The sequence below is a fragment of the Balaenoptera physalus genome (genome assembly GCF_965194825.1).
Source record: "Balaenoptera physalus genome assembly, chromosome: 6".
NCBI classification, from domain to species: domain Eukaryota; kingdom Metazoa; phylum Chordata; class Mammalia; order Artiodactyla; family Balaenopteridae; genus Balaenoptera; species Balaenoptera physalus.
Genome location: NC_138885.1, coordinates 50645789 through 50717877, shown reverse-complemented (window position 1 = coordinate 50717877; position 72089 = coordinate 50645789). Strand labels below are relative to the sequence as shown.

At 35.4% G+C, this 72089-nt stretch overlaps 1 long non-coding RNA gene across 1 annotated transcript; it reads left to right on the top strand.

Moving 5' to 3' along the window:
• The first annotated feature begins 12917 nt into the window (after positions 1-12917).
• Positions 12918-30751, top strand: LOC309662472. Its single transcript, XR_014264717.1, has 2 exons — positions 12918-14829; positions 15936-30751. It is a non-coding gene; the product is annotated as an uncharacterized lncRNA (long non-coding RNA).
• Positions 30752-72089: the final 41338 nt, after the last annotated feature.

Below are 72089 nucleotides of genomic sequence, written 5' to 3'. Positions count from 1 at the left end.
TGAAACTATTAGAAAATCTAAACCTTGACTAATTTTTGATGTTTTAAAATTTAATATTTTAAATTCTGAATCTGCTTTGAAAGATCAAATAGATTTTCCATATTTCAAAATTGATTTTATAGTCATATATGTTCAGAGAATATATTGTATTTATAATCACGATATCTATTTTTAATTTAGACTGATCGCCAGTTGGTTTCTATCACTTTCACTCTATTTTGCTTCTTTGCTTTTCCTCCTTAAGCCACTTAAAGAGTTAACAACTTATACCAACATATTGTTAACCAATACCAATTATATTGGACAATGGAAATAACCAGTCCTGGGGCTTGTGAAGTGTCTTCAGTCAGGAGTCGGAAGACTTGGGTTCTATTCCCGTCTTGTCCAATGGTTTGCAATGTGCCTTTAGTCTAATCACTTACATCTCTGAGTCTTAGTCTAGTCTTTTATTAAAAGAAGGTGTTAGATCAGATGATCAACAAGTCCCTTTGATCGACATAAAGGTCTATGGTTTATAATGTATCTCTCCTGTATATTGGCTTTATTAAATTAAGATTTTATGTTACTGTATTTCTTAAAGCAGATACATATGTAAAAAATCCAAATATGAAAGCAGACCAATTCAACAATTATTATACATATATACCTTCATGAACATACCATCACAATTTCTCAGGCTTCATTAACATACCATCAAAGTAACTACGTCTTTCAGAGAAAAACAGTGAAAACAATTTACAAATCTTTAAGATGAACTTGGGCTTAATGTAATTACTCAGTGGTAAATGTACTTAGGTAAGCATGTTAGTTCAAATGGTTCCCTGATTTGGTTGAGGTATAGACATTGAAACTAAGAGATTATAAGATAAAACCTTGAGGCCATAATCTAAATTTCATTCTTCAGAATATGTGGACTCATTTTGGTTAGTTACATTTTTTAACATAGTAGTATGTTTAATAATACCAAGATTCATCAGCAACTTCACATATATATATATATATATATATATGTGTGTGTGTGTGTGTGTATGTGTGTGTATATATATATATATATATACACACACATACATATATATGTATGTATGTATATACTCTTATGTACATATGTAATACTATGAACCCCTAGAAAATAATTAAACTCCTCCTAAATGTTTTTAAGATCATATGTAACATACAATTTAATATGATTTGAAATGTGTTACAGGTTTTAATTTTTAAGGTCAGTGTGGGTAGCACACTCGGACATCAATAATTGGGAATAATTTCTGATATTTGTCTTTGCTGGAATGTTTAAAAATCTCTAGCATAGGGTTAACATGAAGATATATTTAGTTTGTCATAAATATATCTAGAGTAGAATGGCTAATAGGTCCAGATCAGAATATTCAAAATGTCAATGGCATTTTATGTGTACGTACATTCCCAGAATCTGTTGGCATTGCTGAGAGCATGGCAGGAGTTGAGGCAGGCAGCACTACCCAGGTAACATTGTATTGTCTTCTGCTTCAGAGGAAGACTCTGGCCAGTAGGTGTTGATAAAACCACATTTCCACTGTTGTTTAATATGCTGAAAATCCATTGAATTCGTTTCCTGTGGATGCTGGAACAAATGACTAACAAATTTGGTGTCTAAAAACAACAGCAATTTGTTCTCTCTCAGTTCTGGAGGCCAGAAGTCTGAAATCACTTTCACTTGGTCAAAAGCCAGGTGCTGGCAGGGCCACAAGCCCCCTGCAGGCTCTAGGGGAGATTTTGCTCCTTGACTCCCAATTTTTTGTGGCTGCTGGCATTTCTTGACTTGCGGCCACATCACTCCAATCTCTGCCACCATGGTCACATGGTCTCCTCCTCTTCTGCACCTTATGTGCTTCTGAATCTCTCTTGTAAGGGCATTTGTGATGGCATTTAGGACCCAGCCGGATAATCCAGGACAGTCTTTTTATTTCAAGATCTTTAATTTAATCTCATCTGCCAAAACTTTACCATATAAGGCAATAGTCATAGGTACCAGGGATTAGGACAGGGATTTATCTTTGGAGCCGTTCTCAGCTTCCTGCATCCATCCTCTCATCATTCAACAATGTGTAGTTAGTGTGCAATGAATGCTTCAACTGTGCAGCACATAAAATGACTTCTAATGGCTTAAGAGTTTGTAATCCAGGTATAGAAAATTCACACATTAGTGCAACATTTTAAGAATAGTGGAAAGAAGATGAAAAACAAGAGATAAAACCCAGCTACTATTTAAGACCAAGGAAATGTTTTAAACTAATTAAAAGGTAGTATTTAATATTTAAATTTAATGTAAATATAATGTGACAATTAGACTAGATCAAGTCTTTTTCAAACCCAAATTTTAAACAAAGTCCTTTTCTATTGCTCTGGCTGTGACTGTTGCATGCTTTTGCACCTGCTGCCTCCTATGCTTGGAAATGCCTTTCTTTTCACTTATCTTTTCTTTTCTTCTTGCCTTTTCTGTCTCAACTCAAATATTAAAGCAGCAAATAGGAGGCTGTATCACATAATCTTGATAAATTTTAGATAGCTCTAATCATTAAGAGGGATTTTAATTATTTGTTGCTTATTTTATTATCTGTCTCACCAATCTCCCCATGGAACATTAGCTTTATAAATAAAATTGAGATCTTTTCTATCAAATCCCAGCCCCTAGAATTGCACCTGGCATAACAGGTTTCAATGAGTATTGCTCAGTAAATTAGAGATTCTTAAAGATTTGTTCAAATGTCAGGCTCTCCAGGAAGCCTTCCTTGAACCAACTGCCTGGGAGAAGTTTTCCCTCCTTTATGCACCAATATTACATGGCTTGTGCATAAAACTAACATTTGTCAAGTTGCATTATATTAATTTATTCATATAGCTATCTTTTAAGAAAATTGTAAGTTCCTTGAAGGCCAGGATTTTATCTTAACCTTCTTCATATCTGTAAAGTTGTATCCATACTAGTTCCTGGCACATAAAAGTCCCTCAATGAATATTTTTTCAATGAATTACTCTTTGAAAACCCATGAACTGTCATAAAAGCAGTTTGTTAAATCCATCTATAATAGTTTTATGTGTAAAGCTGACTAAGCTATAACGCCCAATTATTTAATCAAACAGTAATCTCAGTGTAGCTGCGAAGCTATTTGGTAGATGTGGTTAATATCTATAATCAGTTGACTTTAAGTAAAGGAGATTGCTCTCTATAATGTGGGTGGTGCTCATCTTACCAGCTAGAAAACCTTGAAAGGAAAACTGAGATTTCTCAGAGAAGAAATTCTGCCCCAAGTTCGCAGCATTAACCCTTGCCTGAGTTTCCAACCTGCAGGCTGCACCATGCAAATCCCCCCCAAACCCCGACTCCCCCTCTTCCCCTTCCCTCCCAGAGAGCTCTAATTATACTATGCCTCTTCCCCTTACCTCCCAGAGAGCTCTAATTGATATACCATCCATCTTTCCATTTAAATCCAATTTAGGGCAGTGGTGAGAGTTTAACCATATCTTACCAGATTAGACTTGAAGCAATTTTGTAGGCTTTAGAAGTAAAGGCAGTAGAACATTAAAATTGAAATTAATATGTCCACAAAGGAAATGAAAAAAAAAAAAACCCAAAAAATTGAACAAAGAGCTAAATAACAATTCGGAACAGTAAAGGATGTTTTGAGATTATAAACTAATAATAAAAAGTTGAATTATATTCAATAACATTTACTTAAGATAGGGTAGTAGTCGATAATTTTTTTGGAAGATATTTATCTTATAGAGACTTGAAAAAAAATATCAACATGTCAATGTGTTTGTGTTATACCAGAAGAGAAGAGGGATGTCTTAATAGTCATTTGAGATACTTCACAATAGTTTGCAACTTCTCAGCAAGTGGAGTTGGAAAAGTCTTTTTATTTTTCCCTTAGACTGTCGCTTTTGCTCAGGAAACTAGGTGATATCCATTAGAAATATTTCCTTTGAGATTTTCTCTACTATTGACTGAGCAGTCAAAATGTTGATGAGGCTGCACCTCAAAATCCCAGCCGTTGGCCTCCTCCTGAAGTGGGAGTGAAGACAGGAACTGGTTACTCTCAGCTCTCACCTTCCCCAGCCTACCTGATCCTAAATGACCGCTTCCTTTTCAGGATCAGAATGCAAAATTCCATCTACACTGGATACAACTATGTAAAACATTGCTATCATAACAGAATGTGAACAAAGATACAAAGAAACACATTTCATGTGAAATGTATCATTCTATCTTTTTTATTTCTTGTGTCTTACATGTTTTGTGCAATAAAATACGACCACAATAGAAAATTATGTCTACCAGCATCTCTGATGAGATTTTGGTATACAAATAAAAAATGATTCAAGTGGGGTGGGTTTGATCAAAGTTGACTTGTTATAGGAAGACAAATTTCTCAAGAATCAGATGACGCTCTTCTGGTTTTCAGGGTGTTAAAATCACAAAAGGGCCTCTCTTTCTTGGGAAGAACTTTGAGGTGGCCTGGGAAAGACCAGGTACAGTTGATGGCAGGGAGGAAGGGTAAAGAATATAGGCTGCTGACTTAGTCTGACCTGATCATTTCAGTTTCAGTACCTCTAAAACCTGACATCTCTGTAAATTGGCCTCACTCCTGGCTTCTAATTTTTTAAGTAGCTCCACTCTTCTCCAGCTGTAGGATCTCTCCATCTTTTGCTTTATTCCTTCTCATTTGCTCCCCCTACCCCAAATCCTATCTGTTCATCATTTTTTCTAGTTGTTATTTGTAAATTTTCTGCATTGTTTTATTCTACTGCAATCACCCTAACTCATTTTCACACTATTACAATAGCCTTTTAACTAGACACCCTAACATGTAAACTCTCACTCCTTCAGCCTTTTTTACATTCACAATGACCAGATTACTCATCCTATAACACAGCTATCAGGATTCCCCTTGATTTAAAAAATTTCATGTGTCTAAGGATTACAGGCAAGATAGTCAAGATTCTTCCAACAAGAATCTTGGTCACACAGGTTCTTCCAACCAGAACTTTACCTGCCTTCTCCTTTTATCCTTCTCCTTTCCATTGTCCCAAATAAATCTCCGGTCTTCCAAACACAACCCAGTCTATGTCTCGGCTATACATTTGATTATTCACGATGTGAATTCTATCTCAATGCTTTGCCTCCTTCAAGAATAGAGCCAGAGATTTCCTTGTTCAAGAAATCGTGGGAGGGTAGGAGGGAGATGCAAGAAGGAGGGGATATGGGGAAATATGTATACATATAGCTGATTCACTTTGTTATACAGCAGAAACTAATACAACATTGTAAAGCAATTACACTCCAATAAAGATGTTAAAAATAAAAAAGAAATCATGGTCAAATTCCAACATAAAGCCATCTTTTTCACCACTTTACCTGTGGTGGGTCTTTTCTGAGATACAGCGTAATATAGTACAAAGATATACATTGACTCTCAGCTCTGCCATTACACCAGCTGTTGGAGTGTGGACAGATGACGTCACCACTTTGCCTGTGTTTTCTCATCCACAGAATGTGGATTAAAATGTTTATCTTAGTTGCAGTATTTATCTCTGTGTGTTCATTTTTATTCATTGCTCCTCTCCCTCCATTATAAGTTTAAGAAGCCAGACATGTTGTCTGTTTTGTTAGTTGCTTTTTTTACTCCTGCATCTAGACCGATGTCTGGCACAGAGTCAGAAATTCATACCATTTGTTGAAAGAATAAATGGTTAGGCACCTAGTAAGGGCTTCATGAATGGTGGCCGTCATCCTCATCATTTGTCATACAGCATCTTTTTCTGGGGGGGGGGGATTAGTACTCTTTTATTTATTTTATTTTTAAATTTTTTTTAAAATTTATTTATTGGGGGCCTCGGGAAGATGGCGGAAGAGTAAGACGCGGAGATCACCTTCCTTCCCACAGATACAGTAGAAATACATCTACACGTGGAACTGCTCCTACAGAACACCCACTGAACGCTGTCAGAAAACGTCAGACCTCCCAAAAGGCAAGAAACTCCCCCCGTACTTGGGTAGGGCAAAAGAAAAAAGAAATAACAGAGACAAAAGAATGGGGACGGCACCTGCACCAGTGGGAGGGAGCCGTGAAGGAGGAAAGATTTCCACGCACTAGGAAGCCCCTTCGCGGGCGGAGACTGCGGGTGGCAGAGGGGGGAAGCTTCGGAGCCACGGAGGAGAGCGCAGCCACAGGGGTGCGGAGGGCAAAGCGGAGAGGTTCCCGCACGGAGGCTCGGCGCCGAGCAGCACTCTCCAGCCCGAGAGGCTTGTCTGCTCACCCGCCGGGGCGGGCGGGGCTGGGAGCTGAGGCTCGGGCTTCGGTCGGATCGCAGGGAGAGGACTGGGGCTGGCGGCGTGAACACAGCCTGAAGGGGTTAGCGCACCACAGCTGGCTGGGAGGGAGACCGGGAAAAGGTCTGCAGCTGCCGAAGAGACAAGAGACTTTTTCTTGCCTCTTTGTTTCGCGGCGCGCGAGGAGAGGGGATTCAGAGCGCCGCCTAAACGAACTCCAGAGAAAGGCGCGAGCCGCGGCGATCAGCACGGACCCCAGAGACGGGCGTGAGACGCTGGGGCTGCTGCTGCCGCCTCCAAAAAGCCTGTGTGTGAGCACAGGTCACTCTCCACATCGCCCCTCCCGGGAGCCTGTGCAGCCCGCCACTGCCAGGGCCCCGTGATCCGGGGACAACTTTCCCGGGAGAACGCAGGGCACGCCTCAGGCTGGTGCAACGTCACGCCGGCCTCGGCCGCCGCAGGCTCGCCCCGCCTCCTCTGTACCCCTCCCTCCCCCCGGCCTGAGTGAGCCAGAGCCCCCAAAGCAGCTGCTCCTTTAACCCCGTCCTGTCTGCGCGGGGAATAGACGCCCTCAGGAGACCTACACGCAGAGGCGGGTCCAAATCCAAAGCTGAACCCCAGGAGCTGTGCGAACAGGGAAGATAAGGGGAAATCTCTCCCAGCAGCCTTAGAAGCAGCGGATTAAAACTCCACAAACAACTTGATGTGCCTGCATCTGGTGAATACCTGAATAGACAACGAATCATCCCAAATTCAGGAGGTGGACTTTGGGAGCAGGATATATTAATTTTTCCCCTTTTCCTTTTATTTGTGAGTGTATATGTATATGCTTCTGGGTGCGATTGTGTCTGTATAGCTTTGCTTTACAATAGCTTTATTTTACTTCACTATATTATAGCCTCTTTCTTTCTTTCTTTCTTTCTATTTTTTCTCCCTTTTACTCTGAGCCGTGTGGACGAAAGGCTCTTGGTGCTCCAGCCAGGCATCAGGGCCGTGCCTCTGAGGTGGGAGAGCCAACTTCACGACACTGGTCCACAAGAGACCTCCCAGCTCCACGTAATACCAAACGGCAAAAATCTCTCAGAGATCTCCATCTCAACATCAAGACCCAGCTTCACTCAACGACCAGCAAGCTACAGTGCTGGACACCCTATGCCAAACAACTAGCAAGACAGGAACACAGCCCCATCCATTAGCAGAGAGGCTGCCTAAAATCATAATAAGGCCACAGACACCCCAAAATACACCACCAGACGTGGACGTGCCCACCAGAAAGACAAGATCCAACCTCATCCACCAGAGCTCAGGCACTAGTTCCCTCCACCAGGAAGCCTACACAACCCACTGAACCAACCTTAGCCACTGGGGACAGATACCAAAAACAACAGGAACTACGAACCTGCAGCCTGTGAAAAGGAGACCCCAAACACAGTAAGATAAGCAAAATGAGACGACAGAAAAACACACAGCAGATGAAGGAGCAGGGTCAGAACATACCAGACTTAACAAATGAAGAGGAAATAGGTAGTCTACCTGAAAAAGAATTCAGAATAATGATAGTAAGGATGATCCAAAATCTTGGAAATAGAATAGACAAAATGCAAGAAACATTTAACAAGGACGTAGAAGAACTAAAGAGGAACCAAGCAATGATGAAAACCACAATAAATGAAATTAAAAATACTCTAAATGGGATCAATAGCAGAATAACTGAGGCAGAAGAAAGGATAAGTGACCTGGAAGATAAAATGGTGGAAATAACTACTGCAGAGCAGGATAAAGAAAAAAGAATGAAAAGAACTGAGGACAGTCTCAGAGACCTCTGGGACAACATTAAACGCACCAACATTCGAATTATAGGGGTCCCAGAAGAAGAAGAGAAAAAGAAAGAGACTGAGAAGATATTTGAAGAGATTATAGTTGAAAACTTCCCTAATATGGGAAAGGAAATAGTTAATCAAGTCCTGGAAGCACAGAGAGTCCCATACAGGATAAACCCAAGGAGAAACACACCAAGACACATATTAATCAAACTGTCAAAAATTAAATATAAGGAAAACATATTAAAGGCAGCAAGGGAAAAAAAACAAATAACACACAAGGGAATCCCCATAAGGTTAACATCTGATCTTTCAGCAGAAACTCTGCAAGCCAGAAGGGAGTGGCAGGATATACTTAAAGTGATGAAGGAGAAAAACCTACAACCAAGATTACACTACCCAGCAAGGATCTCATTCAGATTCGATGGAGAAATTAAAACCTTTACAGACAAGCAAAAGCTGAGAGAGTTCAGCACCACCAAACCAGCTTTACAACAAATGCTAAAGGAACTTCTCTAGGCAAGAAACACAAGAGAAGGAAAACACCTACAATAACAAACCCAAAACATTTAAGAAAATGGGAATAGGAACATACATATTGATAATTACCTTGAATGTAAATGGATTAAATGCTCCCACCAAAAGACACAGGCTGGCTGAATGGATACAAAAACAAGACCCATATATATGCTGTCTACAAGAGACCCACTTCAGACCTAGAGACACATATAGACTGAAAGTGAGGGGATGGAAAAAGATATTCCATGCAAATGGAAATCAAAAGAAAGCTGGAGTAGCAATTCTCATATCTGACAAAATAGACTTTAAAATAAAGACTATTACAAGAGACAAAGAAGGACACTATATAATGATCAAGGGATCGATCCAAGAGGAAGGTATAACAATTGTAAATATTTATGCACCCAACATAGGAGCACCTCAATACATAAGGCAAATACTAACAGCCATAAAAGGGGAAATCGACAGCAACACAATCATAGTAGGGGACTTTAACACCCCACTCTCACCAATGGACAGATCATCGAAAATGAAAATAAATAAGGAAACACAAGCTTTAAATGATACATTAAACAAGATGAACTTAATTGATATTTATAGGACATTCCACCCAAAAACAACAGAATACACATTTTTCTCAAGTGCTCATGGAACATTCTCCAGGATAGATCATATCTTGGGTCACAAATCAAGCCTTGGTAAATTTAAGAAAATTGAAATCGTATCAAGTATCTTTTCCGACCACAACGCTATGAGACTAGATATCAATTACAGAAAAAGATCTGTAAAAAATACAAACACATGGAGGTTACACAATACATTACTTAATAATGAAGTGATCACTGAAGAAATCAAAGGGGAAATCAAAAAATACCTAGAAACAAATGACAATGGAGATACGACGACCCAAAACCTATGGGACGCAGCAAAAGCAGTGCTAAGAGGGAAGTTTATAGCAATACAAGCCTACCTCAAGAAACAGGAAACATCTCGAATAAACAACCTAACCTTGCACCTAAAGCAATTAGAGAAAGAAGAACAAAAAAACCCCAAAGCCAGCAGAAGGAAAGAAATTATAAAGATCAGGTCAGAAATAAATGAAAAAGAAATGAAGGAAACAATAGCAAAAATCAATGAAACTAAAAGCTGGTTCTTTGAGAAGATAAACAAAATTGATAAACCATTAGCCAGACTCATCAAGAGAAAAAGGGAGAAGACTCAGATCAATAGAATTAGAAATGAAAAAGGAGAAGTAACCACTGACACTGCAGAAATACAAAAGATCATGAGAGATTACTACAAGCAACTCTATGCCAATAAAATGGACAACCTGGAAGAAATGGACAGATTCTTAGAAATGCACAAACTGCCGAGACTGAACCAGGAAGAAATAGAAAATATGAACAGACCAATCACAAGCACTGAAATTGAAACTGTGATTAAAAACCTTCCAACAAACAAAAGCCCAGGACCAGATGGCTTCACAGGTGAATTCTATCAAACATTTAGAGAAGAGCTAACACCTATCCTTCTCAAACTCTTCCAAAATATTGCAGAGGGAGGAACACTCCCAAACTCATTCTACGAGGCCACCATCACCCTGATACCAAAACTAGACAAAGATGTCACAAAGAAAGAAAACTACAGGCCAATATCACTGATGAACATAGATGCAAAAATCCTCAACAAAATACTAGCAAACAGAATCCAACAGCACATTAAAAGGATCATACACCATGATCAAGGGGGGTTTATCCCAGGAATGCAAGGATTCTTCAATATACGCAAATCAATCAATGTGATACATCATATTAACAAATTGAAGGAGAAAAACCATATGATCATCTCAATAGATGCAGAGAAAGCTTTCGACAAAATTCAACACCCATTTATGATAAAAGCCCTGCAGAAAGTAGGCATAGAGGGAACTTTCCTCAACATAATAAAGGCCATATATGACAAACCCACAGCCAACATTGTCCTCAATGGTGAAAAACTGAAACCATTTCCACTAAGATCAGGAACAAGACAAGGTTGCCCACTCTCACCACTATTATTCAACATAGTTTTGGAAGTGTTAGCCACAGCAATCAGAGAAGACAAAGAAATAAAAGGAATCCAAATCGGAAAAGAAGAAGTAAAGCTGTCACTATTTGCAGATGACATGATACTATACATAGAGAATCCTAAAGATGCTACCAGAAAACTACTAGAGCTAATCAATGAATTTGGTAAAGTAGCAGGATACAAAATTAATGCACAGAAATCTCTTGCATTTCTATACACTAATGACGAAAAATCTGAAAGTGAAATTAAGAAAACACTCCCATTTACCATTGCAACAAAAAGAATAAAATACCTAGGAATAAACCTACCTAAGGAGACAAAAGACCTGTATGCAGAAAATTATAAGACACTGATGAAAGAAATTAAAGATGATACAAATAGATGGAGAGATATACCATGTTCCTGGATTGGAAGAATCAACATTGTGAAAATGACTCTACTACCCAAAGCAATCTACAGATTCAATGCAATCCCTATCAAACTACCACTGGCATTTTTCACAGAACTAGAACAAAAAATTTCACAATTTGTATGGAAACACAAAAGACCCCGAATAGCCAAAGCAATCTTGAGAACGAAAAATGGAGCTGGGGGAATCAGGCTCCCTGACTTCAGACTATATTACAAAGCTCAGTAATCAAGACAGTTTGGTACTGGCACAAAAACAGAAATATAGATCAATGGAACAGGATAGAAAGCCCAGAGATAAACCCACACACATATGGGCACCTTATTTTTGATAAAGGAGGCAAGCATATACAGTGGAGAAAAGACAGCCTCTTCAATAAGTGGTGCTGGGAAAATTGGACAGGTACATGTAAAAGTATGAAATTAGAACACTCCCTGACACCATGCACAAAAATAAACTCAAAATGGATTAAAGACCTAAGTGTAAGGGCAGACACTATCAAACTCTTAGAGGAAAACACAGGCAGAACACTCTATGACATACATCACAGCAAGATTCTTTTTGACCCAGCTCCCAGAGAAATGGAAATAAGAACACAAATAAACAAATGGGACCTAATGAAACTTAAAAGCTTTTGCACAGCAAAGGAAACCATAAACAAGACCAAAAGACAACCATCAGAATGGGAGAAAATATTTGCAAATGAAGCAACTGACAAAGGATTAATCTCCAAGATTTACAAGCAGCTCATGCAGCTCAATAACAAAAAAACGAACAACCCAATCCAAAAATGGGCAGAAGACCTAAATAGACATTTCTCCAAAGAAGATATACAGATGGGCTACAGACACATGAAAGAATGCTCAACATCATTAATCATTAGAGAAATGCAAATCAAAACTACAATGAGATATCATCTCACACCGGTCAGAATGGCCATCATCAAAAAATCTAGAAACAATAAATGCTGGAGAGGGTGTGGAGGAAAGGGAACACTCTTGCACTGTTGGTGGGAATGTAAATTGATACAGCCACTATGGAGAACAGTATGGAGGTTCCTTAAAAAACTACAAATAGAACTACCATACGACCCAGCAATCCCACTACTGGGCATATACCCTGAGAAAACCATAGGTCAAAAAGAGTCATGTACCAAAATGTTCATTGCAGCTCTATTTACAATAGCCAGGACATGGAAGCAATCTAAATGTCCATCGACAGATGAATGGATAAAGAAGATGTGGCACATATATACAATGGAATATTACTCAGCCATAAAAAGAAATGAAATGGAGGTATTTGTAATGAGGTGGATGGAGTTAGAGTCTGTCATACAGAGTGAAGTAAGTCAGAAAGAGAAAAACAAATACAGTATGCTAACACATATATACGGAATCTAAGGGAAAAAAAAAAAAAAAGGCCATGAAGAACCTAGTGGCAAGACGGGAATAAAGACACAGACCTACTAGAGAATGGACTTGAGGATATGGGGAGGGGGTGGGGTGAGATGTGACAGGGTAAGAGAGTGTCATGGACATATATACACTACCAAATGTAAAATAGATAACTAGTGGGAAGCAGCTGCATAACACAGGGAGATCAGCTCGGTGCTTTGTGACCACCTAGAGGGATGGGATGGGGAGGGTGGGAGGGAGGGAGATGCAAGAGGGAAGAGAAATGGGAACATATTGTATATGTATAACTGATTCACTTTGTTATAAAGCAGAAGCTAACACACCATTGTAAGGCAATTGTACTTCAATAAAGATGTTAAAAAAAAAATTTATTTATTTATTCATTCATTCATTTATTCATTCATTCATTCTTGGCTGTGTTGGGTCTCCGTTTCTGTGAGGGCTTTCTCCAGTTGCGGCAAGCGGGGGCCACTCTTCATCGCAGTGCGCGGGCCTCTCACTTTCGCGGCTTCTCCTGCCGCGGAACACAGGCTCCAGACGCGCAGGCTCAGCAGGTGTGGCCCACGGGCCTAGTTGCTCCGCGGCATGTGGGATCTTCCCAGACCAGGGCTCGAACCCGTGTCCCCTGCATCGGCAGGCGGATTCTCAACCACTGCGCCACCAGGGAAGCCCCATACAGCATCTTTTTAATGTTGCTTGGCATTGCTATTTATTTTTTATGTGAAGTCAGGATTATATTATTTCTCCTTTATAGGTCCATAGTAACTAGTTGGTGCTTGGGCCTATGCAGAAATATACCATACCTAATACTATGCAGGATTACATAGATCGATTATTTGGGGACATGAGAGTTTGAGAATAGAATCAAAGCTTATTCAGTGGCATTTTTTTCCCCTAAAGACAACATATTCACATCTTATAGCAAATAATCCAAGCAGAGATTATCATCTGCCCATGGGCTCTTCATGCCACACATATTTACTTTTTTAGCAGTTATTTTTAATTGTTTTCTATTCCCCTACAAAGCCCATAAAATAATAATTTGTCACATTTTAATAACACCTCAGAGAAAATAATTTCTGACTAACAGGAGAGTTTTTTTTAAAAAGTCAAATTTACAGGCATGTATGTGAGAAGGGGTGATGCTATTGGTAGGATTCTACAGTGACATTTTAATGGTGCTCTGAGAAATCAATTCCAAACATCTAACCCCACTCCCGACCTATCCACCTGCACAGGATAATTTGTAGCCACTCAACTGATCAGTTAGTCTTACCTCATACAATATTATGTCTTTTGGAGGAGTAAGGTTTCATCTTCCTCAGTCAGTCATACCACAGCTTGAAAGAGTTCATTCTATTCAACCTTTCCTATGCAAGATTTGATAAAGAAAAATCAGGGAGAGCATGGCCAGCCCTGGCTCATGGAGTTTGATTGCTTCTGTATCAAGAAGATCTTCAATGCACCAGAAACTTACAAAACCTTTCTACACGCCTAGTTAAAACTGAGACTATTCATCAACAGTGACACAAAATTGGTGTCATTATCCCCATGTGCAGACTGAACTACTGAGGTTCAACGAGTTTAACCCACTTTTCAAAGTCCTGCTCATAATCTGAAGGCCTTTATTCAGTTATGAAAAATCAGGCACTTGAACAAGTTAGAATCAATTACTGGCTTTAAATAATTTCTTTTTGTACATTTTCTTACCGGTGCCTGTAAAATCATCTGCGTTGGTAGGAATTAAAGAGTATTCACATCCCTCTACCAGGTGTCTCTTTCTCCAAGTGCAGACATGCAGAGGGTGAAGAAAGGAAGAAAAAAAAAAAGTATTTGACAGTAATCATAGTGATACTGGCCTACCTATGTGCTTATTTGATAATTTTGACTGAATAAATTTCAAATAGTTCAGGGAGAAGAAAGTTATATTAACAGGAATTTGACATTAAATCTCTGGTAATATAGTCTTGAAAACTGAATAATATCTTTATCATTCCTTTTTTCATAAAAAAGCAAAATTCAAAGAATATTTTGTTCTTAAATCACAAAATTATGGTTCTGAAATTCAAGCATGTATAATTTTGATGTGCCCTCTCTATTATTTTTTGTAACCGTTACATAAATACGATTCAGAATATTGTGATTGAAATTCCCAGAGGGGATTTTTGTGAAACTTAACAGCAAAATGTAGTTGACACTCGTTCTGTGTTACCCTAGGGCTACAGTTTTGATCACAGTCTGCGTGGATTCATTCCTGTCGGGACAATGAATTTTATACTCATGTCATACGTAAATTTTACAATCCTTTTGCCTTTTTAAAGTACAAATGAAGGAAGAACAAATTCAGTTAAAATATTTCAATCGAAAGGTAAAGAAAATAATAGTATCAAACAGATATAACATATAGACCAAAATCAGTCCCCTTTCAATTCTGATTGCCTAATTAAATACATTGTAATGCTAATATTAATGTAAATACACGCACATTTATACAATTACAATTATTTTTAACATTAAATTTATCACTATAAATAGAAAATAGGAACAAATGAGCTAGGAATTTATCAGTTGCTCTGTAATCATAAGAAAGCAGAGGCTATTTTGCTACTAAATCATATAAACAGGACAGTCCATTATATATCATCTTTGAGTTTTAAAACATTGTTAAGTCCTGATTCCCCTTTGCACAGGTATAAGACACCAGTGACAGTTGCTTTGAATTTTTTAAAAAAGTACATTCTGATTGTAGGTTCCCAAGAAGGTTAAATATAAATTAGTCATAAAGCCAATGGAACTGACAGGAAATGATTAGGCTGTATGATTATTTCTAAATTTATAGTGTTTTAACACTACTAGTGTTTAATTAAGGAGAAAAAGGAGTCAATTTTATTTTACATGATTATATAAGACCTCAAAAATTAATGTTCTTCTTACTCTGTAATGCTGCAGTTCTAAAGCGATGTTGAAGACAACAAAGTCCTATTTGATAGTCTAGCCTTTCAGCAAAGAGCTCTTCTTCCTGTCTTTGATGTAGGAATGGTTGATTTAATCAATTATTAATCAAAGTTATGGCATTCTTCTTATATATTTAGGTAAAACTAAAAGATGACTTTCCCAAGCCTTATTGCTTAAATAAAAGTTTAAATAGGCCGTGAAAACCCTTGACTTTGACATGGCAGATATGGCAGTGATTTAAGTTTCAGAGAGCCACTGGTCTCAACTGGGTGCTTAAATAAAAAGGTGTGTGTGTGTGTGTGTGTGTGTGTGTGTGTGTGTGTTCAATGCAATTTTCTAGAAGTAGATGGTGAGGATGAGCCAGAATATCCAGAGCACTTTTGATAACCTTCCCATCACAAAAGGCAGGACAGACAATCTGATTTGTTTTCTTCGCACAGGTGTTAAAGTTGACAGGAAACAGCTGAAAGACACAGCCTTGTGGTGCAAGCCGGGCAGCTGGACACTTTGTGCATGGAGAATCTCGAGCAGTTGGTAACATTTGGCAGCTTAACATAGAAAAAAAAAAAAAAAAATCACTGCTAGCAAAATCTCAACTGCTGCTAATTAGCAGCAATGAACTGTGGGTAGGACAGTGCGTTTTAATATGAGAAGATTTTTACAGTAACCACCACACTAAGGGGAGAAAGAGAAAGAAATGCTCCTTAGCTGACCCTCATGGCAATCCAAGCTGCATATTGCAATAATCCTGTAAATTACTATGCTTTCTTATACAGTAACTTGGAGTTAATTAGTAATTTAACATTCCTCTACACTATTAAATGTCTTTCTTGCATTATATTATGTTGTTTCATGGGCTTACCTTAACACTAATGGGGTTTTGTTATATTTTCTCAAAACAGTAACAGTAAAATAAAACTGAGCTAGAAAATTAATTAGTTATCTTTTACCTTTGATTTACCTGTTATTAACAATTAAGTGGTGGTACACGTTTTTAAAGTAGTTCTGGAGGTTAGGTTGAGATGAAGATGCTTCCAGAATATATTACAGAGGAAAAGTGAATAAAAATGAGTAGTGTACAGGCTTCAAGAGACTACAGTGCAGATGCAGAATGCAATGCAAACACGTTTCATGTTTCCACTCTAATAGGGAGGGGTAACGCTGGTGGGTGGAGGAGGGCCGAGGGAGGATAGAGGCAGAGGGGGAAAGCTTATTTAGCTACGTTCACTAATTTTTAAGAGAATCTTTGCAAAGAAACATTCATATAATTCATGGGTTTATGCCATAAAATGTGAATATGCTAGAGTGAAGTAGTGGATTTTACCATACAGCCATACAGAAAAAAAAAATGCACAGTTTTGTAGCTTTGTGGTTTGTAAATGCCAAAGGATTTTGTAGGATTCTGTGACTGGGGAAAAGTGATATTCAAAAATTTAAATAATATAAATTAATGCACGCAATATTAACATTCAAGTAGAACCTGAGGTGAGAAATTGTGGTAATCAAAATTATTCTGATCACCTGAATGGAAAAAAACGTTAAAATTATTAATATGTTTTTTAAAAATTTCTTAACCAGCCACCTCTTTCTTCCCCTGCAAACTTAATTTCCCTATCGAAGGAAGCAGACAAATACAGCAGTATTACACACATGCACTTCAAAAACTGTTCTTACTTAAAATTGAAATTCTGTGTATTAAAGATAAAGGAAGTGTTTTTATCTGGCATATCAGTGATCAATGTGAACTCGAAGGTGGAACAATTTAGTAAAAGCAGGGCTTCAGAAGAAGAAAAGCTACATATGTGTACGTGGAAAGGAATGAATTCAGTACAAAACATTTCCAAAAGATTTCGTCTCTTGGGGCTCCCTCTAAAAGAGTGTCTGCTACCATTTAAAACCCTATCCTTTGCAGCTGGATTTGAACATTCCATAAAAAATTCATCTGCGCTTTAAGAGATTTCTGCTTTTCTGTCCTCTCTATTGTTAGACAAATTGAAGTGTGCACTCAGAAGGAGAGTGGCAGTGAACTGCGAATTTATTTACTCATTCGATTCTAATATTGAGAGAATCTACTCGCTCCGTTCAAAGGGTAGAGCAACAATGCAAGTGACATCAGGTCACCCAGCACTTCATAGCTACCTGTGAGATAGAATTGTTCTCCTTGCAGATAGGAAGTGACTGAAACCTCTTTTTCTCATCAATGTCTATTATGATTGATGGCTCTATGGTCACACTGAATATGCCCTTTTTAAATAATTCACAATGTCATCACCATAGTACTAGTTTATAACTAGCCTGTTATTTTTACCTTTGTTCATTCACTATCAGAAGGTTAGATAAATTAAGTACTGTGTGGATTTTGGTAGCATTATAACCAACCAAAGTACAGTGTTTATAGCCCAACAACAACAAAGCATCAGTTTTATTTTTTTACGACACTCTGAATGTCTCCCTCTCAATAAATCCTAAAAGGGAATTCTGATAAAGCAGAAGCACTTGTAGCACACTTTAACCTGAAACCACTCTTTGGTATTAAGACATCATTAAGACTTTCAGTATTAAAAGTAGTCATGCTGTAGTGAGACAGATGAAAGTTTATCTGAATTCTACACTTATTTCAAAATAAAATATTATGTTTATTTAATGCCTCCATAATAACAAAACTTACAATTCACTTCCAAATACCTAATGCACAAATTGTACAAAAAAGCAGTAAAAGCGTATATTTAAAAAATATAATGCTTAATATTGGAAGTGTACTATATGAGAAATAATATAATACTTTGATTCATTTTCCAAATTGATTCAAAATCAGTTTTGTCAGATGGACCAGCACTAAATAGTCACTAAAACAAATAATTACAAATTATTTGTAATAATACAAATTTTTAAAAATTGTGCTATACCCTAATCATTGATAGGTCCATTATACAAATTCAAAACATCAATCAAGGGACTATATACTGCCTTAAATAATCAGAGTTGCTTTAGATTTTAATTTTAATGTTGCGATCAATAGTAATTCAAAAATTTTTATTTGTGCAAGTTTTCTCACATAGTATGAAAGCTTCGAATCCCAGATTTTTTTTTTTTAATTTAGGTATCATGTATATATTCAACCTATAATAAATATATAACTTTTAGAGATGAACTCTGTGGTTTAATAGACTTGTGTCTTTATAAACATTTACCTTGGTGTTTTTCTTTTCAGTATCCTAAATTTGGATTCTTATCATTTGTTGATTTTACTGTTGAATTGTTTCTCTAAGTATTAATATCAGGGGGAATGAAAGACTATAAACTTGTCTGGACTTAAAGTATGTGGTCAAAGTCTCAGTATGCTGTCATAAGTAAAAGAAGTCAAACAGATAGCTAATAATTGCCATGTGATCAGGAATGCTATAATTAAAAGTTCGGAGCTTCTATTCATTGATTTACACAATAAATATTTATTGGCCACTAGGAAATGGAGAGACCTGGCTCTTGTTGGTATGAAGCTTGGAGTCTACCAAGGAAGACAGACAACAATTTTTTTTTTTTTTTTTTTTAATAAATAAGGCAACCACAGACAGCAATATGTGCATTGAAGAAAATAAAGTAAGGTGATGTGCTAGAGAGAGACTGGGGTAAGCAGGTCTTAAGGGCCTTATTTAGACTGAGTGGTCAAGAGAAGCCTTCCTGTGTGGGTGATACGGTGCTGAGACAAATAATGAACAGGTATGATATGAAAAGATACGGGGCTAGATTATTCTAGATCAGTTAATCCCAGTCCCTGCTATGGAAAAAACAAGCGTGATATTTCAAAATAACTAGAGTGATGAGAAGGCTGATCCAAGATGAGGTTAGGGAGACACGCAAGGGCTGGCGCAAGTGTGGCATTTAGACCATACTATGTTTGGATGATATCCAGTTGTATGCTACTTAACTTCTGGGAGCCTCAGTTGTTTTAACTTCAGTATAGGGATAGGTTCCATAAGAAAGATCAATAAGAAAGTACCTAGCACAGTGTTTGGCAACTTGTAATGGCTCAATTAATGTGACATCTCTTCTTTACCATGTCTTTTGAATGTAACGTTTCAAAATTACTAAGCACAGAACTCCACGTTATCCCTACTGATATTTATTAATTCTCGTTTTTACATTAATTAAGCATTCCCATTGGCCAAGAGTAGTGAGAGCCCCATCAGAAGAATCTTTTTTTTAAGAGGGCCGGGGGAACTGGTTATAGGGGGGATAAAATATGAAATTAGTATCACTTATTTAAAATGTTGGACAACTATTTTATGATAATGATGGCAAAAATGAAAACAAGGTATTTTGCTAATTTTCATAAAATATTCAGAATTTATAAAATTCAGAATTCAGTCAGACCATATATTTAAATTTTACCTGGTATTTTTATTTTTTTTTAATTGGAATATAGCTGATTTACAATGTTGTGTTAGTTTCAGGTGTACAGAAAGGTGAATCTTATACATGTACATATATCCACTTTTTTTTTAGATTCTTTCCCCATATAGGTCATTACAGAGTATTGAGTAGAGTTCCCTGTGCTATACAGTAGGTCCTTACTACTTATCTATTTTGTATATAGTAGGGGGTATATGTCAATCCCAATCTCCCAATTTATCCCCCTCCTGCCCCCTGGTAACCGTAGATTTGTTTTCTACATCTGTGACTCTATTTCTGTTTTGTATATAAGTTCATTTGTACCATTATTTTTAGATTCCACATATAAGCAATATCATATGATATTGTCTTTCTCTCTCTGATTTACTTCACTCAGTATGGCAACCTCTATTTACCTGGTATTTTTAAACAGGCTTTTTGTGTGTTTATTAACACGTTGTGTTAATTCTTCCTTATATAATTATCCTTTATTACATAATATAGGATTATCTGTGACTTAAAAAATTCAGGAATATTTGAGTGGGATTTTCAGAGGTGAATGTCACCGGCCTTGACACATGAAAGTGTGTCACTTCTGAGAAGATTCACAACCAATTCCAGCCAGTTATCAAATCAAGCCACAACTGGAGATTTGAACTCTAACAACAGTATCGAAGAGTCATTTGTTATATTATGATTAAGATGTTGGCATTTGATACATCCTACTATCTACAACAGCTCTACATATAACCAGGGTTCTAATTAAAAATGAAAAATAAGTTTATGGTGTGGGAACGCAATCAGACTGGGGAAAAAAAAAATCAAAATCTTGAGTAAAAGGACTCACTGCACTAAGTAAACTTTTCTAGAATGAAAGACAACAGATACTCCGTCATTTCTAACATTCTCTTCTCTTAGATATAGTATAGCGTATTGTGGTGCAGTATATTATCACATCTGGTTACTTATTATTGTGTGGATATTGGAGTTAAGAAAGATTGAAGAGATCATCTTTCCAAATCCGCACTTATCACACACTTTTCTAGGAATATAATAAACATAACAAATAAAATCCCTACCCACATGAAGCTTGTCATTTGATTTAAAAAGATAAATCCAATAAAAGTGACTTTTCTAACCCTCTCCATTTCCCTCAGCTAAAAATGGAAATTGGAACAAGAGTTCAAGTCTTCAGGCTTCTGATTTATTAATATTTCTAGTACTCCAGTTCTGGGAGTCAGAAGGATTATTCCAGTTTTCTATTCACTGACAAATACTTTAGAAATACTTTAGAAATGACCTTTGTATATGATATATTCATTAGCTTACATCTAAAAAATAATTGTTCAGACCAGTAGTGTTTATCTTCTTTTTGTCTTTTAATGGGAAAGCAGTTCTCAGATACTAACAACACCTTTTAATTTTTCATATGAAGAAGGCAAGAAACATAGACTTAAAAGAGAACTCCCATGGTCTAATGATGTCCCACAGAACAATGAAACAAAGCTGTTATTCAGGTTAAGTTATATGCAGAGTAATCGAACTAAGTTGGTCTATGACAACTTTCCAAATAAAACTTCTAATTCAAATTTTAAAAAAATGTTCTCATTACTGTAATACAAATTTCTCCAAGCTTTGAGAGCAAATGAGGTGGCATTAAAATTAGTATTCAAATTTAGTATGTTATTTCTTCCCGTTACTTGATATTGTATATTCAGCCCCCTATAAAATACTTTTGTCTACAAAATATTTCCAAATGTTGCCAGTGTTTCTCTCACAGACTCTGCTCCAATTCTGCAACCACCAACTCTTGTTTAATCTGTTGAGCAGTATCTTGTCTGAAGCTCCTCCAGTCACATCAGTTCTTGCTGTACTTGCCTCCACTGTATTGGGCGTTGCAGTTATCACCAAGTCACCACCAGCACAGCCATCTCTACAAGATCCTTGTTGTTTAATCTTCTCAACTGAGTACCACGTTCATTCCTACTGTTCCTCTAGGAATGACAGCTCACATTTGGTGGTTTTACTGTTCTCTTTCAATGCCAAAAGTGATTTGGTACCAGTGGACAAATGGTATATTCTCTTAGGTGTTAATATTCTTTTAGGGGGTGTCCTTGAGTGGTACTGATTAGACTCCAATATTATAGAGCTACAACTCTTAATTTACTTACCAACACTCTACCATGTATATGATCATGTCTTAATGAGTTAATACTTATACTACAAAATTATTACTCCTTTTTGAACATCTAGGTAAATTAGGTCAGACTTATACTTAGCTCCTTATCAATGGACTCAAACGAAACTCAAATTAAAGTTTTAAAGAATCTTAGAAATGCAATGTGAATAAAGGATAATGTTTTTAAACAGAAAATGAAAGGCTAAGCATCATTGCCAACTCATTAAGATTTCTTTCTAAATACCAAGACAAAGAGCAAAGGTCAATACTCGGGTATCCATCTTATATTTCTTTATCCTGCGTGAGTAATTCTCTAGTGACTTCTAGATGGTCTACATATTGGTGGGATATTTAGCTACTGGAGGACGTTGATTCTGCCAAAAGTTCAGGCTTTCTAATAACAAAGTTTGTGCTTACATGAATTACTTCTCTATCCCAAAATTGCAGGGAGAAGGAACACTCATTTTATCTTTCCCCTTTTTGTCTTTAATGGATAATACCTGAATTTTTGTATTCTATTGACAGTGGAAAATATTTGAAGCCAAAATGTTATCTTACTGTTACTAATATAAAGGGGGAAAAAAACAACAAAAAGTGCAAACAATCAAAAAGAAGACTAACTTTATCATTGCTGTTGGCTGATGGCCTTGTCTGATCAAAATACAGTAAGAAGCCCTGATCTAAGAACTGACTAGGATTACACAAGAGTTTTATGGATGTGACTGGAGTGTGAGAATTCCACATTGCTTGTACATGTGTTTTAAAGGATTGACCTTCTACAAAAACAAAATAGAAATAAATTATCCTTATCCATACGAAACACATTATGAGCAAGATTGGTTTCCCAAAATCCATGTTAGATGGGATTGTGGTGTCTGAATGGAAGTCTTTACTTTATGAAAATTATAATTATTTTGATTTTTGTCCACAATCAGCTTGAAATGTTGCAAAACTCTGCAGGTGCTCGCTGTTATAACAAAACCATGGGAACAGATGGTGCAAGGTACCAGGCCAGCTCAAGGGATTAAATGTGAGGCTTTTGAAATTTAAAATTGAAGCTGGGTGATCTTGGAAAAGTGTGCCTGCCAAACATGGTTGCTTAAAAAAATAAAAATAAAAAAAAATTATCCAAATTCTCTTGACAAGCTTATTTACATTCAAATGACTGGGAAATATTAAGTAGTTATAAAGTACTCCTGGCAGGGTATGGCCTAACTGACCACATTAAAATATGAAATGCTCACTTCCATTATGGTGCTAAGGCTTTGCCTGCAGTGACCCCCCTCTTAGGTTTAGTTCCTAATGGGAACCAATTTCTTTGGGCAAGGTGGTACATTTTAGGTGCTAAAATAAAGGTAACCTAAACGCTATCTCTTTTAACTAGACAGAGTGAAGTACCTTGGTTGAATCGTTGAGGATGATTTAAAGATTTACATGAATTGCTGTTGGTAGAATAAATGAGAAAAGCAAAGTTTCAAAAGTTAAAATGGTCATAGATTTACTTGTCTTAAGAACTAAACCCATGCTAAAAACATATTAATGAAACCTTTTAAAATATCAAAGTTGTTATTTTTGTGTCCGCACTCTATTTTTTATAATAAAATAATGCCTTATAATACATATTAGCACATCTGAGCAACTGCTATGTAACATGAAATGTGTGTTATATTAACTTTAATGCTCCCAAGTTTTTTTTTTTACAAGGCAGATACTATTATCTGTATTTGCAGATGTAGAAACATTCTACATTACTTGGCAATAAGTTTTGTAAAACTTGTTTATAAGACTAGGTGAGTTTGGCTTCAAACATCTTTTTTTTTCTTTTCAATTTGCCAAAAGTATTTGTATCATCTCATTTGATCCCATCAACAATACTTGAGGGACTTCCCTGGTGGCGCAGTGGTGAAGAATCCGCCTGCCAATGCAGGGGACACGGGTTCAAGCCCTGGTCCAGGAAGATCCCACATGCCGCGGAGCAGCTAAGCCCTTGCGCCACATCTGCTGAGCCCGTGCGCCTAGAACCCGTGCTCCGCAACAAGAGAAGCTACTGCAATGAGAAGCACGCACACCGCAAGAGTAGCCCCCGTTCGACGCAACTAGAGAAAGCCCATGTGCAGCAATGAAGACCCAGTGCAGCCAAAAAATAAATAAATAAAATAAATAAACTTATAAAGAAAAAAAAACAATACTTGGAAGTGAATGCATAGGTGATAATACCCATTTTATAGATCAATACAACAGAACTTTTGAGAGGGACTGAGAATTGCAGCATTTCACATGACCATGAAATGGCAGAGCCAGGCATAAAGCATGGGTTTCCTGTACCGTGTTCAGTATTATTCACATTGACTGATTGATTGGGTTTTATAACCCCGGAGTAGAATGAGACATTTGAGGATGTGGATGCATGTAGTTTAGTCTTTATTGTTTCCTCTGAAAAAAAAAACAATCCATCTAGTGGCTTAGATCATCATGTTTCTTCTTTTTTGGGTTATGGCGTTATTCATGATCATGGGTTAGAATTCTTTTTATCTTCTCTAGGGGATTTGAGGCTTATAAGAAGTTAAATGAGTCAGACCTATATGCAAGATATTGGTCTAGGCATTTGAGACATAGAGCCTGACATTAGACTAATCATAATCTAGTTAAATTGTATAATACATCAGGATTTTACATGTTCGATTTCATCTAATCGCTTTAAAAATATGTTGAGTTAGTATTGTTATTCCTATTTTAAATATGAAGAAATTGAGGCTCTGAAAGATTAGCTTATTTTCCTGAAGCCACAAAGCTGAAACATGGGAATGCTGGAATTCATGTACAGGTCCAGTTGACTAAACCCAGAAGGGGACTGAGAATGTACACAACTGAGATGAAATGTAGAAACTGGGATAAAGAGTCAGAATTGGAATGTAAATGAGGTGATATGAAAACACTCTGATTGGAGGAAGTTCTTATTATAGGCGGAAACGTTTGGGTTGAGTTCTTGAAGGGGGATTTTGCATCATAGACTAGGGAATGAATGGAGTTTAAGCAAGGGTAGTGTCAATAAAGCCATGGAGTCATGAAAGTTCATTCTACATTGAGAGAAAAGTGGAATGTGAGTTTGGAAATCCTCATAACAGAAAAAATAATCAAAATGATAAATACAGAGCACATTTGAGGAGGGAGAGGTTCAAGGTCATCTATTTATTTCGGATTTGAGAAGGCTATTATAAATGCTGAGGTAAGTGGAGCCACTGCAGAGCTGAACCATCTGTCTTTGCATACATTTCTCTCAAGTACCTAATGAAATGTTTCTAAAGCTAAGCCTTAGATTACACAGGAAGGCTTGGATATATTCAGAAAAAAACGTTTACATTGTTTATGAGAATGTGTTTTTCCTTCTTAAGGTTTACAACATTTTTCTTTTCTACTATCTTCTTGACTCATTCATTGTGAAAGCCACAGTGCTTTTTCATGAAGAACACAATCTTTATTCCAAGTTTTAAAGTCCTATACATTATACCTGTATCTTGATTGAACAGAGAATTGAATATAAATAAAATCCATTATGTTTTATAGATCTTTGATGCAGATTTATTCAGGGTAAGAGTGTGACTTGTATTCATCCACTATTAGTGGGTGAGTTTTTCTAGTGTCTGGAATATCAGTGACCATTTTGTACTGATTAATGGTGTTAAAATAGGAATACATGTAGTGGAGACTTGCTATTCTCAGTAGACCTGGAAATGGAACGCTTGCCCAGCTTTATGTCTCTCTACTTTGCCTCTGTTTGCCTACAGGAATATTTCCAATATCCCTAAAAGTTGTGGCCATATTTGCAACTGCAAAACCAAGTATAGCTTTGCTAAATTTGTGGTTATCATCTATATAAATATGAGAATAGCTATAGAAGAAGCCATTACAAACAATTTATAAAATAAGATTAATTGCTGTGCAATCTGTTACTTTTAACCACCTTCCTAAAGAAATATTTTTGCCATTGACCAGGTCACTCATAAAATTTCCTGGTTATTCATCAGCATTTTAGCAACTACAATTCCTTATAGACTTTAGAGGAAGAAAACCATCTACTTCTCCTTATTCACTGAGACACGAAAATGAGTCAGCTCACAAGCACTTAGAGAATAATAGACTCAAAGTAAAGTGAGGCAAAGACTGTGTTCAGATTGTGTTTCAAGAATTTCACTAGCATTCATTGTAACTATTATTTCATGGAAGAGCGTGGGGTGTACAGGCTTTCTGTATATTTAGAAAAAAATCAAAACTTACTACAACTTTTTTGAGAACATTTAAGCACAAGAAAGAAGGCATGTACTTTTCACTCAGACATGAACTTGATAAGCAGAGTTGTGCCAGGCTGAAGAGGCCGCAACAATACCTTCAATACCAAAGCATCTTACAAATCCAATATTACTGGCCAATCTTTGCTTACACCTTTGTTAATGTGCTAGATAACCTATTCATTATAACTTTATTACTCGTATGAAAACATATGCCTGGAAAACAATTTAATCATTTATTAAGGCACTTTATTTACTTTCATCACAGTTTTTCCCCCTAAGAGTTTATGTTCATTGACTAAATACGTTACAGTGGAAAGACTCTGGAAACCACAGTAAGTTCATTGTACAGTTAAACCTTATGACCTTGGAAAAGGAGAACCAGCAGCTGACCTGATGGTATCAGATGTTAAAGGCCTGGGAGGACCTGACAGTGGCAGAAAAAAACAGGTTGATGAGGATTTGTGCCATTGACAGCAATTTGATAATAATAATTGACCGACTCTCTTTTCTTCCTCCTTTTATATACCTGATCTAGCTTGTCTTAGTAAAAATTTTGAAGACTTTCATTAGGTATTATGGTTATAGAGATGGAATAAACAAAAGTCTGCCAGCATCAGACCAAACCTTTCTGCTTTGCACACCAGACACTTGATTAGGATGTTTTATTTGTCAGGTACAGGCTGACAGGCAGAACTGATTTAAATTAACTAGAAAAGGAAAAAAAAATGTGGCAATCTAAATTTTAAAAGGGGGAATTTATAGCAAAGACCTGTGTCTGTCTCCTTGTGCTGTGTCATTGAGCACATATGGCTCTTTTTATATTAGCCTGCCCCATGACAAAGCCAGTGTTTATTCTGGCTGGTGCTTAGAAAAAAGGTGAGCTTCAGAATAAAAGCATGAGGGACTGGGTCGAGACATTAATTATAGATGTACAGCTCTTAGAATGTTTTTCTTCAAAACTTTACTCTCTAGTAAGATTTTCCCCTTATATTAAAAAATAATATAACTTGTCATCCGAGGTCCTTTATTTTCTAAATAGAAAGACAATGGCTTCACTAAACATATGTTGAGGCCAAAATTCCATTAACACTAGAGCCAAGTAAAATATTATCCAGCTTGGGAATACTGCAGCACATCAGAATTATAGTTTCTAGCATTTTGATACATAGTAATGATTTTGGTGTGAAAGAATATATTATTCTAAGGAAGAAAAAATATATTACTTTGGTTGCATCCAAACTTTAAAGCATTTCTCATTTAAAATTATCCATCTTTTTTCAATTTAGAAAGAATTTGGTTCAGTTGAGTCCTATTTTTGCAATATCTTAGGATTTAAAATATCACCCTGTTTTGAAATGTAAATTAGCACACATTGGTAGGAGAGGAATGGATTATGAGTTATATACGGGCCAAAACTCTAATATCCAAACCATATGGTTCTAATCCAAATTGGAGTATTTCTTTTTTAGTGGAAATAATCGGATTTATTCTGAATCACTGAGACATTATCCATTTAGTTTTCAGGGAACTTTGAAAGTATCTCAATCTAGATGAAGAAATAGACAGGTAAGTCATTTCCCTCCTGTCAAACTGCTAATGAAAGGCATAGCTATAACACAGGCTATCACAAAAGAGAAAAAATAATACCCTTTTTCGTACCTCCTCCCCCACAAAGTGTATGGCATATATGCCTCAATTCCAGAGGTAATAAATAGAATTAATAGTTAAAGCAGAGTAAAAGTTGTACATCAAAGATGAGCCATTTCCATTGCAAATAAGCCCAGAACAGACAGATATTGACCATTTCTTATCATGGGGTAGAAAGAGTCTTGCAGATTCTCTATAGAACACTAACCTAACAAATAATTCAGATTACTTTTACATTATTCAACTAAATATTTGCTATGAAGTAAATTAGGGTTTAAAGGAACTAAAGGACATTTGCAAATGCCTATGTTTTAATGTGTATGATACATTACAGAATTTACAGTCTTCGCAATATGTTGTTTCAATTTCTACTGAAGTAAAGTTGTCTTAAAATGATTTAAATTATATAATAATAATGAATATCTGACAATATTTAGGGCCTAAGTATTATATTTTTCTGAAAATAAAACAAATTCCACCAGTGCATTTCAAAAGCAAATAAAGGAGACTTCCTCTTTTAAGAGAGAAGAAAAATAAAATGCCCCTCTTTTCTTAGAAGTAACATCAAAACAACAAGGAGAGCAAGAAGCAGAAACATATTCTTCCTTGACAAAACTAGGAGTCGACTATAACCTCAAACTACAGTTTGTGAAGAAGCACTGCTAAATAGAAGAAAAAGCAAACAGTTATGTGACGGTGCTGTCAGAAGAGGTCTCTGGTTGCAAATCTCAGAGTGACAGAGCAGGGTTCTCTCAAAAAAGAGAGAGGTTTACACCGAAGAGCAAATCAAACAAACTGCAGCTTGGAGTAATGGAATGATGGAATGGGTGTGTGCTGCAAGTGGTAGTCAGCACCTATGCTGGCATGAAAAGGAAGCACAGACATAAGGGATGAGTCTCACGGAGAACTGTACTTTCAAAAGCACTGTGACAGTGAAGCAGAAAAAGAGAAACGCTGCATTGGAAAGAAGGTTATAACTGTCAGTATACGTGGCTAGAAAAAAGTAAAAGTAAAAAGCTTGTGTCATAAGGAAAATCCCTGCTATTCTGGAACATGGCCCCTTCTCTACATAGACTCCCTCCAAACAGCCTCTCCAGGAACAATTCATTCAAAAATGAATATAAAAAACAAATGAGCACAGACTGTAGAGTAATAATATTTATAAAATAATATTTATAAAATATTTATATAAAGACACTGCAAAGAAAAAAACAGGAGAAAGAACAAAAGACAATGGCACATGGAAGACATATGCTGGGAAACCATTTTTATAGAGCAGACAAAAATTGCAACAAAAACATTGCTCTGAGTTACATAAATAAATGTAAACTTTTATGAAGTATTTGCCTTTATAAACTAAGAGTCCAAAATAGATGTACAAAAGCTTAGGAAAGATGTAATTTAAAATTAAAGCTAACCATGAGCTGGTAGTAATCAGGAGAGCAGAGAAAGATTGTAAAAAGTGTGATGTATAATTGAAGCCCATAGTGAAAGCAATTCAAAGGAGATTTTCATTTCTGAAAAAAAAGCCCCCCCCAAAAAAAACCCCACGATAACAGGAAAGGCATAGTAGACAGGAGTTAAAAGAGTTTTGAAATAAAATGCAAATAAACAAGGGTTTTAAAAGATTAGAAAAAATGTATATAATCATAAAAAATGGCTAACTCATATTTGATATTCATGAAGATGACAAAAACAGAAAAAAACATGCTTTAAAAAATTCCAGAAAATCTGACTCTATAAATTAAAATGGCGTATCTTATTGTAAAAAAAAAAAAAAAAGATACAAAACAATCAATACCCAGACACAGCCTAGGAAAAAATTAATTAGTGAAAACAACAACAATATCAACCCCTGGCATGCAACATAAAAATGAAAAACAATGACCATCTCTTAAATATCTCTTGGGACAATGAGAAAATCAAATCAATAACTTAAAAATATCTAGTAAATAATGACAATGTAAACTTACACATCTGAACTCTATGGTCAATTAAAGTGGTGCTCAAAAAACTGTATGCCTTAAATATTTATATTAAAATACAAGTAAGAATAAAAAGGAAAGTAAGGCTCAACTAAAGAAGTTAGAAGAATGAAACCAAAGTAAACCTTAAGAGTCATGAGGAAGGAATCAATAGAGAGCAGAGATTAACATTATAATATAGGAAAAAATTCAATAATGAATCTAATAGTTCTTTTCTTTCAAAAAGAACCAACAAAATATAAACATTTAGCCAACCTAATTAAAAATAAACTGACAAAACATAGATATACATGAAATGAGAGATGACATTCAAACAAAAGTGATAGAGAAAATTAATATAAATAAGTAATATTTAAATGTGAACTCCGAAAAAAAGTATATCTAAGTTGACAAATAACATATAAAATACAGAGATTGTGGCCAAAGAGCTATCCTCAGATGAGTACCAGGCTAAGTTAGTTTCACAGAGAAATTATACCAAACCTTAAAAAGTCAAAACTCAAATGAACCAGCTGTTCCAGGATATACAGAAAAAAAATCCATATTCTCATAAGTGACATACATCTATATAACTGACATAAATAACACACAAAAGAGTGTACAAAACAATCATATAAGATGAATATTGGTATAAAAATCCCGAATAAAGTATTAGCAAATAGAATTTAATTGTACAGTTAGATTACTACCTCAAGATGGACCACATTCTATCAAACAAACAAAAGATCTATCTATAAAAGGACTATGAGAAGATATATTAGTTTTTTTTTTTTAAAGAAATTCACGTTCTTTTATTTATTTATTTATTTATTTATTTATTTATGGCTGTGTTGGGTCTTCGTTTCTGTGTGAGGGCTTTCTCTAGTTGCGGCAAGTGGGGACCACTCTTCATCGCGGTGCGTGGGCCTCTCACCATCGCGGCCTCTCTTGTTGCGGAGCACAGGCTCCAGACGCGCAGGCTCAGTAATTGTGGCTCACGGGCCTAGTTGCTCCGCGGCATGTGGGATCTTCCCAGACCAGGGCTCGAACCCGTGTTCCCTGCATTGGCAGGCAGACTCTCAACCACTGCACCACCAGGGAAGCCCCTAGATTTTTAAAATAATCTCATAGCAGTAAAATCATTTCTATTTATGTAACAGAACTCAGAAGACAAAAATGAAAATATCGAAACTATAAATACATAAGCAATAGGAATATTCTGCATGGCAAGATTCATAATAAATAAAATCAAAGGAAAACATTGTAACTTAACACACAAAATTTTTAATTTCCATGATATGAAAATCAAGTCCAGACTATCAATAAAAAGGTCAACAACACAATAAAATATTTTGTACCTAGTTAATAAAAAAAAAAAAATTATCATGTAAAAAGTTGTTTCAAAATCACTTCCCATGAGAGAAATAAATATAAAATTGTGAGAACCATTCTTCATATACAGTTTGGCCAACCCAAAGTTCTGCTGTGAGAAGTTACAATTCTTTAAAGAGTACTGTATTTCAAATTTAAAATGGACACACCCTTTGACCAAGTAATTCTACTAGGAGGAACTTACCCTAATGTTATAGTTACACGTTTATAAAGCAATCTTCCTCCTTTGAGATTCATGCAATGTTGTTTGTAGCTGCTCAGGAAAGATCCCTTGAAAGGAACTTTTTTCTCCTCTTTTTCATATTATTCTCAAAAACTGACTAGTAATGGTGGTTTGTGAAAGGAAAGTGTCATACTGAGTATCTGTAATCGAGTTGTCCAAGAAACAGACACTGAGACAGAAAGAGCAAGAAGTGTTCTTGGGGGTGAATATCAGGAAGGGAGTAAAGAAAACAGAATCGGGCAGAGGCAGGAATTGCAGTCTAGTCACAGAAATTACAGAGGCTTTACCTAATTGTACAGGAAGCTCTGGAACTAAGATGGCTCTTCAGATTTTCTCAACTCGACGCATAGGGGCTGGGCTGGGTCTGTATAGCTCTGGCCTCAACCAGTCATAAGATGCAGTCTGCCTTTGGGAGGTGTGACTTTGAGCTGGGTGGCTCTCTTTAGCTGAGGACAAGCCCATGAGAAAAACTCAGTGGAGAGAGCTTTTAGCTGCCAACATTCCCAGAAGCTTTGAGGATGAATGTCTTAGTTCCAGCAAAGGGAAGGTGGTGGAGGGTGAGATCCAACACATCACAACAACTACTACACTGGCAGATAGTAGGGAGAGGGAGATTTTCTTTTCATTCCAAGTCCTTCTGTATCTTTTCAATTTTGTGTTGGTATCACGATATATATGTTCACATAATACTTATTCAAAAACAAACAAAAAACAATTGAAAACAGCAACCACAAAACAAATGCAATGAGTGAAAGGAATAATTGAAGCATAACTGTCAGCCAAAGAGATACAGCAAAAATCATCTGCGAAACACCATTTCCCCCAAGCTGTTCCACAATTCTCTCGTCTTTGCAAAATTATGGTGGGAAAGAATATGTGGTGTTATATTCAGTAACAAGCAGAACATCATCTGAACAAAGTCCTGTTTGAATGCTTGACAGTCTGCTTACTTCATCAAGTCTTTGACAATTGCTAGGCTTCAGCCTACATGGGGCCATAATCTCAAGGACAATAAATTCAACCATACCTCATATCCCTGTCATCTGTGGCCACTGCCCAAAACTTCTGACCCTTCTAATCAGTAATAATCTTTCCCATACTTCTCTGCATTGCTTCTTCCTTACTTCTACCCACTGTCTACATTTCTCCCTACCCTTTCAGCTGAATTCCTCTTGTCTCAGTCTATGTATATAAAAATTCCCTTTCATCCTCAATCTTTTCAAGAAGCATCCCCTCCACATCCATAAATTTAATAGGAACCCTACTCTTTTTTAAGTACTGCACTTCCTCAGCAGCCTACCTATGCAGATGCAGCTCTTCTTGCATAGGTAACACCTGGAGGGAAAGTGCAATTGTACAACCGGGTAGGCATTTGACACAAAATATCTGTTTCATCTTCCTCATTGCTCCTTTTGTGGAGGGAGACATCTAGACCATTGCTTTGTCACGTGTGTAAAGCCCACCTTCTTCTTTTGAGCTTCAAATCATCAAGCTGTACCATCTCTTTCCCCACTTGTACTCTTTCTCCCAACCTAGCTGACCTGGACTACATGTCCACTAACACAAAAACACCCATCTCCAGAAAAAGAGAGAAGGCAGCGAGAGCAATCTCCATTCCTGATTTTGTAGCTCTTGGGTTGAACTCCTTGAGAGGTCCAGTTATCTTGCCAGTGCATGGATTCCACGAGAAAATATTGTATCCCTTACCCTACAGGTAATTATTTTTAGTTCTTGTGGGAAAAGTACTTGCCATAGGGAAAAACACACTGGCTACTTGGGAGTCAAAATAACTGCTTGTCCTAATATTTGTACTTGAATCATATTATTCAAGTTTCCTTGTGTCTTTAGGTCTCAGTTTTTCATCAACAACCCCTTTAAAAACAGTGTGGTGCAGTGGATAGAACCCTGAATTAACGGCCAGTAACCAAATTCTTTTTCCTTGTTAATCTGTTTCATTTTAGGAAAGACAGTTAACCTCAGAGAGTCTTAATTTCCTCCCATTGGAGATGACCAAAGTAAGTCAAAGAAATTCAATAATAAATGAAAATAATTGATAGACAGTCAGAATTTTGGCACATGGTTGTGGAAAATCATTTACCCTCGTTTGTCTTATGCGTTGGATAATTTGTGTTCACTCTTCTTTTTTTCAGGGCAGGGAAGCCCTTTAAATGAAACCTGGCATAGGATCCCATTTCTAAAATTAATATTTATCATTATAGGATAGTGTCATAACTTATAAGTGTTATTAAATGATGCCAGAGATTATGTCAGCCTGTAGTATACATTAACAAACTGGCAATGCTACTAACTATTATTCCATAAGATGGTATAGTTTCAAATAGTACAATAATATGGTATTTACAATTCTTTGAGCAGTAAACTCCATGAAGCATAAACTGAATTCTTCTCTGTAATAAAGTTCCAATATATTAATAAATTATGGTTTAGTGAATTATGTTTCTTATGAAATGAAGTATGTTCACTCTTCTCTTAATCCACATATTCCATTCTTCTGACTCCCTTTAGAATTGTTGGGTTGAAGAAAATGTAAATACATATGTGTATATATTTTCTAATCTCTGAAATGATATTAAATATTGTACATATATACAAATTTATATGTATATATTTGTCACTGATATAAACATGAAAAAATTAGTTTCTGTCTATTTTCTGGAACCATGCATAATGTCTACCCATGTCCTTTCAAGCTTCATTCAAAAATATGTTGGTAATACAAATATGTATTTAAAAATATTAGCAACCCCTTTATGTTACTTGAATCTATTGCAATTATTAACGGATCCACCAAAGCGTCATTATTCACCAAACATAGAGTAGTTAACATCTAAGCCTTTTAACAGTGGTTTCCAAGTTGCTTGTAGATGTTTTATTCAATAATAAGGATTGTATTGTGTTTAATCCTATGAAATGATACTGTAATTAATTGGCAAATTGCTACGGCATTGGTAACTATTTTAAACCTTAATTACTTCTTCCTTTTGCATTCTGCTTCAGATCATCAGGTAGGAAAGTCTGGCACATACACTTAAAAAAAAAGTAAATGAGCATTTAGTTGAAGAACTAAAATGTTAATACTGAAGTTTCTTTATTTTACAGATATTCAAAATCTAAATTGTCTGGTTCTTTGTAAAGTTCTAAATTAACAGCTAAGACAAAAAGAGACTTAATTTGTAGGAAAGAAATCTCAGATGCAAAGAACTTATTCTTTTAAGCTCCAGAGAAATGTAGTGCATTTATCAGCTTTGAGTGGATATCATTGTGTTTATAACAGAGTGGAGGCACCATGCAATTTTGCTCTTGAAATTGGTTTATATAGATGACTGGTTGCTGTGAAGTGTGTGTCAGAGTTCCATGCAGATGTTATGAAGCAGTACAATTGTCATCGCTTCTTACATGGTTGTTGAGAAGAGCTTGAGAGCCCAGCTCAGTCAGCTGTTGAATAGATAACCCAACACAGTTAACGTGGCATACATTGTAAAGAATTACATGCCTACTACAATGAGCTTTGGGCCTTTGGTCTAGATAATAATCCTGGTGGGTGTACCACGTGTAGTGGCTGTCTGATCACTCAGATATAACTGACGAAACATAAAGAAAAATGTCAGTCGACTGAAAGAAAAATGCTGCTGCAAGTTTGTTTAAGGTTCATGTAAACGATTATGTGGATTTTTTAACCCCAAGTCGGCTAAGAGCTTGACGGCAACGTTCGACGTCTCACACTGCAATGCAAGATCTGGAGATGATGACCTATTAAGGCTGCATTTAAATATGTTGGTGTGTATGAAAGCCCTGTCTTAGCGTTTTCGGTTACAGAGATGAGCATTTCTGTTTCATGGAAAAGAAAGCCTTTTTGAAAAACAACTTACATGTACAGTGTATAAATAAAGCAATACTCGAAAAGATAATTATTGACAACTTTTGAGTAATGATGGCATTTCATTTTATTTTCCAAAAATAATCAGAATGGCAATTTAGGCATTTTGGGTGATTACTAATTATAATGAAATTAAAAAGTGGGAAGAAAACCATTATTTGCCATTTAAGCATAGACACAACAAATAGGATAATTAACGTTAAAATAATATTCATGAAGCCCAGTGGGGGTGAAAACAACTAAAGTTATAGGATTTCCAACTTAAAGCTTTTATTTAGTTTTTGTTGTTGTTCCCTAACTTGTGTTTCTGGACTTGGTTGTCACAGCCCATACGGCATGTCACAAATATGGCTTGAACTAGGAATGCTTTGATTCCCATGCTGGCTGAGAGGATTTATGGATATAACATCTTAACTTGGAGTTTTTTTTTCATATCTAGTAATTCATACCTTCAAACTCACCATTTTGTCTACTTAGCTTCTGTAAATAATAACTGGTTTATCAGCAAATGACATAAATAAAAAATAAAATAAAGTCCTGGTTTTCTTTAAGTGGCCCACATAATAGGAAACTGCGTTTTCACAACCTGAGCTAATTTCAGATTCTAAGTAACTAGATTTTACTAATATGTATTTAGAGTTTATCTTCAAAAAACACTTAAACAGGAATATTTAAATGTTAGTAATATATTTTGAAAAAGAGAAAATTCTTTTAGCCATTTCCCCAAATCTCATATTCTTAAAGTCAAATGTCTTTTAGCTCAACCTCTTACAAGAAGCATGAATCACATTTAAATTTACGACGGATTCTTTCTATAGTAATAGTGATAGGTTCAACTATCTGAGAAATATTTTAAATAATATACCATCTACCATTTAAAATATGTTTCTTTTAACTCCTACTTTTATTACTTATATTTTCTGGGGATTGTCTTCTGATAAGCATGTTCGTTAAAATCACTGTTCCTCAAAATATAGTCCAGGTACCAACTGCGTTAGTCTTCTGACACAAAGTTGCAAACATTTAAGCTTAATAAGCTACCTTGTTTATCAAGGTCCCCCTTAAACACATGAAAATCATATCCCTTATATGATATTTTAAAATATTATGAACTTGTGAAAAATATTTATAGATCCAATAAAATCGAGTTTTCTGTGACGATCATTTTTGCAAAACTATATTTTGTCATTAAGGTCACCCCCAAATGATCAACTCACACCTAATTAATCACAAGCCAATTGCTGTCCTTATGAAGTTATGACCTTATGTTTTCTAAGTAATAAACAGTTCAAATACTATCTTTGCTTATTCTAGAAGGACTGTAAAGCACAAGAGTGGCTGGACAATATGCAAATGATATATTTTCTGTCCCCATTTTTAATGGTATGAGTTTAAAATTTCCAAAATAAAAATATTTGAACATTCTGTATTAAGACAAATGGAAATGAGGAAGATTTAACATGGCCACAAATTATTTGTCATTCCTCCCTTCAGGAAATGAATTTATTTTTCAACCCCTTGAATCTAGACTGGTGGTTGAAATAGCTTTGATCGATGGTATGCGGCAGAAGTGACTTTATGTGACTTTTGAGCCCAAGCCTCAAAAAGCCTTGAATTTCCATGATTGTTCTCTTGGAACACTGTTGCCATTTTGTATGGAACCCGGGCTATCCTGCTAGAAAGGCTATATGGTGAAGATTCCAAGCATTACACCTGACTGACCAAGTTAACCACCAGACTCATGAGTGAGGCCATCTTGAAATATCCATCTCTGTTCAAATCTCCAGGTGACTGTTTCTGTATAAGTGACACCAAGCAAGGGCAGGAAAACTGCCCATCTGAGTGAGCCAGCCCAAAAGGCAGTCATGAATAAATAAATGATTATTATTTTAATCCATTAGTGTTTGGTGTGGTTTGTTACAAAATAATAGATAACTGAAACAGATGGTGCTTATTCTGATAATTTCTTTGAGAAATATTTTTGTATAAATGGCACCATAATAATAATAATAACAGCAGTTTCTATCTCAAGATATTAACTTGTATTTCAACAACTCTCATTCTGAATGCAACAACCGAAGCACAGCATATACATATTTGTGGTTGAAGACATAGATTTCCAAATATCTGCCCCTTGTTATAAAATAAGTGATCTGAATAGTGAAAATTTTATTCCATTGATTGTATTGGAAAAAAATACTTGTTTTTGTCTTGTCTAAATGAAAATAAATTTGCTTTTTTCTTATATGAATTGACTAACTTTTTAAATACTTTGACTATGTTTGGTTACTTGGAGAAAGAAAATTCATCCTTCTCTTAAAATAGGATCGTTCATTGTCTCGCCTTGATGATAGTTCCTACCGAGTCCATATTTCTTGGATATGTTAGAACTAGTCAGAACCAGCCATTAAGGAAAAGATAGCATTTTAAAAATTTACTCTTATTTAAAAACTATTTGAGTGACATGGTTTGACTGACCCTGAAGCTAGTTAATGAATTATTTGCTAGAACATGCCATTTGGTGCTAAATATATAGATTTTGACAGTGATTTTTATAGATATATTTCATCTGTTCAAGCCTGGTTGCATTTCTGAGCAGTAGGAGTAGGTTATGGTCTAAAAATATAAGACATTTCTGTCTTTCTTTTGAGACAAATATATGGGACATTTATGAGTTTGTTTCCTTCCTTCAGCCATCACTTCTTTTGAAGGCAGACAATAAATAGGGAGGTCCTCCTTTCAGAATCTAAGCTGGAGTCATTGCCAGAACTTTATTCCAGTGGGAAATGTTAGCAACATTCTGCCCAAGAGCCTTACATTCTTGTGTGAGAAGCCAAGTTCATATTTTGGAACCCATATCTTGATGGGCAATACTTGATGTAAAGCCATTTCTCACAAAATAAATAAAAAGGCAAGTTTAGAAAACAAGCAGGTAAACAATACCAAAACACAACAATAAATTATCTTGAAAACTTGTGACTATCTTCCAACTGATTTTAACAAGTAAACAAAACAGATTTCTGGAAGAGCACTAATCATAGAGAGTTAGCCATTTTTCAATAGTTATTTTCTTTTATTTGGATTTTTTAGACTCCATCTTTATTTGGATTTTTTAGAGTCCATCTTTCATTTTAAAAATATTTATCTATCATTAATGATATTTGCAACAGCCCAGATTTATCTAAAATTATAATTGCAGCATGCCTATTGTATCTGGATTTATTGATGTAATTGGAGAATTTATAAGTCATGTATCTTTAATACTTAGTAAATAGTAAATACAAAACATGCCATAGGACTTTGCATGGTTAACATACAAAATACTATATCAATTTCTGAGGGAGAAAACTAGAAGTTCTTTGCTTGCCAGTATTACACAAATGCAGAAGTCATCTATGTTTCAGAGAGTATGTGTTAAAAAATTTTAAATTAGAGTAAATCACAAGTTAGATATAGAAGATTATTACCTACCAGATCAATTTCCAAACACCTTTTAACTTCAAGGCATTTGTTCCTGTTGGTATGTGATTCTCAGCCTCCTTATGCTCAGAAGACGCTTGCTGTGTTCCCAGCAGGAAGCTCAAGTTCAGTAGTATATTTAGGATCAAGCTTTTGAGCCTAGGAGCTGCTAAGAATTGTTCAAATATGAAACACGTATTCAGAAAAGGGCTTGTAATATATTTGTATGGTGTCTGAAATTTGACCTCTCAGAGAATATTATCATATATAAACTTGAGGGCTCTTCCCACACCCAGATTTGCTGAGACCTAAGTTGCTGCTCTAGACAATGAAAGAAAATAATATGAATGACATAATTATTTTAAGACATCTAAACAATTATTTATTTTCACTAAAATTTTATCCTCCTAGTATGGATACACTGGTAGTAGATCACATGATCAAATGTGTACAGACAGAATTTTTATATTCTGGCAGTGCTCCTTTGGTAACTTTTCCTTTGGTGCATTCTCCAGTGATCCTGAGAACACCTAGACTATAGTCTTTTTAAAAATTGAGCCTAGTGGTTGAATCCTAATACATGGGAAAGAAAATCTGACATGGTATGGAAAATATATATTTTTAAAAATTGTAATGTTTTCTTAGACACTTTTTGGTATTGTGGGATAAACATACCAAACTACTAAAAAGAAACTCTGAGAGTGAATTTTGGGGCTAAGACGAAGAAGAGGTGCTTTACGTTAAGCTCTTAAGAAGAATTTATCTCCTATGGAAGGAAGTCAATACATTTGGAGCCTTGTGTTGTTTTCAGGTAACTTTATTCTACTTCACAGTTTAAAGCTCTTGTCCTAACAAGAGCTGATAGCAGTGATTGTTGAAAGAAAATATTTAAGCACTGAATATTTAAGCAGATTCCCCTGACTCTGGCCTCACCTACTTTAAATTGTATTTCATCCAATAAAAGTTTGATGTTTTTAAAAATAAAAGTCTGGCCATGTTTCTCTCATGCTTAAACTTTTTTCATTATTATCTCATGGTTGAGTAATAATCCAAAATTCTGTGATTTCTCCTTTTCTATAAAGCTAGAGCCCAGCTCCAACTAGCTCCTGCATAAAGAAACTATTTACCTGTCCATCAATAAGCCATGTGGTATTGTCATAGCTTTTTAGAGTATTTTCATATTTTATTAAAATTATTTTTTTACGTGATTCTTATTGTGTTCTTTAACATAAGGGCCATGTCTTATTCAGCTCTCTACTTTGTGACATACTTACTGATTCTTAATAGGTATTTATTGAACAATAAATCATAATTTAATGGAAATGAATATACATTAATGTATATCAAACATATGTTATATATTATAAATATATGGTTAATAAAAACATATACATATATATCTTTTTAAAATATGTGAATGTTTTTCTAATTTGTTAAAATGTAATTTTACATTTTACAAAAAATTCTTCAATATCTGAAGAGTGAAAGAAAGCATTTTTATAAAGCAATTATTAACATAAGCATTAAGTGTATTGCATCATAGCAATTAAGTAACATATGGCAAAAGTTCATACGGCCTAAGGAGATGGATATAATTTTTTGTTTGTTTTAATAGAACACTACAGTTATAAATTTGTGTTCTCTAAGGTTAATACTACTGAAAAACATAATTTGTTTACATATTTTCATTGCATTTTTATTAGTTGCAATCCTTTATTATAATTAATTAGTCTACACATGACACTGCGCTTTCAGTGATCATTAATTAGTTCATTATATGCATAAAAAGTGTAAGTCAATGTTAACATTCCCGTTTTACAGAAATAAAATTTTATTTTTGATGATCAGAGTATATAGAACATAAACTATTCTTACCATTTTGACCCTCGCGATAAAAAACCAGTAGTGGGTAGTTGTATTCTAGAACATTTTCTCAGCTTTGTTTTATACAATAAGACACTTGGATGGTATAAATAATAGATATAAATTTCAACATTTCGTTTTAATTTAAAAGTGAATTAACAGAATAAAGTAAGTCACTGTTGAAGGAATTTAAGTTAATGATGCATGTGGTTTGAGTTATTAAAAGGGCACACACTATGAAAAAATATTAGAATACCTCAACTTTTTGCCCTGATTTCTTTTTGTCTCACTAGTCACCCCATTCCAGAAGCTTCCATAGATGAGTGTTTTTGTTTTCTCTTCAGAATTCGATAAATGGAAATACTTCAGAAATCTGTTCATAATTTCAAGCAAAGTCAGGGATTGCATTGGCTATGGAATTCAATAGGATTGCCTGATATTTCTTTAGATATATTTAGATCAATATCAGTTAATAAAGTGCCTTGACCACTTGTTCAAAGCCAGCCTTTAGAAGGGTGTGCATAATTAGGAACTCTCCGTATTACTGTGGGAGTATGAATTGCTGCAAACTTTTAGAAAATTTTAGATCACATTTAGAAAATGTGACAGTATCTATCCTAGCTGCAAATGCCCATTTAAAAAAATCCCTTTATGACATCTCTCCTACAGAAAATAAAAGATTTTTTTTTTTTTTTTTTGCAGGCCTAAGCTGGAATCATCTGGAATGTTTTTCAAAAAGGAATGTATTTGAATACACTTTGTTATAGCCATACAACTTAAATAAAGCTATGTGCACTGATCTGGAGTAATGCCTATGACATATTAACTTTATACAGCAAGTTGCAGAGTAAAAATATATCAAAGTATAATTTTTGTTAAAATATTTTAAATATGTATTTTTGTTTATACAGGTTTTATAACCATAGTTCAGTGTGTGAATAGATTTCATTGATCTCTTATCATTGTATACTTCAGGGAATGGGGATCACATAGTAATATCGAGTCATGGTCATTATTATTTACTTTCCTTTCTTAAACTTCTATGCTAATTAACTTATTTCAGTGGTGTTAAATATCTTTTTACTTAAAAATAAGAATAATAAGTAATAAATTGGGGGGAAAAGGAATAAAAATTATATCTTGGAGTGTCTTTTGTTAGAAGATCTCTTATAATGATTGACTAGAGTTGAAACTATAGAAGAATTCTGACATATAATAAAATGTTACAGTATAGTTTCCGATTTATTGGACTGACTTCTTTAAAAAATGGCAACTTGTAAAGGCTTACTAGTTGATTTCCTTATCTTCCTATTTCCCTAGTTTATTGCTGTTCTTTTTGTTGTATATTATATATACTGTTAAATGGATTTTTCCAAAGTTGTTATTTGGGGTCTTGTCCTTTAAATTCAAGCACTTCTGAGAAATAAATAGATTGTATACAAAAACTTCACTAGCAAACTATTTGTTTTGAACCATTGTAATTTTTTCAAAGCTTGGATTGGATCCCAAGTTTGACTCACGTTTATCCATTTGGTTCTATTTTCATGTGATCTTGGAGATACAGAGCTGATATAGTTCCTGGGACTTGAAAATGTTTATTTCAAGCCCAGAATTTTTCTAACCTAATGTTTTTCGATTCTGAACCCATCTAGTCTCTCTGCTCTCCCTGCAGTTTTCTAAACCCTACTGTCAGTGTCTAATGGTTGAAAGAGAAACACCTTAAGGTACATATCATAAAAAGACTAACCTGAGGTTGAGGTAAGAGATGTAGCTAAGACTAAGGGAAAGATAACATATGAAAGAATTGAGACAGAATGTGGAGAGGTTGCTGAACCAGCAGGGGCAGGGCAGGGTTTTGCCATGGAATGTTTATGACTCTCATAAATTATATCAAATTAGGCCAATCAATATCACTACAAGATAAACCAATACTTTAATCCTGAAATATTTTAGAGTCCTGCCTAATTTCAAGTGGGTGTTGCTGCATGTGTATCTTCTTTTGCATATTTCAATATAATCACTGAAATCTACTTCACCTACTTGTAATAAGCGTGGAATGGAAAGACTAAAGTCAGCGTCAATAGATATTTTAGAGAGGCATCTTCTAGTTAAACTATAGTTAAATGATTTTATGACAGACAATGCTCCATTCTTTCCTTGTCTTCTAAAGTTCCAGGCAAGAACTTCCTAATCAATGGAAAGCTTTTAGCAGCATCGACGTTATTGAAATTTGCCAAACATGAAAGATAAGATATAGGACCCAGACTAATGGAGAACAGGTAAATACTTGTGTCTAATTCTGCTGAATAATAGATCATCTTTTCTGCATCTTTGTAGAGCAGGTCTGTCTTGAGAATGTCCTCCAGAGTGTGAAATTACCCCATGGTGCTGTGGAACAAGTCAAGAATATTTTATGGATATGGTCATCTATCCTGACTGTTCACTTGCTCTGATAAACTCTGCTCAGTTGAGAAAAATCATCACCATTATTTTATATGAGACTGTATTTAACCAAGTGGATTTAAAACTTACATGTCACTCTTCTTTTCATTTTAAGTAAAAATCTAAATGTGAAATTTTAAGTGGGACTGAGCACATATAAATTTAATTTTAAGAAGCAATTATGTTGCTTTTCACACAAACATTGTGCCAGAACTTTGATGTTAGGAGAAGACAAGGTACACTGCTTATATCCTTTGCATTTAAGAAACCCACAAGTCATACTTCTAAATTGTTCTTTTGTTTCAGTTTCTAAAATTCCAAACACTTGCATCATGGATTTAAGCGTCACCTGAAATGTGTAATTGCAAAAACATTCTGAAAATTAAAATGCTTATATTCTTTTACCCATCCATTACTACTGAGGTGTTAAAATAATTTATTCCATTATATTAACAATTGCTTGATGCATCAAAAGATAATTTGCCATGTAATTTTGTTAAACCTGAAACTGTAGCATATTTTCTTGATAATACCATTAATATATCAAGAGTAAATAAAATGTTTAGTGGTAGGCACATTAATTATCGCCTTCATCTATCGGTGTTTAAAACTTAGAAATAATTAAATGTGCTTTAATAAGATATGGTTTTGAGAAAGCAGGATCATTTATGAATTGCTAGAGGTGCTCGGAGCTGCGTTTCCCTTGAGAGACGGAATTTATGCCTAACACCCCGCTGATTGTTCAGGAGGTAAAGAACCAATAGCAGCATGTACAGAGGTTTAATTTAAAGTGTGTTTCTCACTAGGCTGCTCACAACACTTAATTAAACTCCGCTGTTTTGGCAATGACAAATGCTGTAGTGCAAAAGGAACCAGAGTTGCAGTGACTGAGAAGCTTTTGTAATTTCTTTCTTGTGCGCTGGCAGCCAGATCCAGGTCACAAAAGAAAGTAAGAATAAAAGGAGCCGGATTTAAAGTGTTTGGACAAAGTTGTCACTTTAAAGCATCTATTTTAGGTACCCACAAAAGTGCTGCGTTATTTAAAGGATTTAATCATGTTTGTGGAAAATATGGCATGTGACCAGAGACAACAATTTAAAGTTGTTGTGGCTTTGGGAAAAAGCTTCTTTTTCATTAGAGAGTATAAAGTCTGAAATAATAAGTGATTTGAATTTCGATAAATATGTAGTGGAAACATTTCTAGGCAATATTTTTATTGTACATTTTATATGTACTTTGCATAAAATGCGTAAGTTCATTTCTGGGTATATTTTCAAAATTAAGGAAGTCTATTATATGGAGCAAAGAAAAAAAGCCGAAATTTTTATATTTATATAAAATTAATTACAAAGTGAAGCGTAGACAACTTTTAAAAATTCTTCCTGTAGAAATACTTAGTTTGAAGAGTAGCCTAGACGTCCCTCTATACGAATCATCATCTCTTATGCCCAGTCACACTTACATAGCACAGTGTTTTTCATAGAGCCATGGCTTCATTTTTATATCATCCTTATTCCCAAATGAGATAAAAAGTAAAAAGAGTAAAAGATTGAAAAAGACACCAACAGTTAGCATTTATTGAATGCTGTTTACTATGTGTCAGAAACCATTTAAACGCTTTTACATGTGCAAACTCACTTAGTCCCTATGATAATCTATGTATTCAGTACCAGCATAATCACCACTGTACATATCAAAAGACTGAGGTGCAGAGAAATTAAGAAATTTACACAAGATTACACTTAGTAATCATTCAGAGAGAGAGAGCAAAAATTCAAACACAGGTAATCTGTTTCCATAACCCATATCATTAACGAACATACCATACTGACAAATAGAAATATTACAAATTATAAGCAGAGAAATCAAATCAAAGAGAAAGTGACATATACACCTTAATTATTTCCTTGCTTATCATTAAAAAGCTACGCTCTCTCTGAGAATCATATTGTTGGAAGAAATTCAGATATCCTCCAACTCCTGTCTAGGTACAAAAAAAGAGGCCCAGAGAAGTTAAGGAAATGCACAATATTGAAGAATTAAGCAGTGGTAGAACTAAAAATAAAACTAAACTTCCTACTGCCAGGCTTTTTGCTTTCCAGAATACCATGCTTCTTTGCTCCTGACTGCTGGCATACCTTATCTCAGAAAGAAATGCTTGTACCAGGTATTACAAATAAGTAATGATCTATTATTGTTTTCTGTATTAATTAAAATATGACTATATTATTAAAATAATTATATCAAATTTTTCACTTGATTGAATTTTGTAGATAATAACTTATACCGACATGGTACTCAAAGTGGTTCAAAAATATTTCTCTGAATGGTTCATTGTTTGTCTATTCAACTGGTATCATAATTTCAAATAGACTCATGTCATAGAACTATAGAAAGAACTACAGAGCATGGAGAATATAACTTTCATTCTCTAATAGATGAGCATTCCATCGTACCTGAAAGCATCCAGGGTATAAAGTCTCAAATTTGCACGATAAATTTTCATTTTCACAAAACTCCAATAAACAATTTTCTAACTTATTTCAGCTCTTGGAACTTGCCATATTGGTTTAGAAAGTTGCCAGAGCTCAATGTTGTGTAGTATCATGAAATCTGCTACAAATTTGAAACAACTAAAACTTGTTTGAAACCAAATAACATGAAAATATTATGGAAGGTGGGGAAAATTAGCTTAGCTCATTTCAGCTTCATATTTGGGGCAGTTTTAGAACATGCTATGTTTAAAACTATAATAGAAGTATAATTAAATCATATCAAATATTAGGTTATTCATGTACACTGTAAACATTGTTGAGGTCTAGAATAATGAACTCAATAAGAATTTCATGTCTTTGGACCTTCACGATGACGGAGGAGTAAGACGTGGAGATCACCTTCCTCCCCACAAATACATCAGAAGTGCATCTACATGTGGAACAACTCCTACAGAACACCTACTGAACGCTGGCAGAAGACCTCAGACTTCCCAAAAGGCAAGAAACTCCCCCACGTACTGGGTAGGGCAAAAGAAAAAAGAAATAACAGAGACAAAGAATAGGAACGGGACCTGGAACCAGTGGGAGGGAGCTGTGAAGGAGGAAAGGTTTCCCACACTAGGAAGCCCCTTCGCGGGCGGAGACTGCGGGTGGCAGAGGGGGGAAGCTTCGGAGCCACGGAGGAGAGCGCAGCCACAGGGGTGCGGAGGGCAAAGCGGAGAGATTCCTGAACGGAGAATCGGTGCCGAGTAGCACTCACCAGCCCGAGAGGCTTGTCTGCTCACCCGCTGGGCGGGCGGGGGCTGGGAGCTGAGGCTTAGGCTTCGGAGGTCAGATCCCAGGGAGAGGACTGGGGCTGGCGGCGTGAACACAGCCTGAAGGGGTTAGCGCACCACAGCTAGCCGGGAGGGAGTCTGGGAAAAAGTCTGGACCTGCCTAAGAGGCAAGAGACTGTTGTTTCAGGGTGCATGAGGAGAGGGGATTCAGAGCGCCGCCTAAACGAGCTCCAGAGATGGGTGCGAGCCACGGCGATCAGCGCGGACACCAGAGACCGGCATGAAATGCTAAGGCTGCGCTGCTGCAGCCACCAAGAAGCCTGTGTGCAAGCACACGTCACTATCCACACCTGCCCTCCCAGAGCCTGTGCAGCCTGCCACTGCCAGGGTCCACCTGATTAGACAATGAATCATCCAAAAACTGAGGCTGTGGACTTTGGGAGCAACTGTAGACTTGGGGTTTACTGTATGCGACTGACTAGTTTCTAATTTTTATATTTTACTTAGTATAGTTTTCATTGGTGAATTTGTTTATTGGTTTGGTTGCTTTCTTCTTTTTTTTTATTACTTTTTTATTTTAATAATATATATATATATATATTAAATTTTTATTTATTTATTTATGGCTGTGTTGGGTCTTCATTTCTGCGCTAGCACCCTCTCCAGTTGTGGCAAGCGGGGGCCACTCTTCATCGCGGTGCACGGGCCTCTCACTATTGCGGCCTCTCCTGTTGCGGAGCACAGGCTCCAGACGCGCAGGCTCAGCAATTGTGGCTCACGGGCGCAGCCGCTCCGCGGCATGTGGGATCCTCCCAGACCAGGGCTCGAACCCGTGTCCCCTGCATTGGCAGGCAGATTCTCAACCACTGCGCCACCAGGGAAGCCCTTAATAATATATTTTTATTTTTTATTATAATAACTTTATTTTATTTTTTTGTTTCTTTTATTTCCTCCCTTTTCTTCTGAGCCCTGTGGCTGACAGGGTCTTGGTGCTCCGTCCAGGTGTCAGGCCTGAGCCTCTAAGGTAGGAGACCGGAGTTCAGGACATTGGACCAGCAGAGACCTCCGGGCCCCACATAATATCAATCAATGAGAGCTCTCTCAGAGATCTCCGTCTCAATGCTAAGACCCAGCTCCACTCAATGACCAACAAGCTCCAGTGCTGGACACCCCATGCCAAACAACTAGTAAGACAGGACCGTAAACCCACCCATTAGCAAAGAGGCTGCCTAAAGTCATAGTAACCCTCACAGAAACCCTCAAAACACACCACTGGATGTGGTCCTGCCCACCAGAAAGACAAGATCCAGCCTCATCCACCAGAACACAGGCACCAGTCCCCTCTACCAGGAAGCCTACACAACCCACTGAACCAACCTTACCCACTTGGGGCGGACATCAAAAACAACAGGAACTACAAATCTGCAGCCTGCAAAAAGGAGACCCCAAACACAGTAAGTTAAGCAAAATGAGAAGACAGAGAAACACACAGCAGATGAAGGAGTAAGACAAAAACCCACCAGACAAAACAAATGAAGAGGAAATAGGCAGTCTACCTGAATAAAGAGTTAGAATGATGATAGTAAAGATGATCCAAAATCTTGCAAATAGAATGGAGAAAATACAAAAAATGTTTAACAAGGACCTAGAAGAACTACAGAGCAAACAGGGATGAACAACACAATAAATGAAATTAAAAATTCTCAAGAAGGAATCAATAGCAGAATAACTGAGACAGAAGAAAGGATAAGTGACCTGGAAGATAAAATAGTGGAAATAACTACGCAGAGCAGAATAAAGAAAAAAGAATGAAAAGAATTGAAGAGAGTCTCAAGAGACCTCAGGGACAAAATTAAATGCACCAACATTCGAATTATACGGGTCCCAGAAGAAGAAGAGAAAAAGAAAGGGTCTGAGAAAATATTTGAAGAGATTATAGTTGAAAATTTCCCTAATATGGGAAAGGAAATAGTTAATCAAGTCCAGGAAGCACAGAGAGTCGCATACAGGATAAATCTAAGGAGACACACGCCAAGACACATATTAATCAAACTATCAAAAATTAAATACAAAGAAAAAATGCTAAAAGCAGCAAGGGAAAAACAACAAATAACATACAAGGGAATCCCCACAAGGGTAACAGCTGATCCTTCAGCAGAAACTCTGCAAGCCAGAAGGGAGTGGCAGGACATATTTAAAGTGATGAAAGGGAAAAACCTACAACCAAGATTACTCTACCCAGCAAGGATTCTTTCAGATTTGATGGAGAAATTAAAAACTTTACAGACAAGCAAAAGCCAAGAGAATTCCACACCACCAAACCAGCTTTACAACAAATGCTAAAGGAACTTCTCTAGGCAGGAAACATAAGAGAAGGAAAAGACCTACAAAACAAACCCAAAACAATTAAGAAAATGGTAATAGGAACATACATATTGATAATTACCTTAAATGTAAATGGATTAAATGCTCCAACCAAAAGACATAGACAGGCTGAATGGATACAAAAACAAGACCCGTATATGTGCTGTCTACAAGAGACCCACTTCAGACCTAGGGACACATACAGGCTGAAAGTGAGGGGATGGAAAAAGATATTCCATGCAAATATAAGTCAAAAGAAAGCTGGAGTAGCTGTTCTCATATCAGACAAAAGAGACTTTAAAATAAAGAGTATCACAAGAGACAAAGAAGGACACTGTATAATGATCAAGGGATCAATCCAAGAAGAAGATATAACAATTGTAAATATGCACCCAACATAAAGCACCTCAATACATAAGGCAAATGCTAAGAGCCATAAAAGGGGAAATTGACAGTAACACAATCATATTAGGGGACTTTAACACCCCACTTTCACCAATGGACAGATCATCCAAAATGAAAATAAATAAGGAAACACAAGTTTTAAATAACACATTAAACAAGATGGACTTGATTGATATTTATAGGACATTCCATCAAAAAACAACAGAATTCGCTTTCTTCTCAAGTGCTCATGGAACATTCTCCAGGATAGATCATATCTTGGGTCACAAATCTAGCCTTGGTAAATTTAAGAAAATTGAACTCGTATCAAGTATCTTTTCCAACCACAATGCTATGAGACGTGATATCAATTACAGGAAAAAAAACTGTAAAAATACAAGCACATGGAGGCTAAACAATACAGTACTAAATAACCAAGAGATCACTGAAGAAATCAAAGAGGAAATGAAAAAATACCTAGAAACAAATGAAAATGAAAACATGATGACCCAAAACCTATGGGTCAGCACCAAAAACAGTTCTACGAGGGAAGTTTATAGCAATACAATCCTACCTCAAGAAACAAGAAACATCTCAAATAAACAACCTAACCTTACACCTAAAGCAATTAGAGAAAGAAGAACAAAAAACCCCCAAATTTAGCAGCAGGAAAGAAATCATAAATATCAGATCAGAAATAAATGAAAATGAAATGAAGGAAACAAGACCAAAAATCAATAAAACTAAAAGCTGGTTCTTTGAGATGATAAACAAAATTGATAAACCGTTAGCCAGACTCATCAAGAAAAAAAGGGAGAAGACTCAAATCAACAGAATTAGAAATGAAGAAGGAGAAGTAACAACTGACACTGCAGAAATAAAAATGATCATGAGAGATTACTACAAGCAACTATATGCCAATAAAATGGACAACCTGGAAGAAATGGACAAATTCTTAGAAAAGCACAACCTTCCAAGACTGAATAAGGAAGAAATAGAAAATATAAAAAGACCAATCACAAGCACTGAAATTGAAACTGTGATTAAAAATTTTACAACAAAAAAAGCCTAGGAGCAGATGGCTTCCCAGGCGAATTCTATCAAATATTTAGAGAAGAGTTAACACCTATCCTTCTCAAACTCTTCCAAAATATAGCAGAGGGAGGAACACTCCCAAACGCATTCTACGAGGCCACCATCACCCTTATACCAAAACCAGACAAAGATGTCACAAAAAAAGAAAACCACAGACCAATATCACTGATGAACATAGATGCAAAAATCCTCAACAAAATACTAGTAAATAGAATCCAACAGCACATTAAAAGGATCACACACCATGATCAAGGGGGGTTTATCCCAGGGATGCAAGGATTCTTCAATATACACAAATCAATCAATGTGATTCACCATATTAACAAATTGAAGGATAAAAACCATATGATCATCTCAATAGATGAAGAAAAAGCTTTTGACAAAATTCAACACCCATTTATGATAAAAACCCTCCAGAAAGTAAGCATAGAGGGAACTTACCTCAATATAATAAAGGCCATATATGACAAACCCACAGCCAACATCATTCTCAATGGTGAATAACTGAAACCATTTCCTCTAAGATCAGAAACAAGTCAAGGTTGCCCACTCTCACCACTATTATTCAACATAGTTTTGGAAGTTTTAACCACAGCAATCAGAGAAGAAAAAGAAATAAAAGGAATCCAAATCAGAAAAGAAGAAGTAAAGCTGTCACTGTTTGCAGATGACATGATACTATACATAGAGAATCCTAAAGATGCTACCAGAAAACTACTAGAGTTAATCAATGAATTTGGTAAAGTAGCAGGATACAAAATTAATGCACAGAAATCTCTTGCATTCCTATACACTAATGATGAAAAATCTGATAGAGAAATTAAGGAAACACTCCCATTTACCACTGCAACAAAATGAATAAAATACCTAGGAATAAACCTACTTAAGGACACAAAAGACCTGTAGAAAACTATAAGACACTGATGAAAGAAATTGAAGATGATACAAGCAGATGGAGAGATATACCTTGTGCTTGGATCGGAAGAATCAACATTGTGAAAATGACTCTACTACCCAAAGCAATGTACAGATTCAATGCAATCCCTATGAAATTACCAATGGCATTTTTCACAGAACTAGAACAAAAAATTTCACAATTTGTATGGAAACACAAAAGACCCTGAATAACCAAAGCAATCTCGAGAAAGAAAAACAGAGCTGGAGGAATCAGGCTCCCAGACTTCAGACAACACTACAAAGCTACAGTAATGAAGACAGTATGGTACTGGCACAAAAACAGACATATAGATCAATGGAACAGGATAGAAAGCCCAGAGGTAAACCCACACACATGTGGTCACCTTATTTTTGATAAAGGAGGCAAGAATATACAATGGAGAAAAGACAGCCTCTTCAATAAGTAGTGCTGGGAAAACTGGACAACTACATGTAAAAGAATGAAATTGGAACACTCCCTAACAGCATACACAAAAATAAACTCAAAATGAATTAAAGACTTAACCATAAGGCCAGACACTATAAAAGTCTTAGAGGAAAACATAGGCAGAACACTCCATGACATAAATCAAAGCAAGATCCTTTTTTACCCACCTCCTAGAGAAATGGAAATGAAAACAAAAATAAACAAATGGGACCTAATGAAACCTAAAAGCTTTTGCACAGCAAAATAAACCATAAGCAAGACGAAAAGACAACTCTCAGAATAGGACAAAATATTTGCAAACGAAGCAACTGACAAAGGATTAATCTCCAAACTATACAAGCAGCTCATGAAGCTCAATATCAAACAAACAAACAACCAATCCCAAAAAGGGCAGAAGACCTAAATAGACATTTCTCCAAAGAAGATATACAGATTGCCAACAAACATATGAAAGAATGCTCAACATCACTAATCATTAGAGAAATGCAAATCAAAACTACAATGAGGTATCATCTCACACCAGTCAGAATGGCCATCATCAAAAAATCTACAAATACATGCCGGAAAGGTTTGGAGAAAAGGGAACCCTCTTGCACTGTTGGTGGGAATGTAAATTGATACAGCCAGTATGAATAACAGTATGGAGGCTCCTTAAAATCTAAAAATAGAACTACCATACAACCCAGCAATCCCACTATTGGGCATATACCCTGAGAAAACCATAATTCAAAAACCGTCATGTACCACAATGTTCATTGCAGCACTATTTACAATAGACAGGACATGGAAGCAACCTAAGTGTCCATTGGCAGATTAATGGATAAAGAAGAAGTGGCACATATACAAAATGGAGTATTACTGAGGCATTAAAAAAAAACGAAATTGAGTTATTTGTAGTGAGGTGGATGGACCTAGAGTCTGTCATACAGAGTGAAGTAAGTCAGAAAGAGAAAAACAAATGCCACATGCTAACACATGTGTATGGAATCTAAAACAAAACAAAACAAAAAATGGTTCTGTTGAACCTAGGGGCAGGAGAGGAATAAAGATGCAGATGTAGAGAATGGATTTAGGACACAGGGAGGGGGAAGGGTAAGCTGGACTAAGTGAGAGAGTGGCATGGACTTATGTATACTACCAAATGTAAAATAGATAGCTAGTGGGAAACAGCCGCATAGCACAAGGACATCAGCTCCGTGCTTTGTGACCACCTGGTGGGGTGGGATAGGGAGGGTGGGAGGGAGATGCAAGAGGGAGTGGATATGGGGATATATTTATACATATAGCTGATTCATTTTGTTATACAGCCAAAACTAACACAATATTGTAAAGCAATTATACTCCAATAAAGATGTTTAAAAAATAATAATAATTTTATATCTTTGATTTTTAACAATGTAGGGACAAGTATCACACTCAACGAGGGAGGGAGTCATAATTCTCTTTCCTATTGGAATACATTGCATAATCAACTTGACAGTTTATAAGACACGATCCACCAGAAGCACCACATTTGAAAAGCTGTGCTGGGGCATGTGAAATGATACCTCCAGGAGGAAAGTAACATCTAAAGCTTTCAATCCAAACACAGATTTAATCCCATTCATTGGCAGTGAAGACTTAGTTTTTGGAGGGCTACCAACAGCCGTGAATTTTGTTTTCCACTTCTTTACATTTAGGCAACTTTACATTTAACAGAATTCACACTTTCATTCTTATGGTCCTAGTTGATCATTTTGATCAAGTGATTTTAGCTTCCACAGTAGACTTCTCAAAGCTTTGTATCATATCTAGATTATTTTCCATTTTTGAAAATCATTTACAACTGCGTTGAAAATTCATTTTCTTAATTGTAAACAGTATGTTATTACACAATGAGGTATCATCTCACACCAGTCAGAATGGCCATCATCAAATATGAAAAATGAAATGAAGAAATAGAAAATATAAACAGACCATGAATATAAACAGACCAAATGAAATTGAAGAGAAAATAGAAAATATAAACAGACCAAATGAAATATCTTTCATTTTGGCTTAAATGCACCGTCTTATAAATGCATTCTTGGACTATCCTATCAAAATTATGCTCTTTACCTTTTTTATTCTTTATCACCAAGCTCAGTTGCCTTTAAAGCACTTGTCAGATTTTGAAATTTCTTAATGTACATACATGTCTCTTTATTTTTATTTCTATCGCCCCTTCTAAATAATAAACCTAGGGCAGGGACAAAAATATTATTCCTGTTTCAATCCTTAGAATCAATAAAATCCTTGTCATTTAAGCTGCTCAGTAAATTTTTACTGAAAGAATTAATTAATAATGAATGTACAAAAACAGTTGTTCAAATATCTATAGATTCACTATTGTTTCTTTCTATATATTCTTTATTTCTTGTTTGCTACCACTCTGTAAGGTCCTTTTCCTGACTCTTTACTCGGGAGATTTGACCTGGTAGGCAAAAGTTCACTGTTCTACCCAGAAGAGAGAAAACAATTTGAAGGCTCCCATATTCTAAACTCTTGGATTACAAAGCACAGGTTTTCTGAAGCTTGATAGGTATTTATCTACAACAAGAAGCACATAGTCAAGGAGAGACAGGATTTCATAGATGTGAGTGGCTGGTGTGACTGAGTATCAATGTTCTTGTGTTCAGTTTGCTTTCTAACTAGCTGTGCAATATTGGGCCTATCATTCCAGCCTCTCTGAAATCTGTATTATTACATGTAATATGTGGGGATAATTCTGTCATATTAGAGACAGAATTATCTGTCTCTAATATGACAGAATTTTGGTGAAGAATCAATTGAGCTAACATATTTGAAAGAGCTATGACAAGTTAAACAATTACACAAATTAAAGTTACAGTAATAGTAATGACCAGTATGTTGAAAGTGTATGATATTCAATAGTTTTTTTATATAACAAGCCATCATTTCTTTGATTTCTGTTTTAGTTTTTTCTATCTTCAGTAGCAGTAATTTAAGTTTGCTCAAATATTTCAAGCAATTGTTCTATCTCCTCTATAATGTATTCGAGCAAATGCAGGAAAACACTATAGTGAGGTGTAGCGATAGTTACAGTTTATTATTCCTAACATTTGTTAAAATAGACCTTTTCTCTTTGGCCTTCCTGCATTTTCACTCCCTTCGATCTTCCTAAAAGCTGAATGGCTTCTGAGAAGTCAAAGCTGCTCCCTCTCCTGTATTCTCACGATGTCCTTTGCAATGTTTTAAATGGACTCAAGCTGTAAAGGGGCTTAGTAAATTTCACCTCTCTAGACACTCAACTCTCTTTGCTCACATCCCATCACCTAACATGTAGTGGTTACAGATTGTACTTGAGTGGTTAAGGCTGAACTTCACGTCCCAACATTTAGAGAAGCAATTCAAAGCAGATAGTGAGCAATTCAGCCAGGGCCTATTTACCCTAGTCATTTATTTTAAAACCCTAACACTAAAACCAGACCATTTTAAATGGTAGATAAAAGGCAGTGAAATTGATGAATGCCTTTTGGCAAGTACAGTTGAGTTTCCAAGGGGTTTTATACATTATTGACACTGTCAGTGATTTCGGTGATTGTGGCTACAGCTGGGATGTTATTATTACCATGTTGCAATACTTCTGTTGGGAGGCTATTCCGTGGTCACAGCTGGAAGTGTTAGTGGCATTTGATGTTCATGACCTGCAGTAATTGTACTATTTTATAAGAGGAGTTCACAAAATCCACAGTCAAGAATTAAGCTGTGCCCGACCAAGTGACTTACGCTAGTAGGCAAAAGAATGAACAGGAGTGGCCTCAGTCAGAATTCAATAGTTGCCACGAGAGACTGAGCAGGTCGTTGTGAGGGTAATGTTACCTCACAATGGCACCAATCTACACAGAAGTCTGGGGGTTGCTGTCTTGGCACTGATACATTTCCTTCAAGGCTGTCTTTGGGGTAGGAATTTTTTATGCCTTTAAGGCCAAGTGAATTCTATTCCACAAATGTATTGTGTGATGAATAACCCTTTTACTTTCTCTAAATTTATTTTTTTCACATTATAAAAGTAATACATGATCATTATGGGTAATCTGAACAATACAGCAAAGGATAAAGAATAAATTTGAAATCGCATTTAACCTCACCACTCAGAGGCAACCACTTTTAATATTTCTTTGGACGTCTTTTCAAATATACATGCATATATAAGTTTTAAAAATTGAATTAATGTTGTATACATAATTTTTAAAATTCTTCCTTTACACACTTAAGACTAGGACTTAAGTAATGAACTGATTGGTATAAAAACAGGAATCAGTGACATTCTTTTAAAATTCTGAAATAAAGAAGAATAAGTTAATTTATTACAAAAACATTCATCAGCCTTTTGACAAAAACAGTCTGTAAAATATGTTTCCTTTGGTGTGTTGCTTATAGGCAACCTTACAATGGCAAGGATCACACCCAGGTAGATCAAGCAGTTGCTTACCTTACATAGGACAACGGGGCATTGAGAGACAGCTCTAATATCCTTGCCTCCCCAATACTTTCCTTGTTGACCATTTCTAGTTATCTAAATTCAATCCTGAGGCATCAGTCTTTTAGAGCACAACAACAGTGTATGCAGAAATCCTTTGTTGAAAAGCAACCGTTTTTAGTGGGGTAGGGCAAGTATCATATTATCAGTTACTGCCACTGGCTATTTGGCCAATGGCCTCTGAGATTTTGGAAAGCAGAGAGCAGAAAACTGAGGAAAAGGAACTCAGACAGGCAGTTGGTGATGAGGGAAATGGGGAATATGACTGGTGCATAGGCTGCAATTTATATGTGTGTGTAGATGTGTTACCAAAGTCACAGGATTGTCCAGGTCATCAGCTAAGTGCTGGATTTCACGTCTACCTGTATATATATATATATATACTCCTAGCACAACAAACACTCATTAGAGTGTTGTAGCCCAGCACAAGTCAGAAGGTACACACGCCGACCTCCTTGTTCTGAATAATAGTTATCTTCTCAGAGTAATTTAAGCATTATCGTTGAATCTTCCCTCACTCTCACACCTACTATTTAAAATACATTGTCATGATTTGTTAATTTTACCTAAGTAATGATCCCTTACTAATTACTAGGGCCTTATCATCTTTCACCTGGCCTGTTAGAATAGGCCCCTCTTTAGTATCCCTCCCTCTAATATTTCCTCTATCAAATATTTCTACACATAATAATGCATTAATATTCTCAACAAACTGTTTAATCTAGTCTGCTGGTCAAAGCTGGCAGTAGCTCTTCATTGCTAATAATAATAATACCAAAGAGCTTAACTTAATAACTAAGCTCCTGGACTTCCCTGGTGGCGCAGTAGTTAAGAATCTGCCTGCCAATGCAGGGGACACAGGTTCAAACCCTGGTCCAGGAAGATCCCACATGCTGTGGAGCAACTAAGCATGCAAGCCACAGCTACTGAGCCTGCGTGCCACAACTACTGAAGCTCATGTGCCTAGAGCCCATGCTTCTCAACGAGAGTAGCCACTGCAATGAGAAGCCCGCGAACTGCAACGAAAAGCAGCCCCCGCTCGCCGCCGCTAAAGCCTGTGCACAGCAGTGAAGGCCAGCACAGCCATAAATAAATAAATAAATTTATTAAGAAAGTTTTTAAAAAATAAATAAGATGCTCTACAATATAACTCAAATCTCTCTCCCCAGACTTAATCTCTAATTACTTTATGGCATCCTCTACTTCTGTTTACTTGGTCTAACTTCTGTATCTTGTACTTTCGCTCCTCTGTGACTTCGCACACATTGATCCTACTTTTTTTACTCCTCTCACCATTATTGTTTGTTAAAAGTATTTCTACATTAAAAGTGCAAATTAAATTATTTATTTTCTGAAGTAAGTCAAAAAGAGAAAGGCAAATACCATATGATATCATTTATATGTGGAATCTAAAATATGACACAAATTAACTTATCTGTGAAACAGAAACAAACTCCCAGACACAGAGAACAGACTTTGTGGTTGGCAAGGGGGAGGGGGGCGTGGGGGAGGGATGGAATGGATGTTTGGGATTAGCAGATACAAACTAGTATATATAGAATGGATAAACAGCAAGGTCCTACTGTATAGCACAAGGAACTATATTCAATATCCTGTAATAAACCATAATGGAAAATAATATGAAAAAGAATATATATATACACACACATATATGTATGTATAATTGAATCACTTTGCTGTACAGCATTTATTAACACAACATTGTAAATCTATTTGTAATTAGTTACTATTTGTAATCTAACACTGTAAAACTATACTTCAATAAAATACATTTTAAAAAAGTGAAACCAAAAAAAAAGTTTTATATTTTAGCTCTTACATTGAGATCTTTGACACATTTTGAGTTAATTTTTGTATATGGTGTGAGATCTTTGTCTGACTTCATTCTTTCTTTTATGAATACCATAAAGAAAACATTATTCTTTCTCCATTGAATTATCTTGTTACCCTTGTTGAAAATAGATTAACCAGTATCGTGGGTTTCTTTCTGGACTCTCAATTCAGTTCCATTGATCTATAAATTGATCCTCATGCTAGTATTAATATAGCTTTGTATTCTAACCTGAATCATAAAAACAAAGCCATCATCCTTCTTCAATTCTCAGACTTCAGCCAGTTTACAGACCCAGAACTCTTTGGGTGAAGGGGAGGCCAGTTCCCCTGGATGAAGGACCCCAGTATAGTACCGAAAATTTATGCGGTTAATCTTTCTCCCAGACTTTCCCAAAGGGAACGCCTACCTTATGCCAGGGTGACTGTACACTGCAGAAAGGAAATAATCAGAACTTTCAGAGACTATCAAACACTGCTCTGAAATGACACTAATTCCTGGAAAACCAAAACATCACTGTGAGCCTCCAGTCAGAGTTGGAGCTTACAGAGGTCAGGCAATCAATGGAGTTTTAGCTATGTCCTTCTTTCTGGGCTGTGGCCAATGGTTTGGCTATACAGTCAGGGACTTGGAAGGCACATGATTTGAAAATTGATGATACTTTCTTACTGTGATCCTGCCATTTTTCTAAAGCAAATGCACCTTGGGTTGTTGTAAGTCTGATTAATTTCCAGAGTTCTGCAAAAGCTGATTTCTGCCAGTGTTCTCCTTGCTCTTATGGGAGAGGATTTTCAGAGGTACTTATCATGGCATGCCTTCTGATGCCTTGAACCTACCATTTCTAATACTGAAATTATACATATGTTAATTAGATACAAATTAATTAATTTTTTAAGAATGGGGAACTAGAAGCAGAGAAAGACCATGGAAACTATAGGCAAAAGAGAAAAGTTGCAAAGTGTGTATGAAAGCATGAGCTCTTTATGAGTACATGTAATAGGGGAGTTGGGTAAATTAGAGTTTAGCCAACTTTTTTTATACTATATTATATGAATGTAATTAATGGTTAACTCTTTCTGGCTGTGAAATATATCAATAGCCTTAGAGTTACACTTAATATTATGGGATGAGACTGTGTTCTATATTCCATTTTAAAAGTGGAGGGAGAGGTAAAAAGTCATTTGAAACTAAAATGTAAGCTTTCGTAAGTTATCCAGAAAACTGAGGTATGGGTGACTAGATATGAGTAAACTCTAGATAAAAGTTGCCTATTTAAGCACTCATAAGGAAGTGTTTGATATGAATGTGTAAAGTTTATAGTCAAAAATATTTGCATCATAGAATATTTCAGAGTAAAGCAATTGTCAGCATATAATCCTGATAAGAATATTACAGAAGAATTTTAATTATTATGACAAAAAAAATCCATAGTAATATAATTCATTAAAGTACAGAATCAATCAAATAAAGGAAGTATTCTAATTTTCATAGTTGGATATAAATTAAAGATTTTATGTAATAGAACTCAATTTTTTTAAAAAATTATTTTGGAGAAGTAATTTGAATTCTTTGGAAGATTTGTGAGTGTACATATTCTTCTCTTTCTTTCTCTCTCTCACTCTCCCTTTCTTGCTACTAATATATTATATTTAGTACATAATTTGAATATAATGATATTGAACCTAGTAATTATATAAGGAATATGTATTTGAAAAAATGTGTTTTGTTCAATTCTGATGTTATTACTCTATTTGGGGTCTGTTCCCCATTTTACGTTTAGTGGTAATAATAGAGGAAAACATCATTCAGATGGCCTGTTGGCTCTTCTAAGATTTTAGGGAGCAAATAATCCCACAAACAACTCTGTAGGAGATGTGTGAGGCAAACTTACTGCCTAATAAGGAGGTAGGCAGCTAGAGTGTTTTGAGTGCCTACTACATGAGAGCATGGCACTTTTCCTGTTTTCCAATATTAACGTCATCAAGGAACTTTTTCTTGTGCTTTTCTATATAATCTCAGGTCTGAATTCTCCTCTTTTCACTTATTTCCTTTCACCTGTGTATTATTCAAAGAAATATGCTAACTACTTCAGCCAGCACTGTCAATCTGGTGCATCGCTTCAGCCAATAAATACAGACTATAGAGAACATAGTTATTTGAGACAAGTACAAAATTTACTTTGCTGATTATATTTTTTCCTCCTTTTCTACTCTTCCTTTAAGAGACTGATTTCTCTGTCTCTTTTTTCCTTGTCCTCTCTCTCTTTCTCTTTTGTCATTCTTCCCTTCTTCCTTTCTTTCCTTCTTTCCCTCCCTCCCTCTTTCCTTCCTTCCTCCCTTTCTTCCTTCCTTCCATCCATGTTCAGTCCTCCCTCCCTCTTTCCTTCCTCCCTCCCTTTCTTCCTTCCTTCCATCCATGTTCAGTGTGTTTGTTGTGTGTTTCTGTGTTTGCATGTGTGTATATTAACATTCTCTTTAATTTTCACCTTTCTGTTTTCTTAGAGGACCCAGTAGGATATCTGAGATTTTTTTTTCTTTCTCTGCATTATTATCACAAAACGCTAAAATAGAGAGCAAACCAAGAAGGCCTCCAGAACTACAGAAGCTGATCTTTAGAGAATTTTTCTCGTGGAGCACTAGAGGTGAGTGAATGGAAGCAAATTACTTTCTTCCTCTTCTCTTTCCACTTTAATCTTGGTCAACCTTAAATACACACAGAGCTTAAGTTTAAAGGCCCAGCGTCTCCGTCCAATTAGTGTTTCTGTGAGAGAGATTTGCCGATGCCTCAAAGTCCCTTTATGATGATCTCAGGGTTATCTAAAAATCCAAAAGATTCTGATGTCGTGCTTTTTCAGGGAGTAATGAAAAGTATCTTGTGCTGATTGGAATGTGTGCACAGAAGGGAGAGAGGGTTAAGCACTTTGGGGCAGAGCAAAGGATGAGATTACCTGAACCCTGCTTCTCTCCAGTGGCTACAGGGGCAGTTGTTTTCAACAGAGCTCACAAAACAGACTACAGAGTAAGACTATACCTTTAAAAATTATTGCAAAGGTTCATCCAAATCCCACAATGAAGTGTGTGTCTGAGCCACTTCTACTTAGATTTTTAGCCCAGAAGATGCTGGTAATCTTTCAGTGAGAAATGAAATATTTTATTTATATTCAGATAGCATGAATGCTTAAAATACATCAGGAATTATGATCAACATTCACAACTGATTAATTTGCCATTACTGTTTTTTTTTTAATTTTTGAAGTCATTTTATTTTAAACGTTCTTCAAAATTTGGAGAAACAAAACATTTACCAAAACATTTATCCAGAGTAATAAAACCAATCTAGAATTTTGGTATACTTTCTTCCAAAATTATATCCTATATATTTATATTTAACGTTTTCTTTATTGGATTTATCCATAATGCAGAATTATACCTACTTGTTGTATAATAAATGAAATAATACAGTGCGAAGGTGTATAAAGACAAAGCTAAACATGTTCTCCGACCTCCCCTGTGCTTCTCCAGTCTCACCACCAGTGACCAACCTAAAATATGTCTCACATATTCTTCAACACATGTTTTTATACAAATATACCTTGTGCTTATTTTTACTGATGTAATCATACTACACCCATCAATCTGCAACTTTCTAATTTTACTTAAGGTAACATAATCCTCCAAGTCAGTACACATAATTCTAACTATGTCATATTATACTCTTTTATATATATGTGCACACATAGATATATATTTTAACAAACAAGAAGAGGATATATCATGTGACTTTGTTTTTAAGGACTTTTTTCTTCTGCTTCTCATTCTCCTTCTATCTCCTCTGCATTTCTACCATTTTTGCCTACCTCCCAGATATATAGAAGCAAAGTGGTAATAACCCTTGAATATGGTGGTATCATGATAACGCATGGTTGATTGAAACGTACAGCAGGTTTTAGGTGAGGCTTTGGCACTAATAGTCTGAATACCAAGAATGCTCTACTTTAATGATCCAGGAAGGTAAAGAGGATTAATGAACATGACAATTATCTCATACATATGCTGGGACAATAAGATCCTCCCATGAATTCTACAAGCATTTGAGTTGAATACATATTAAGACTCAAAACGAAGAAAACCACTGGCATTTTTGAGCCTGACTGAAAGATAGTCCCTAGAAACAACTAAACTTGTATATAAGACTTTGCGTAAGGATTAGGAATGGGACCAGGACAGAGAAAAAGTAGAACTTTTCATTTTATGTGGTTGGTCCACAATCTTCCCACCAGTGTGACTCTATTGCTTCCTTCTGATCTAGAAATTTTCTTTACAGAGCTAAGGACATTGCCAACTTTAGCCTAAGGTACATAAACCAAGGTTACTCTGAAATAAAAGTAGAGCAGAGAGCGAGAATAAGAATATAAAAAATTCTCGTGTCTTCCACCTCAAATTAAGGCTAGGGAAAATTCAGTCCTCATTACCAGAGATTTCCATTTAATCCAGAAGAAATGAAATAACAAGAGCTTATTTAAACAGTTTAGCCACAAGTTTCTAGGTCATAGAAGCACATACTGTATAACAATGGACACATTATCTCAGGTTCAGATGGTGTTAGGTTAAGATAGGGAAGAAGCAAAAAAACTTGTGGCACAAGAGTAGAAGAAATCTTTGGATATAGGTAGAAGAACTATTTGAATCTATGTTAAAGATTTACATGGATTTCTCCTTGGTCTTCACAGATGCAGAGAGACACTAATTAATCTAGGATTTTGTTGTTTTTGTTCTTTTTTATGATAGATTTACCTGGGTTTGGAGTATTGGTCTCACAATTATTTTTTTCCATTCTTGCAAGTTTAGGAGAGTAAATGCTGATATAATTGTTTATGTTCAATCTTCAATTTCTTTACTGAGGTGACAAGAACTCAACAAATTCTTATGTTCTTAATATTTCCTATATCTTTTACTTTCTGTCCATTCTCTTGGACAATTTCTTTTTCTTTATGAAAAATTTAGCAAATGTTTGAAGAAACGTGTTGTATTTTTCACTCCTTTACCTGTAGGTATTATGCTTGCTGAATAATTTAAAGGTAAAATCAAAACTTATAACCATCAATGATAAAATACAGTTGAATTGTGCTTAGTTTTACTTTGAACAAAGAAATGAATTATGGCTAAAAAAGGGGCAAAATTTAACTATGACAAATTAAACAAAATTCCACATTAGGCATGGCTAAATAGATTAAGACAAGTGATTATGATTTTAGTATCTTTCTGATTAGAAATACTTGTGATATAGCCTTCAGGAAATTAATTTACCAGAGCTTTACATTATTTGTGTGTTTTTTCCTCCTAAAACCAACCACCAAATGTGCTTTAAATATTGTTAATGAAAGAACTTGTGTTAAGTCGTAGATAATAGCCTTTAATTTATCCTATTTTAGTCAATTCTTAATTTTCTCAACCATAAAGAGAAGTTATGTTTCTAGATTGTCTCATAGGTTCTTCCTAAAATCAAAGTATTACGTCTCATTTTTAATCTCTAGACAAATTCTGTTGCTTCTATTTCCATAACGCCTTGACTCATTTCTATAACCCTGTGCATTTTCTTAAGTTTGGGACTCTTACCTGTATTTTTCAATAAATATTATTAAAACTTATTTCCCTGTCTCCAGTAAGCCCTCATTTTAATTGTACCATCTATTTCTAACACATTTTTGTTTTTAATACAAAAATTTGATAATATCACTGTTAATCGTTTCTTTAAACATTAATAGTGAAGTTCACCAGTTTAACTTAATTTTATCATGTAGGAAAATGACTACAATTCATGCAACCCTTTTAGGATTCTATAATTTCTATAAGCAGAAATGGTAATGGTTAAAACATTCTTGGATAGAAAAAGTTGTAAACTTCCATTTATATAGTCTAGGTGTTGATAACCAATATTCCTTGTAAATTTGGATTTACTGGAGCAAAATCAATACCTAATTTTGATTAATAACTCTGGCTAATATGAGGTTTCTGTTTTATGTCTTTCAAAGCTTAATGCAATAAATTTTCCCCTTTGATGTTCTTTGACATTTTGCAAATTAAATGGAGCCTTAAATATGATCCTCTTCAGTACAAAAGTGGACAGAAGCCTTTGTGACTACTTTATTAGCTTCTGTCAGCGCACTCAAATCATGACCCCACAAGACAACTGTTCATTTGACAGATGATGATTATTGTTATTATATTTAAGATCCGTAGTGCTTTAAACTTTGTTTCATGGAATAGTGAATAAGCACACATAAATGAAGCCTCAGTCAGAGATTTTAAATGGAGGAGGAATAAAGCTTATTATGATGCTATCCTTTTATTAAAATTGTGCAACCACTACTTTAAACCAGTTAGAACTGTACTTTCAAAGTGCAGATCATTCTATGATTCTGACGTCCACAAATAATAATAATAATGATGATAATATAATAATAGTAACAATAATAACAAAACAGTCATAATGACACAGTGCTTACTAAGTGCTACATACTATTTGCATGCATTAACTAGTTTAAACCTTACCAAAACCCTAAGAATTAGGTACTATTATTAGTCCCTGTTGCAGCTGTGGGAAATGAGGGGCAACTTTATCAAGTAATATTTCCCAAAATCACAGAGCTAGTGAATGGTGGAACTATGTTTTGAAACCAATCTAGCTACAGAATCCATGATCTTGATCGGTATGACATACCTTCTTGTAACTCAACTTTTAAGAGCATACTGTACGAAAGGAGTTATGCAAGACAATTGGGGATTGTAAGAATCCTACAACATGCTCTCTTAGTTTTAAAAACTGAAATCTACTTTACGAAACGCCAGAATATCTGGCCATATAAATGAGACTAAAAGGTAAAAAATAGTTCTCCAAGAGTGTTGTGCATTTTTGCAATCTTATGACTTTATTCATGCTACTCTACATTCTATATAGCAATCTGTATGTTCTCTATATTCTGTATTCTTTCTGTGCTATTTTCCTCTAAGAATCCTTCATGTATAATGACCAGTTTATGCAAAGTTTTTTCTGTTCCTCCTAATAGCAGAATGCACTCTTTTTTTGTGATCCCATTGTACCTGGTATTTTTACTTCTATTTAGGACTTTGGGCCTACTATGTGCCAGACACCATTTCCACAAATGAAAGCTAGAAGTAGCAATAGAGCAACACATTAGTAATAATCCTAGTAGAGAAGTTCATGAAAAGACATATTTGTTGTCCTGGCAGTTAATAGTGGCAAATTGAACACATTTATTAGCCTCCATTTCCTCCGATGTCTTTGGTAAAACAAGAGAAAGATGTTTCCCTAAAAAAAAAAGGGGGGGGGGGCTGGTGATGGATAAATCCACAAAATTAAAATGAATATAAAAATCGAAAAAAAATTTTGAAACTTGAACACAGATAGATGAATGGTCACTGTCAGAAGATTCCAGAAAGATGAATCCAGTAGTCCCTTTGGTAAGAACCAAGAAGCCTATCAACACTTCCAAGGTTTACTAGCTGACCTTTGAATCCCCCTGCTCTTCTAGTAGCATAATAAATATAATAAATACATAAATAGTATAATAAATAATATAATAAAAATTATTTTATTTCTATTTGTTCTAGAAATTCTGACTATTCCAATCACCTTAGCCTAATTTTCTGATTCTGAACTTAAATGACAAATGATTGAGAATTAAAGAAATAAAGTTTTTTAAAGCAAACTTCAAAATGTAGTAATAGGAATTTTAAGTAAACTATTCATATTCTTTGTGAATTCTCACCCTCTTTTTAAAAATTATTTCTGTTTCTTCAGATATTCTATTGCTATTTTTTCAAATAGATCATTAATATCTTTTAAACCCTGTAATGTAGTCATATTACATTGTTATTAGGCATAAGTGCATATTAACACCTAATAACAACAATAACAATATTGACAATAATAATAATAATAATAACAATATAGTTGTGAGTAACATATAGTACTGCAGTTCTCAAATACATAAAGCAAAAAATTGGCAGAAATAAAGTAAAAAAAAAATAGAAAAAGCCACAATTATAGTGGGAGGCTTTAACTTTCATCAATAAGTAATTAATAGAACAAGTAGATAAGAAATCAATAAGAATAAAGAATTGAACAACACTATCAATTAAGTTGACCTTATGAATGTTTACACAAAAAGAGGTCAGTAACAGCAGAATATGAAATTTTTCTCAAATGTGACTAGAACACTGACTAATATTGATCATATGTTGGGCCAAAAACAATATTAAATATATTTCAAGTGATCAAAGTCATTCATACCGAGCATGTTCAAGGACCACAATTTGGTATTTAATTAAAAATCAATAATAATGAGATATTTGGAACTTAAAAACCATACTGCTTACTAAGTAACCCAAGGGTCAAAGAGAAAAATCACAAGGAACTTTAGAATATAAATAATTAAATGATACCCAAGACACAACCTATAAAAATTGAAACAGCTAGTGGGGACCTGCTGTATAGAGCAGGGAGCTCTGTGGTGACCTAGATGGGTGGGGATGAGGGGGTAGGAGGGAGGTCCAAGAGGGAGGGGATATATGTATACATATAGCTGATTCACTTCGTTGTACAGCAGAAGCTAACACAACATTGTAAAGCAACTATATCCCAATTAAAAAAAAAATTCATGGGCAGCAGCTTAAACAGTCCTTAGAAATAAACTTTGTGACAACATTCTCCAGGTCAACCAACACCTCTGAGAACTCTTTTTTATTCTACTCTGCTGGCACCTTCTTCTTCTCTATATTCTTCGTGTATCTTGGTATGTTTTAAGCCTCTATCCTAATCTCTTTTTCTTCTTATACTCTTCAATATATAGGAGATCCAACACATCTCCAATTATTAAGGACTATCATTATTTTTCATTTACAACGCAACTTCTTGAGCTCTAAACCCCAAAACGATATTTTTGTGAGCAAATGCGATATCGTATTTATTGATGAATTAAACATTAAAATATTTTGAATCATTTGAATATATGTTTAAAATAAAACATGACATTTTGGCCTACAGTCTTTTTTAAAATAATTTTTCTTCCAGTTTTACTGAGATGTAATTGACATACAGCACTGTATATGTTTAAGGTGTACAACATGATGATTTGACTTACATCATGAAATGATTACCCCAATAGGTTTAATGAACATGCATCATTTCACATAGATACGAAAGAAAAGAAAAAGAAAAAAACTTCTTTCCTTGTGATGAGAACTCTTAGGATTTACTCTCAGCAATTTTCATATGTAACAGAGTTAATCATATTATTCATGTTGTACATTACATTGTAATTTTACATGATAATTTATCTTATAACTGGAAGTTTGTACATTTTGACTGCCTTCATCCAATTCCCGTCACCCCCACCTCCTGCTTCTGGTAACCACAAATCTGGTCTTTTTTTCTATAAGTTTGCTTGTTTGTTTTTTAAACTATAATTGACCTTCAACACTATGTTAGTTCATGGTGCACAACATAGTAGTTAGATATTTCTATATCTCACAACAGCTTTTAATGTATCTTAACTAGGGGTGGTCCGAGCTCCCCAATGTCAATTTATAATGAAACCTGATTTCACCATATTATTTACGTTTTTGTATTACCTTTATTCATTACTGTCCCTTTCATAAAACTGAGTCATCGTTAATTGTTTTTTCCCTACATCTATTCATTCTCCTCATAATATAATCTCCAGATTAAAGGCAGGGTGATAATTGTAAAAATGTAAATCTGATCACCATTCTCCCTTGTTTCAATTATCACTGAGAGTTTTTTAAAATTCTAAGATAAGTAAATATTTGAAATGTTTAAGCAGAAATAAATAGGCTTTGCAATGCTAAATGGAAGAAGACAGCAAAGAAAAGTTTATTTTGGAGAGAAGTTATTTATGTGTGAATATTATAGAAATATTTATTTGAGCAGTAGCCCAGAAGATATATCCTATGTACTTCAAAAAAAAAGTTGACAATTTAATAGATAAATTAATAAAGATTGAAAAATTAGATCTTGCTATTAAAAAACAACTCTGAATAAGTATATAAAGGATTGAAAGGGCGAGTAGACATATATTATATATATAATATATTATCAAAATATCATTTAGATACAAATAAGATGAAAATAAAAATGGGTATAAAACGTTTCAGAACAACACTGTAAGCTGAGAAAAATAAAAATTATGGTGCACACTAAGTTGTACCTCCCATGTCCCCATTGAGGATGGACTTGTAGCAGCTTCTGGCACACAGATTCTAGTCGTCAGCTACTTCAGGATCTACCCTGGTGGCAGAGAGCAGCCTTTTGTAACAGCTCACACTTCCGAGGGCGATCCACATCCAACGACTGATAGAGACGATGCTATCAGGACAGCCATTCTGGAGAGAAACTAGGATGGGTCATATATGCTCCAGAGATCCACATGGAATTGCCTAAGGTATGTTAAGCTTATATCACAGTTCAGCCTCTCTCAATCCTGCTTTCCACCTTTCCTTCCACAGGTGTTGAGCCCTAAGAAATATCCTGCATGCTCAAGTCTGTATTAGTGACCAATTGCAAAAAGCCTAACTAACAAAAGAAGATTTCTCATAATTATGAGGAAATGGGAGCCTTTTCACTTTTTATACACTACTGATGCATTTTGCGGTGAGCGTATTTTTCCACTTTCCTTTTTACATGTAATCATATAAGAGGATTACATTAGTCACATTCTTTATCATTATGCAAAAGTTTGGAAATTATAAACACAACTTTAAGCAGCAAAGAAAAATCCAACCATTTAATTAAAATGATCAATTCTACCTGACACTTTGAACAGAAAGAAATCAGAATTGCAACTAAAAATTATTTTGAAAATAATTATAATGGGCGGCATGTTGTCTACAAAAAGTTATGCCAGTTCTTCCAAAAGTGCACCTCATAGCAAATTCACAGACAAAAATGATTTTATTTTTAAAGAACACAAGTTGAAAATAATCAACTAAGCATCCAACCCATAGAGTTAGGCAAAAAGTGTCTAAAAAATAGGAAGAAGAAATAAACTATAGAGAAATCAAACCATCAAATCAGAAAAAAGGAGAAAAATGACTATAAATATTTAAATAGACCCAAAATGTAGATATGATACATGGATAAATATCATCAGGAAAAAACAATAATAAACAAGCATGTGACTTAGGGCTGTATATATGAAATAACTAAAAACAAATAATTAACTTACAACTACATGCTAATAAATGTAGCAAGCTCTAATGGGCTTGCTACAAATGGGCAAAGGGGAACTTCCCTTGTGGCTCAGTGGTTAAGAATCTGCCTGCCAATGCAGGGGTCACAGGTTCGAGCCCTAGTCTGGGAAGATCACACATTCCGCAGAGCAACTAAGCCCGTGCACCACAACTACTGAGCTCTAGAGCCTGCAAGCCACAACTACTGAGCCCAGGTGCCACAACTACTGAAGCCTGTGTGCCTAGAACCCGTGCTCTGCAACAAGAGAAACCACCACAATGAGAAGCCCGTGTGCTTCAACAAAGAGTAGCCCCTGCTCACTGCAACTAGAGAAAGCCCGTGCGCAGCAATGAAGACCCAACACAGCCAAAAATAAATAAATAAATAAGTTTATAAAAAAAGAAAAAAGAAAAGACAAAATAGGGGAAACTAACATGTAATGTTACCAAGTCCAAGCTTGTGCTGCTCACCACAAGACAGGCCGATAAATCAAGAGACGAGTTTGTTGGGGCAAGGAATAGTGACTTTATTCGAAAAGCCAGCAGACCCAGGAGACGGTGGATTAGTGTCCCAAAGAACCTCTTGCCTGGGTTTGGATGTTAGCTTCTTTTACAGAACAAAGAGGGGGAGGTGAGGTGTTAAAGTAAAAAGGTGATACGTTTTGCAAATATTTCCTGGTTCAGACAAACTGCAGAAGGGATGTGTTAATTTCTTCTTTCCTTCAGCCATTCACAGGTGGGCCTGGTCAGGATGTTTCCTGTGAGCTTAAACAAAGGTATTTTAGCTTAACACTCAGACATGGGAGCCAGGGTTCCAGGGGATGGGCCATTATGTATACTTTAAGCTATAGGCAACATCCCTTTAGTGATTAACTTGTAGCAAAAGCAATAGAATACAAAGATTAAAAGAAACAGATACAATATGGAGTCAGATTTGTGTTTTTCCCAATGACAGTCACACTTATGACTATACACTTATTGGGCATGCTGGCATCTATGCTAAGTAATTTACATGCATTATACCACTTAATATGCTCAACCATCTGAAAGAGTAGGTTATTTCATTATCTCCACGTTACATAAAATACTAAGGCTTAGCTAGTTTGGACACTTGCCTAAGATTATAAGACTAAACTAAGAGTGAAATGGAATATAAATTTAGATTTTTCTGACTTTAAGGCTTAAACTATGAACTTTTGCATACTACTGACTCTAAATATCAAAAATATAATATAGTAAAATATCAAGTATCAAAAATATTGAGTATCAAAAATGATGAAATCACTGTGTGCTATTTTCTCAAAAGAATAATCCAACATTCAGGTAGCTATTTGTATAATTCTTCACATCAATATTTCAAAGGGAGAGAAATATTTACTCCGCTTAACACATGCTAGGAAGGTTATTGGAAATATTTGAAATGCTTTTCTAATTTATACAAAATGCTATTATTCTACAAAGCTATCAGTAATCTAGTTTAAGTTCTAGATAACAGATTATTTTAACCATGGGTTTTCTAGCACTTGGCACAATAGCTCTTTATCATTTGCTCATATCGGATAATATTACCTGTAATGATAAAATATAAGTGAATTTCCTATTAAAGTTTATATTTCTTATAGTCCCATATTTATTGTTTAATATCAGATATATCAAAAGAAAAGGAAACAGCTATAATATTAAGAAAGGAAAATAGTATTATGATTACTTACAGATGATACAATTCTTATCAGGGCAAACCAAAGTAAATTAACTGAACAATTATTAGACTGAGTAAGAGAGTTTAATAAGATGACTGGTAAGAAAATAAATGTTCAAATATTGAGTTTCTTAATGAAAGCAATAACCATATAGAAATATAATGAAAATAATTTTTTCACAGTGAAAAGAAAATCTGAAAATTCAAAATAATTAATAATCAGTCATGTGGAGGCCCTAGAGAAATAAAACCATCAAATTTTAATGAGGAATTTATAATAATAATGTATATCTTACACATATAAGATATATATTATATACATATATATAATAAAATATATCTTTACCCATAAATATTACTTTTAGTAATCTTAGATATATAGTTATTCAATTATACAACAGATTAGAGAAGAAGGTATAGAACTTCAGTTTGTGAGCTTGAGAAGGAACAGTTCTGTACTTCATGGTATACCCATCTTTATTAATATGTACATTGTATGTATATCTGTGTGTGTGTACACACAGACACAAACATATATGTATACAAATATACACACATGTATATATGCCTATGATGTGTCTTTTTGGATTAACAAATTTTATAATTCAATATTATCTTTCAGTAACAAAATAAACGCTGCTGAAACTAGAAATAGTGATTTAGAATAGCAACAAAAGAATTTACCAAGAACAAAAAGTAAACAAACATTAAAACCATTAGGAAGGTTTCTTTTGAAAATATTATAAATGCTCTTTTACAAATAGTATGCAATCTCTTGTCATGCTTGCTTATAACCCTCAATGGATCCCCATTTCACTAAAAGTAACTGCGAACCTCCTTATACTGGCCTTCAACTCACCTTATCTCTTCTTCAATTCACCTCTCCAACCTCATTGCTTTACTGGGTCTTCCTCACCCCTTCCTGTGCTTCAGGTACACTGGCCTTCTTACTTTTCTTCAACAAGCACTATTCTTTTCATTTGCTCTTCTCTCTGCCTAGAATTTTCT